We start from the raw sequence: 71,197 nt of genomic DNA, 5'->3' as shown, positions 1-71,197 counted from the left end.
CAAATCTCCCCCCACCCAATTAAAAAAAAGCCAGCCACGCCACGTGTCGCGATCCCGTTAGCTGGAAACCCTCGAACCTCGACTACTACTCTCATGCGACCTGTCCATCTTCCCAGCCAAAGAGAGCAACACCTGCCACGTGGCGTCACCTTCTTGGACCTGATTGTTGAACAGTAGGGCCCGCCTGTTCCGTTGGTCCCACAAGTTCTTTTGTATGGTGCTAAGGTTGGTTGCCGCCACGTGTTCGAGAATCGTTCCCAAATTTCCCACGTCCCTCTCCGCCACCGTGAGCGATATCTCCGCCCAGTTCACGGCGGAGGGGAAGGGCAAACGGATGCCATCAGCAATTATTACCGGCACGCAACCCAACACAACGGACTCAACCAGCCTCGGACTCCACGGGGCCCACCCTAACGGACATAAACAAAACACAGACCGTACGATCTCTGACTGGTAACCGGCAAATCTATGCCTCCTTAGATAAAACCTCCGGTCACTATTGAATTTCCTCCAAATCACCGTCCTCACACGCCTAGCCAAAACAAAAAACACAAAAGTCAAATTAGACAACGTAAAAAACAACACCCACGAGGGTAATTTAGTCAAAACTAGACATAAAACACATGATTACAAGTTTGATTAGAGAAAATAATGAATGAATCAATGAAATCAATTACTTGCTGTAAAATCGACCGCTGATATTTTTTGGGTGGACTTCCATTTTGCCCCTGAAGAACACGAAAATATTTCTCCGACCAGTCACCGGAAAATTCTCTAAGGTTGTCCGTACAGTTTCCGGCGGAATATAAGGTGGGATTAACACATTCTCAACTTCCTGACATGGATGCTTGTATTTGACACCAAACGTTTGCAATATGATCGAGTTTTTTAGGAACCCAGGTATCCCATCAGCAACTGCCACGTTTTCCTTCAAAGTAGATAAAACAGAACCAAAACATGTTTTAGAAACACATAAAACAAAGAGAGATTAAAATGGTTGTTTTGGTTTTCTTTGGATATGGATTTACCATGGCATGGAAACAAGCTCCGTAGTCATGGGAAGCGACGAAGACGTGGTCAAAGCCTTGGGTCCGATTCCAAAATGGGTACTCTGATGAGATGAGTTGGATAGCTGAGGAGATTAGAGTCCTGGCGTGACCAATGGCTGGGAAGCCATTGATGGTGCTGAAATTGCAGGACACGTAGACGGGTACGAAGAAAAAATGGGCTTCGTAAGGATCAAAGGTCCTCACATCGCTGTTTAACAAAGCTCTGTGTATGGCAACCTCCGAGGCAAACAAGTGCTTGGTACACCTTTCGTTTGTGAGCCAATCCGTGTTGTAATTCGGTGGTAACTCGTACACGAAAATCTTCAAGTCCTTCAATAACCCTGTTGAGAAAAAGATCAAAAAAGCAAATAAAGATGTCAACTTTTGATTAATTTGGCAATAAAGGTTGAAACTTTTGAGCTAGAATGTGAGAAAAAAAGAAAAAAAAATGATTGAACTTTGAACCTTGATCGTCTGTGGATTCTTGGAGATGAGAAGCGTTTGTGGACTCGAAAAGAGCACGAGAGGCCAGGATGGTTTTGGCGTTTGAGACACGGGTTTTGGTTAGAGAGGTAGGTTTGTTGGGAGGGTTATTGTTGGTGATGAAATAGGAGCTGAAGAGGTAAAGAGACAGAGAAAGCCAGAGAAACCATTTGTAGTATTTGAAAAAACAGCTCTTTTCTTGGACTCTGCCATTTTTGGCGTGCAATAGTCTCATTTTCAGATAGAACCCCCTCTTCTCCTTTGAGGGCACCTTCTTCTCCACCATCCCATTTAAATTAAAAAACCATAGATTACGTTTTAGTGGTTGGGATAAAGCTTTCGGTTCTTGGTCTGGCGATGAAGTGGAGACTAAGGAATAGTGATTGAAGAAGATATGATGAGTTTGTTGGCACTTCGTTTTTGCAACCAACAATAAACGAAAAAATATAATAAAAATTGGGTTTGGACCAGATTTGTTAGTACATCTTTTCGGTTTATGGGGTTGGTTCAGTTCTGGTGAATAGAAAAATACATAGAACTGTTCTGGCAAGAGACAGAGAGAGAGAGAGAGAGAGAGAGAGTGGGGGTTGCAGGGATTCACATGGTGATGGAGCGGAATGGACAGCCGCGAAGGTCTCGGTTTCTATGCTTGGGTTTGGTCCTTTTCAGAATTTTGACGACTTCAATGACCAAAACACCCTTGTTGGGTTTCCTACTAGTTTGAGCTGTATGTGAGTGAGTATTTTGTTTGGTAAATTAAGAGTAATTTACCTTTCTGCTATATTTACCGTAATTTGTTCGCATGACAAGTAATAAATGATAAATTTATAAATTTATATAAATTCATAATTTTACTTTATTATTTATAACTTATTATCACAGGAGCAAGTTGCAGTAAACGGTAGGAGAAAAGTTGTGATCTTCGGATTTTTCATAAATAAAACGATTGTTCACTTGTATTATCAGATAAGATTTGTCCTAAAACAGTGATTGAATCCATGTAAGTGTAAAACATCATGATCAGCATCTATGTGACTTTTATTAATGAAAAGGAATAATATTTATATAGGGAGGTGTGTCCAGCTGGGTTATACTTATGAGGTTGTTGCAGACATTAAATTGCATTTGATGCACCGTTGAGATTCTTCTTCATTCTTCAAAGCTAAGGCATAGCAACATACTCCTATGTCGCATAGTGTAATGTTTGTTGGGTGGTCGTAGATATTAATAGTGGTCTTAATTCTTGAAGGGACAAAAATCATTTGAAGATAAGGGCAATGTTGGAATAGAATATATGGGGTGACAAGAGTTTGACAATGTGGCCAGACAGCCAGTGGAATTTTGTTTTTCGGTGTGAAAAAAGGGGCACTTTGGGCTTTTTAAAATGCTTATTTATGAAAGCCTGGCTAAAAATATATGATTAATATTCAGAGAGAATAAATAATTATGCGCCTAAAATATGTTTAAGATCCCTCAAATTGAATCATCCTATTCTTTCCTGTTTTATTTAAATAAATGACATATGTTGCATATTTAACTAGGATTATTTTTTTTCACCCAAAAAAATTATGAGTTTTTTTAAAAAGTTTGGACTTATAATGTCTGTTTCTGATAATAACTATTTATTATCAGACCAAGACACCAATCGATATATTTAACTAAGATTCAATTGAAAGAAATCATTTCCTATTTAAATTTACTTTCATATTAACACTAAGAGGTATACCAAGACCTTTGCAACTTAATGTTTATTTCTTAAGACGTTCAAGATTTTAATTTTAATCTCCCAACTATCCAAATATTAGGGGATGGCTAATAATGGTTACGAGTTACAACCACAGCCTATTGATGAGGATTGTATTGCATTGTGCCCTAATTAATAGTTTGCACCATGTATACAAAAATATGGGTAGGGGCATATTAAAATGCAAGTAGCTTAAGTTAGTGATGGTTGAATTGAACTCGAATACAAGTGGACCACGTAAATGACGTAATTATACCACCCCTAGTGGTTGTTAATCCAGCTATTGATAAGCCATAACAAACTTTTTATATGTTTTTTCAATAGGAAAAGTTAACGGATTTCCCTGAAATTATTGGTTTAAAAAATATTTTTAGAAATTTTAATGAAAAAAAAATAATAATTTTTAACGGTTTTTTATTTTTCTCATAAAAATGTATTAAATTTTTTCTAAAATAGTATATTAACGTAGTAAATGCTCTTAGAGCACCCGTTAATCAGACATTTTTTTACATTGAAGAAATTTTAGACATTCTAAAGATAACTTGATAAGTAATTAATACTTTAAATACATGTTTAATTTTGGGCAATTGGATGTCTTTTTAAGTAATTGGTAACCTTTTTCTAGCATCTCTAGTAATTGAAGAGGCAGTTTGGTCACAAAATATAGAGATAGTATGAAAAATATCCAAACTCCTATTATATTATTGGTAGGTTTTAATTACTTCAATTAGTAAAGTTGAATATCATCCAAAAAAAATTGGTATTCAAATCCCACTAACTCAAAAATAAAAAAATCAAAATAAAAAATCAATTGATGTGTTGATTTGATAATAGAAAACAATTATATCACAAAACTAACCCTATAAGTTGAATTCTATTGTATCTGTCCAAAAATAAATAAATGATTTATGATCACTTTCTTGGAGTAAATAATAAATGAAAAATGATATTTTTGCATTTATCTCTCTCACATGGTAAAAACTTAATGAAAACAGTGGACTGCACCAGACTAAAGATATTCAATGTATAATATATACTATATATATGTCATACATACAAACATAATTACTTTACTGTCTCTGCGACAATAGAAGGGCTGACTTGAATCATTTGATCAATTAAGAGAAAGTCATTCAGTCTTCCATTGTGTCTAAGACAAGAGTCCCGTGCACGGCAAGAGTGCGTCCTCTCGCTTACTTTTAAATAGCACTATAAAATTACTTTAGTGTCATAATTTTTCATCTATTTGATTTATACTTCTTTTTTTTCTTTTTTTAAATAAAACTTGTATGTTTAAAATCACTAATATAATCAAAAGTGTCATAATGCTAACTACAAAAAAATAACAAATCTACTACATATGAATATATGATTTCAATATTATTTTGTTCATTTTTTGGAGCTTTTTATGAAACTTCTTACCGTATTAATAGTTTTAAATGCACAATTGTTGTAAGAAAACTTGTAAAGCTCAAATTATAATGAGTGAGAAAAAAAAAATACTTGTAAATCTCAAGAAAAAAACTGCTTATAATGGTCTAACTTTTAGGAAAAGAAGGTGAATGTGTACGTCTTTACAAAGGAATGGAATGAATTGGACAGTTGATATTTAAAAAATAAAAATAAAACCCTAAAATTTTGGATTTTGAAACTATGTAATTACATAATGGATCATATTTTTTTTTTACACATTTTAAGTTTTCATAAGGAGAATGTGAGGATACTATACATTCCATTTCCATTACTCTAAGACGTTGGTTTCTAAAAATAATTAAAAAAAAAAAAAAAAGTTCTTGACAGCTTGAGTTTAAGAGAAGTTATTTGTGATTATTTGGCTATTAGTAGAGGATTCTAAAATTCTAAAATTTAAAGATTTTTTTGCTTGAAATTTTAAAACAAAAATCTATAACATTACATTCCATTTTCATTATCCTAAAATGTGGATTTTTTTAAATTAAAAAAAAAAAATTGAATACCAACGAGAGTCAGATTATCTTTCAGTTGGTGTTTCTACTTAAACTTAGGATGTATGAGTGTTTTTAAACCACAAAATTATCTATCTTAAACAAGAAAGCCTCTTAAATAGTAGTACATAAATATACAAATATATATATACACATATCGAGTTATACTTATTATAGGATGTACTTATTATCATTAAGGAAAATGCTAATGAGTGCCCTTAGAACACTGGTTAATAATCCATTTAAAGAAAGTTTTTATGAGAAATGAAAAAAAAATAATAATATTTTGACAATATTTTGATAATTAATAATATGGATGATATGGAAGCAAAGAAACAATGTTTATTTTTCCAACAAAAGGCCCAATCCGAATCTTGACAAGATGGTAACTAAATTAGCAACTAAGTTCCTGCTTTGTGGTGCAAAATCAAATTGTAATATTCATATGGTGGTTAAGCAAGTCAGATGGGAAAAACCAGATTTGGGCTGGTTTAAACTCAATACAGACGGTGCAACAAATGGCTCGGCAAGTAATGCAGCTGGTGGTGGTTTGATAAGGGATGACCGTGGCAATTGGGTGATGGGTTTTTCTAGGAAGATTGGAAGAGCTGACAGCTTTGTGGCTGAAATTTGGGCTCTCCGGGATGGTCTCCAGCTTTGTCGTCAACTGAACATTGGTGCTGTTGTGATTGAACTTGATGCAAAGTCGCTGGTGGACGTTCTAAATAATTCTTCATACTGCAATACTGTGATTTCTCCCCTGCTGGATGATTGTAAGCTCTTAATTGATCAATTCCCTCAGGTTTGTGTTGAGCATATTTTTCGAGAACCAACAAATGTGCAGATCGTTTAGCTAAGTTTGGTCTGACTCAATCTTTGGTTTTTTCTGTTCATTCTTTTCCCCCTCTAGAGTTGATCCCTCTATTTGAGACTGACTCTTTGGGTGTTTACTGTAACAGGCTGTGTCTTGGTTCTTGTTTTTCCAGCTAGCTTTAATATAATTTCCTTTTGACCCAAAAAAAAAAAATTAATATTTTGACAGTTTTTTCCATTTCCCATAAAAATGAAATCAAAACTTTCCTAAAATGAATTATGAATAAGTGCTCTAAGGGTACTCGTTAGTATGACCCTTTTTAGGTTCATAGGGAACTCTAAAGTTTCAAATAGTGATTCCGCCTATAATTTTCATCATACAAAAATGCTTTGATAATTATTTAAACAGTAATTGTTTCCAATGGGCACACAATCTTCTTAAAAAGTAAAAATACATACAATACAATACTCTATATCTAATTAATTAATTCTAGGTACACAAAATAATTAGTGTTAGTTATATGCCAAAGTCATAACAGCTCAAAAGCGGTCCTTGCGGCCCTTGAAATTAATTATGGGTTGAATTTTCTATCACAAAAATGATATCATTGGAGGAATTATAAATTATTTGAGAGAATTATATATTTTTATTTGGTTACATAAGCAATCATAATCAGGTTACTTCTTTTCTTTCTTTTTTTTCATTTTTTTTTTTCGCTGTATAATCAGGTTACTTCCTTGAGCCGCAAAAGCCAAGACATCCACATTATATATTTTTGAGTGCATTAATTTGTTTATAATGAGTGGAAATGTGGAATACGTGTTAATTCAACTTAAGAGTAGTATTACTATTTTGGTGGAATGGTATGTAATCATCCGCGTACTATATTAATTAATAGCTATCACGGTGGGGGCCATAATTTATAGTTTTTATTTTTTTTTAAGTTTCATCTTATACTATTCATTTTTTATAATAGTTATTTATCATCAGATCAAGACACTAATCAGTTTTTAGTGTAGACGGAGATTAAATTCTAAATATCTTATTCAACTATTAAATACTTTACCAGTTGAGTTAATTGAAACCCACGAAGCCATAATTTATAATAATTATTTGAGCTCTCAGTAAAATGTCTCTTTCTCTTGCTCATTAAGGAAGAAGGGCAAGCCAAAAATGAATGCAAAGTCACATTCGCACTTTGCGCATTAAAACAGTGAACTATAATTGTGATCTATTTGAGCATGACCAGGTCTTTATGGATTTGGTCGTGTTAATGGAGCACAAGTGTTTTGTGAATACATGTGGTTCTTGAAGAATCCCTAAAGATTGTGAAAAGATATTGTTTCACGGAAAAGTATTGCTATTAAAGATAGACCAAGAACTTTGTTATCATTAAGATAAAAAGAGCTTATAAAGTATTGGAAAGGGGCCTGGAACAAAAAAGTAATGTTAAAATGAAGAGAAGTGACCAACAAAAAATAAAGGGGAAATTAGGAAAATAAAAAGTTACTATTTTTTGAGCTTTTTAAGTTTTCACCATCAGGACATGTTTGATTTCTATCATTCTATTTCTAAAAAACAGTTTTCTATCTTTAGAATTACAACAAAAAACTATTTTAAGAAAAAACCAGTTGAGGTATCACGGTTCTTATTTGGCGATATAAATGTCTTTTTTTAAAAAAATTTAAAATTATTTAAAAAAAAATCAAAACAATATCTAAAAAATCTACTTTTTATTTTATTTTATTTTCTGAAAACAGTTTTTAAACAATAATTTCTTAAAATACAATTAAAGGGAAGCCAGGCCATTGTTGCTAAGTGGATACTCAAATTGAATGAGTTCAAATCTTCTGTCCAAATTGAAGGTGAGGTTACAATTGGATCTTATGGAATCTTAAAAAATAAAAATAAAAATAAAAATGGCCCACCTTTCATTTTCTAATTAACGTGTACAAAACCAAGTCATAATTCTTTATTGATTATTGCTTTCTATTGGCCAATCGGAAAGAAAGAAGTGTGCGGTTGGAGAATAGTTTCATCATGGCTTAAATCATGAAGCTTTTTTTGGAATTTTAGATTTGGGTTATCATTATCAAGGGGTCATATATATTGTGCATCATTATGCACTCTTGGCCTTTTGCAGACTTTGGAGGAGATTATAAAAGTCCTTCCCCTCTGTCAAGTCGTTGCGGTGCAACCTGTTGGAAGAAATCAAAAGATGCCAAATTATTTAGAATTTTGTGGGTTTAAAGAGTGTGATCAAAGATCAAACTTTTGACAATTCAGGATTGCTTCAGTCTCTTTTCTTTTTTCTTTTTCTCTTTTTCATTTTGGCCCTAATAGGGATAGGGTTGAAAACTTGAAATTCTTCAAATTCATTTTGTTATATATGTTTGGAAGAATGAAATTCATTTTTGTTAATGGAGTGGAATTTGGGTTGCAACAAAATTTGAAGGTGTTAATTAGGGTGGGATGCATAGTGTTTGATATTGGGGATTGGTTGATAAAATAAATTGAGTGAAAACATAAGATCACTAAAAAGTCAAGGGCCAAAAACAAATTATTATTATTAGTAGTAGTAGTATTTTGTGTTGTGTTGGTTTTTTTCCACTAAATCACGAGTTTTAAGTTGAAACTAGTTGGTGTCGTGTGCAATGCATGGATATAATATAAATTTATTTTAAAATATTCTATAAAAAAAACTATATTATTCAATATGAAGTTTTCTTTATGACCACGAATAATACTTATTGTTAATATTGTTGTCTCTACCATATATAGCTCCCAATCATAAATTATCTTTCTCCTTGGATCAAAGTTGTCAGCAACACATGCTAGACAAAATTTACCTCTAAGATGATATCTCTTGCACCTATCTCAAAAAATTAATAGTCTGGATAGCTGCTGCTAGTTTTGTCTTCTCCAAATCCAAATGGCTTTTCCTTTACAACTTAATGCTGCAATGAGCGACTTGTTATCATCTCGAATCAAAACTTCAGCTCTCGCTTTGTTATTTAAAAATCACTCCATCAATGTTTAATTTGAATGACAACCCTTAAGGAGTTTTCTATTTATGCTTGATTGGATAAATGTGTTGAGACAAATAACCATATTATCCAATCCATTGAATTCTAACACTTGCAAAAAAGAAAAAACTAAAAAGTTATCCATTGAATCTATCTAATACATTTAAAGTAATAAAGACATATTAGTTGTTTGGCTACTTTAAATCATCAACTCATTATTTGGAGTACAGTGGGAAAAAATTAAGTGTCTATTTGTGAACAATTTATCTAGATTTTTGCTAAAAATATTGTAAATAAACGGTAAAAGTTAAATAAAGTAAATAGGTGACTCACATGAGACCCGCAAATAGTAGGAAAAATAAGTAATAAGTTGGCTTATAATCAAATCTCAAACGTGCTCTAAATGTAAAACTATTTTAATAAAGCACCACATGGCAGAACTTCATACTTTCACATGTGAGATTTCTGCCAGACAAATAATTATATTATTCAATCCATTGAATCTGACTCTTACAATTTTACATTGAACTTAGTTCTTAAATGACAACTCTTAAGGAGGATGCTATTTTATGCTTGATTGGACAAAGGTGTAAAGACTAATAATCATATTAATTACCAAACCTATTGAATTCATCTCTTGCGATTCTACATTGAGCTTAGTTCTTATGCAGAAAATAAAAGACTTAAAAGTTATCCATTGAATCTATCTACAACAATTAAACTAACAAACGCATATTAGTTATTTGGCTAATTTAAAACGTCAACCCATTGTTTGGAATACAGTAGAAAGAAGTTAATGTAAAAGCTTCAATGTAAAACTACTATAATAAAACACTACATTTCAGAACTTCATGTTTTTCCATATAAAGTCTCTATTAAATAAATAATCATGTTACTTAATTCGTTACTCTTGCAATTTTACATTGAACTTAGTCCTTGAAGGACAGCTCTTTAAGGAGGTTGGGATGGACATTAATCTATATAGAATTTGGAGTTAGTAGTTAGTGCATTGACTTGTATTTTTGAGCATTAAATCTGTTTTCTTATTAAGAAAATGGATCGAGGTCAACCAGAACGATGATGCGAATATACGTTGATACTCGTCCAATAGATGAATGAATATAAAGTTCTATGACCCAAATGCCCAGCTCTCCAACATTCGTTGTCTGGTCCTTATATACAAGGCCATATATACATCCACCATTAGTGGATAGCATATAAGATCGGCCTATTCATACATTATTGGAGTGAGAAAGTTAATGATTTTTTGTTTTGGGCTCTACTAATTAATGAAAAAATAATTTTTTTTAAAATAAAATTAGTTGATTTTAGCTTTGATCAAAATAGTTCGTAAACTTTAGTGATTTTAGGCAATGCAGTTCAAATTAAAATAATTATTTTTAATACTTAATTAACTTAAAAATGACAACTTTTAGTATATAAAATTTAAAATGATCACTGTTAGTTTCTAATGTATCAAAATGAATAATTACCGTATTATAATTTAGTTTATTCATATCATGGTTGGTTCTGTTATTGAGATTTTAACTGATGTAAATATATAGAAAGATAAAATACCATCACTCTAAGTTTTTTAAGAACTAAAATGATTAAATTTAACTTTAAGAATTAAAACCCAGCATTTTAACCCCTCCTTAAAAAAAAAAGCTAGTTCTGAAAGAGCCTAAATAAGTAAAAGATACTAATGATTACGTTGATTTTAAGGTTGCAACAAATGATTACTTGCTAGTACTTTATTTTTAAAAGGACTGTCGGGTTAATTTGGCAACAAATGTATTATTGTTTGATTTCAACTACATAGTACATACTGCTATTAATGTAATGGTAAAATCCATTGCATACACCAACGTATACATACGTCTGTCTGTGCACAAAAGTAAAAACAACTAAAATCGTGAGTTGAATACAAGGTTTGAAATCGTTCTTAATTTTATTCCCATATTGTTGTTACTGCTTGAGCTATCCTTCTGGGCAGAAACTTGATTGACGTTGTGCATGTGCATTGATAGCGCTACCAATGTGTCTCCTTCTAATTATGTAGCACAAATCTCAGTTAGTATCTTGCCATTAGATTTTTCATTTCCCCATAAAGCGATGACCCATTCAATAATTTCTCTGCAAGAAATAGATAGGTGTTAATAAGGAACATGGACCACCGTATACGTAACACACCCTCCATGCAAAATCACACCTCCTTAAAGCCTATTTAGAATGTGTTTATTTGCTTCAGTTTATTTAAGTTTTTAACTTCTTTTTAGTATTATTTATGAGTCTTATTACATTTTTTAGTACTATTCATGAGTTTTATTATACTATTTAGTTAACTTTTAACTTTTTTTTTCTCTCTATACTTTTAGATAAAAAATTTCAATTTCAACTAAATATGTTGTTTCAAAACTTACGGTTAATAGTTCCATACCAAAATTAATTACTACAAGATAAAAGTGTATTTTTTTATCTTGAATCCAATCATGTTATTGGGCCCTACTTGGGGGTCATCCATATTATCTACTAAAAGGGAGGGACATAAAATCACATAAAGGTCCCTTATAGCTTGTTTGCATGGATAATATGTTTAGTGCTCCTCTGGCCAATGAGCACTAAACAAAACATATAAAATAATGGTCACCCATATATCCAAATCCTTGAGTGTACCTATATGTTGATTGTGGGATGTGGGGTCTGTGCCCTACCCTAGAATTCATGCAAGTATTTTGAAAAGGTGTTTAGAGGGTCCCCCCAATGGAGGACCTTGAACCCAAAAGGAAAAAACATTTTTTGGGACATTGACCCTACTACTTTGAAGTGTGAGCTGTATAGTCACATGCTCTGCTAAGCCAAGTACTATGTATTGAAGAATTTTCTTATATATATGTGTGTGCATGAGAGAGAGAGAGAGAGAGAGCATGTGCTCAATTATTAGAACAAAGAATTGCACTATGTTGCCTCTGGCAATGGGAACAAGTTTAAAGCATAATGTCATGTTCCCATGTGCATTTGAGAAGAAGCAAATTGATCAGTTGGAAGATTATTGCAGCCATATTATTCTTCCTTTTGCTACTCCAATGATTAAGAGATGGATATGGACTAAACTGTACTGTAATTTATAGGAGCTCGACAGGTCCAGTACTTGGATGTGGACTTAACTGTACTGTAATTTATATGAACCAGTCTTCTGATTAGGATTTAGGACTGGCTCCCAAATTCCAACAAAGAAGTGGATATATTGCCAAACACTGAGCCCAATCTTTTAAAAAAAATTAGTAGGGGAGTTGCAATTTACAAACGCTGATGGGTTCAGTAGTTAGAACATTGGGGAAGCCCAATTGTCAATGATAGGAAAGTTGTGGAGCGCCATAGAGTCCAAATAATCATAGTCCAATTCTAGAGAGTAGAGACTTCCCTTAAAAAAACAACAAAACAAAACAGGAAAAGAGTGGCAGCAAGCAAATAAAAAGATTATTTAGGGCTTTTACACTTTGCCCCCTAATGTTACACAAGGGAGTCAATCTTCCCAGTTGCATATAGTTGCATCAATTTATGTAGCTCCTTAAAGTTTAAGATATTCCAAGTGGCCATTTTTGTTTTATAAAAACAGTAGCTTTTTTAAAAAAATTGTCAAGATAGCAATTTAAAAAAAAATATTTTATCCATATACACGTTTGTTTATATATATATATATATATATATAGTGTTTCAAACATATTTACCTAGTTTCGGTTAAGGGAATTTTTAAAGGCGAATATTTAGAAGGTCAAGATTTCCACTAGCTATGGTCCTAGGGTATTACGGAGGAGTTAGTATTTGGTGTCACTCTTAAACATGTAACAATACTAATATGGGAGTGAGTTTTATGTGAGTGTCGTTACATGTGTAATAGTGACATAAAATCCTTTTTCATTGTAGAGAAATTATATTTATTTGGCAAAAATACAATTTAAATCCTATAAATTTAGTGACTTGTCATTTTAGACAATTCAATTTAAAATTTTGTCATTTTCAGTTGTTAACTTTGACAACATTGTCATCTTAGTCATTCTATCCATTATCATCTACCATTAAAAAAACATCGTTAATTTTCTTAAAACAATGTCGTTTTAAGTCATTTTTTTATTGTTACAAACATTAATGATATTATTTAAGAGAATTAATGACGTTTGAAAAACAATAATGGACGAGGACTAAAATAACAAAATTGTCAATGTTAATTAATTGATATAATAAAATTTTAAATTTATGGACTAAAATGATAATTCATTAAACTTATGTGTTGTAATTTGTAATTTTGCATATATATATATATTTATTTATTTGACTTTTTTTTTTTGAGAAACTATTTATTTGACTTAAAGCATGTGAATTTTAAATTTTTAATGATTTGGCGGGCCTGGGCCATTTGTCATTATGAGCTGAGCTCGAGTCCATTTGAAACAGAGCCCCCAACGCAACACAACACAAAATACAAAGTACAGTTCTTTGTTTCTGTCTCTCTGGAACAGTGAAACCTTAACTCTGAAAGACGATCAAAGTTCACTTCTCAAAGTGCTTCATCCACTTACGTGTCACACTGCCACACATCATATCTTTAACTTCAAGGTCTGTCCGTACAACCCATCTCTCTAAACCCTAAGTTGCTCTTGTATTATCTTTTCAATGTGAAAAATATATATATATATATATATATTTTTAATGTTAATTAGTTGAATTTTTACTTATTTCGGATGTGGAAGAACTCTGTTAGTTAGTTGATGTATTTTGGCTAATGGGAATTTTTTTGTTTTCTCTTCTGGGATGTGTACAACAGCAGTACAGGATATCATATTACAAGATGCCTTCAGACCAAGAAGATTTATTCTATGTTTTCAAACAAAATATGCAAAAATCTGTAAGTTTTGTTCACTTAGTACTTATATTTAAGCACATTTTTAGTATTTTATTTGCTACATATGATATGATCATTTTATTTAGACATATTTTATGCTTTTTATTTAATCTCTTAAACTATAGATTAGCATAATATGTAAATAAAAAATATCTGGGAAAGCTTCATCCTAAACCCTTAAACTATAGTTTTACTAGTAATAAATTAAACCCTGAAGTATTAAAAAGTAACAAGTTCAATCCTATAGTTTAAAAAAGTAACAGATTAAACCCTCATCGGCTCAACCTGGCAAGATTAAACCTTCAACACAATAAGTGAGGCTTAATTTGTTACACCCTAAATTTTAGGGTTTGAACTTTGAAATGAATTTTTCCCAAATTATTTCTATAAATATCAATTCATTACAATATTCATGCCATATTGTACCCTAAATTGGTAAGAATTGATGTATCACTGTGTCTGTATCTTATTGTGTATGTATCTCATGTCCTTATCAGTATTTCCTATATATAACTGTGGTACATGTATGATCCCCCTGCCCCATTAACCAAGAGTCTAGTGCAGACTTGTTGACACTTGCTCTCGTTCTGATATTGGTGTCCTTCGTTTACATACACTTCTGGTATCAGTAATTGGTGTTTGAAATTGTTTTTGTTTTGGTGGTATTATGTTTAAGGATATATTAATTGTCTTAAAATTGATTACCTTCCTGGTTAGATTGATCAGTTGCAATCTACTTTTCACCAATGGGAGCGCATTCCTTCCAATACTGGAGAGCAAGTAAATCTCAGAAGGAAGCTGCTTGCTCTTGGTGAGGGCATTGAGTGGCAGGTACATTGCAATATTACCATATATTAAATTTAATTTTTTTCTATTGCAGTATTTTGAGATCAATCTTGGGTTTCCATTGTGCTATTGAATATGTAAAGAGTCGGTGAGAAAATGATGATGGAGTGAATACAGCTTCTAATCCAATGTACTCTCAATCTTATCTTTGCTTGTGCAACTTGACAATCAAAGATCACTATTATATAATAAATTGATGGAAATAAAGATTTTTATATGACTTTTGGCCTTTGTTACATGATTTAACTCTGTCTGCAACTGCTGAAGTCCTGCTTTCTTGATAGGAAGGTGGATTCTTTGGGCAGAGCAATTGCTGTACAAGCTAGAAATCCTGCCTGCTATGGCATTGATGAAGTGGAGGTTGAAAAACGAAGGAAATGGATCAGCACTGCTCGCACTCAGGTATTTTCTTCTGCAACTGTATTATATTAAAAAGTTTCAGCTACAGCAACTGAACTTTATCATTTGCAATGGTGGCTCAACAAACTTTGTACTGTACTTACCATGATTAGCCAAAGTGTAGTTCAAATTATGTTGTATATTAGGCAGAATGTTGTGTGGTGACTGGTGAGTTGTTTGCTTCTCCTTTTTGTGTGTGTATCACTTTCTAAGCCCAAAAATCATTTCAACTATGTTATTGTCTTGAGTCTATCACATTGTGAGCCGCTGTCTGCTCAATTAATGATGTTTATCTACAATTTTAACCTTTAGTACAGTTTTGATTCTGTCCGGGAATCAACCTCCCCAAAACAAATTGAGGGTAAGGCTATTTACCATGACCTCTTCCAAACCCCGCAAAAAGTGGGAGCTTTGTGCACTGGATATGACCTTTAGTATGGTTTTGATCTTGTCATATATTTTTGGACAGCATATGATATGGTGTGCCTATGGCCTGTATGTGTTGTGTGGATCTCCTAAATGATTGCAATACTTCGTTAGGTGAGTGCTGTAACAAAAGCAGTGGAAGTTGTAAAGGAGTCGAATGGTACTGGCATTACTAGTGTAAATGGGATGCATAGGGAACTAATGAGGCTGCAAAATTCTCATCAGACAGATACATCCAACCAGTACACAGCCCAGGATGGTGAAAACTTTATAGCATCAGAATCAGATAGACAGTTTCTTCTTATAAAGTATGTTATTGTTTCTTTCTCCCTTCCGCACACACTTGCACAGAATCACACATATTTAGTTAATATGTGCATGTGTATTCTTTCAAAAAACTGGGTCTTTTACTTGCTAAAGATTCCGTGTTGAATTCCAGTGCTTTTTTTGTGTATCAGATGGAAAGACATCTTTAGGTTTCTGTTTATATTTTCAAAACTCATATAAAAAAAAATTGCAGAAATCTCCCTTCTGGCTTCTAAAGATAAATGTGACCTCCCTAATTGTCTTAGAGTTAATAATTATCTCACTTGAGGTATGTGCTATCTCAACATTCTATTTCAGACCATTCGATCTTCCTTTTTTTTAGAACATTTTTTCACTTATCACAATGATAATGAAATGGTAATAGAAAACGAATTGTTACATAAAACAATCACAAGGTGATTTGATAGAGTGACAAATTCCGTGGTCATGAAGGTCCATTCTCTTTTGACCAAAATGTTAGTTTTGATGTTTACTATGTTCATTTGTACTAATAAATTTTAGAAGCAACACATTCGTAAATTGAGTGTGTAGCAAATTCGCTTAATGAGAGGGGTGGCCCTTATTAATGAAAAGATGAAGGATGGTTGCTTGAAATAGTTGGTCATGTGCAAAGGAGCATCTACTAGTGAGGAAAAGTGAGTTAATTCAAGTAGAAGGAATGGAAAAAGGTATCAAAAAACCTAAAATAATCAGTAGAAGTAAAAAAAAGGACATCAATTATGGAGGTAACAGAAAGTATTACTTCAAATAGAAGTGAATGACAGAAAAGAATATGTGGCAAATCTGTATTGGTTTGTTGAGGATCCATAACTGACCCCAAAATTTTGGTTGTGGTGGTTGTTGTAGGAAAGTTAACAATGCTTTCTTTTGTTTTTGTTTTTTTTATTTTTTATGGCATTTTAATTATCAAAAAAAATAATCATCCATATGTACTTGTAATCATCTGTTTGGAGGAAAAGTTCATTCAAAAATTACATAAGTTGCCTTGTCAAGTTTGGTGAGACATTACCCTTTATTACGTACAATGGTTAAAATATTTGTAAATGCTAATCTTATAATTAAATCTATGAATCATGTCAATATGCTCCAGCTAAAATGGCAACTCTTCCCTGTGTGAGAATAAGGTGGAGGATACTTATATTATATGTCTTACTAATAAAAAAAAATCTGCAAATCATTAAAATAAATAATTTACAAATTTTATTGAGTTAGTAAAATGACACATTTGCCTTTTTATATGTACGGTGAATCTTATTTCATCAATGAGCCAAAATTGACTTTCATATAACAGAAACAAGTATTCAATTTGTAGTTTTCATCTTCTCATCACTTCTATAGATTCCTAAATCTATTGAATGTCTTAAATTATTTCAAAGACCGACCATTGTATGTAAAATTGGGTGATGCTCCATCAATTTTGTTAATGTGCCACCTTACCATAGTTTATGACTTTTATTCCCCTCACCTGCCTCTTTAAATTGTTTTTTATTTATTTATTTATTTTTTAAGCTTCTCTGACTAGAAGAGACAGAATAGGAGTTGACCTGTTATTTCAGAAACATCAGGGTCGGGTTGCATCACTTTTAGGAACATGCGGTTTAGTACTTATGATCTTTCATTTGTTATGGACCTTATGGTTGTCATTGGTGCTTACAGGCAACAGGATAAGGAGTTAAAGGAGGTTAGTGCTGGTGTGGCGAGAATTGGAGCTGTCGGGCTTACCGTACATAAAGTGTTCCTTGGGCAGGTAAGGACTTCACAGCTTGCATTTCTTTGTGATGCATCATGCATCTGCCACAAATCCACTGACAAAAAGTTATGCTTAACTTATATATTATCGTTTTCTGTTAAAAACACTAATGTTCATTGTTGCTGATTTGTTATGCTAAAATGTGAATTCTTTTCAGGAGAAGATTAAAGATGATTTGGGCATAGAACTTAGCTCCTCACATCACAAACGTACAAGACATGAGGCACATGCACCTAGTTCTAAAGACGGCCTTGATCGTGATATTAATAAGAATGCAGCTGCTGTTGTTATAGAGTCTAAACCATCATCATCCAATAGTGCTCAGCCATCCTCTGCTGACATTATGGATACTTTGCAGCGTATTCTCCGCCATCAAGACACCATTCTCCGTTCTCAGGAAACTATCACTACTCATTTGGTTCAAATTAATTCTCGCTTGGATCGTCTCGAAAGTCGTGGTCCCCCGCCTGGATATCATTGAGGACTACCCTTGTTATTTGTGACAAAAAAAGGGAGTTTTCTTAGTTTTAGATGGATAGATTAAACTCAAGGGACTACCCGTTGGGAGTGTAGGTCTCTATATGTATTGAATGTCATATGTTATCTGACATGGGGTGTATGTATTTTCTGTTTCTTGATAGGGTGCAGTTAAGCGTGTTAGTGTACTGATGCTCATATATGTATTATTGTTCTATGTTAACTTTGATTCAGTTTGATATATGTGATTCAATTCAAAGAGTTTAATATAGAGTTTGAAATATGGGCAACTGGATTTTATGAGAATTATCTATTTCTGCTGATATGTTTGCTTATGCTTGTTGGATATGTTACATGCTGTGCAATTTTATGCCCATCAAATTCTCTATACGTATAATGTAGTTGCTTGTGATTTTAGGAAAGATAGATTATTTTTACCAGTCTGTATTGAGTCTCCAGTAGTAGTAGTGAGTCCTAGTTTGGTTTGAGGTTTCTTAAGGCTTACCATTTTAGTTGAGTCTATATTTTGGGATGTTTTGTCATGGAATGGCTAAAAAGGGGAGTTTGTTAAGATTTTAGCTGGTCCATTCCATGAACATTTGCTTGTAATGAGACTTCATTTGTTAATGTATTGCATTCAATGTAATAAGTTTGGTAGAATCTGCTCTGAAGATTCTCAAAAAGTGTTGAATGAAATTTTTTGCTCATGCGAACATGAAGCTCTATCAAGCAAGATGGGTTGGCTCAAGTGAAACACTGCGGAGACCCGAGAGTATGCCTAATTGCCTATCCCTCAATCGGGAAGCGGTGGTGTGAAAAGTGTCTTATACACCATTTTTTCAGAGAGTTTTGAGGTTGCCACACTTAGAGCTATTGAGATAACGTCTTGTGCCTCTTCTCCATTGAGCATATTGAAAAGCCCATGTTAGTTTACTCATTTATCTTGTGAATCCAAGGAGAGTGTTTTGAGAGTTTGAAACCACATAGTTTCTTTCTAGTGAATTTTTTGTTGTCATTTCTTCAAGGAGGTTTCTTAAGAGTACAAAATGTTATGGTTTGTTTTGACTCTGAGTTTGTGGAGAAATTTTGTTGAGGAAGATTCCATGGGCTTTTATTTTATTATTTTATTTTAATTGAGCTTCGTTAGAATCGCCTACTTTTACCAGAATCCCTCCCCTCCCCTTTAACTATTTAAGCAAATAACTTGACAATTTAATAATAATTCCACTAAATAAATCACATGACAATGATGTTACTTGGAATTGTGCGTATGATTTGTTTGTTATTAGAAGATATTAAAGATATTAATGTGTGGGTCCAAACACACTTTAAAAAGAAAATGCATTTTCTATTGATTGTACGAAAAATTCTGACAAATTGGATAAATTGCTCATTACAAAATAATAATAATAGTAAGGGTGGACATAATTAACTTTTAAACCTTTTTTTTTTTAGGGCCAACAGGGGCTTGGCTCAGCTGGTAAGGCTCGGACGTTTTGTCTAACCCACCTAGGTTCGAGTCCTGCTGCCAGCAGGAGTCCATTAGTGGGCATTCACATGAGTTGGCTATAATAAAGTTCAACTCTAGCGCCCTGTCCGGGAGCTAGCGTAACCTAGCGAATCCCTTTTTTACTTAACCAAAAAAAGTTTTTTTTTTGAGATACTAATTTTTTTTTTTTTTTTTTTTTTTGAGAACAGGTTAGAATTGAGAAACTAATTAACTTTTAAACTAAATGGATACATTTTATAGTCTTTACTAAAAATTTTATAACAACCCATACTTTTAAAGTGTAAATTGTTTATATATATAATTAGGTTTTTATTATGTTTTTGGAATTTTTAAAATAAATTGATTTTCATACTTGAAAGTTTAAATGTATTTCTAAGTTCTTCTCAAAAAAAAAAAAAAAAGTAGTTCTAAGTTTCTCAAAAAACAAAATAAAAAATGAGATAATAATTTGGCGGGCCTAAGCCAGTTCACAAACATTTTAGGGTTTGGACTGAGAGACGAGCCCATTTGGAAAATGGAAATGATCAGGAAACAGGCCCGTCCCCACGGCCACGAGACGACTTACGAAACATACAAACAAACAATCAAAAGCTTTCGTCTCTCTCTCTCTCTCTCTCCTGAAATCTTAAAAACTCTGAGACACAAAACTTCCTTAATTCTTTGCTTCATCCACATCTCACAGATCACGCCTTTACTCCTAGGTATGTTTTCAATGTTTTTTTATTTTTTTTTGTTCTCGTAACACAATTCTCAATCTCATTGTTCTAGATCTACTATATCCCTTTGTTTGTTTACGTAGATTTCGAATTCCATTGTTGGAATAATTCAATACCTCTGCGTTTTTTAATTTATAATAGCTAATCAATCTCAAAATTTAGTTTAATTTTCAAATTATTGTACTTTTTTGGATGTGTACAGGAAATATATATATATATTACTGCTTTAACTTAGAAGATGCCTTCAGCCCAAGATCCATTCTATGTTGTCAAAGAAGAAATTCAAGAATCTGTAAGTTTGTTGACTAAGTACTTAAATTGTTTTTGTAGTTTTTTAATTCAGGCATATTTTAAATATTTTAGGAAGTATTTACATTTTAAACCTTATAATTCAGGGGTATAACAAGTTAAATCTTGTAGTTTTACAAGTAACAAATTAAACCTTCCACCTATGTTAAACCCCAAACACAATGCCGTTTCGCTTAAATGGGTTGGGGATTAATTTGTTACTATCTGAAACGTCGGAGTTTAATTTGTTATACCCCCTAAGCTATAGGATTTAAATTGTTATTTTTCCATATTTTATGGGTTGTTACTATGTATTTGGTGTTTACATCAGGTGTTAACTAGATTGTCAGCTCTATCACTCATCTTTTTATTCCCTCACTTCCCTGGCTCTGTATTATTGGGATGGGTTTAATTCCACTTTTATCTGTCATAATTATAATTTGAATAAACAAAACAGACAGGATGTAGCAGAAACTGGGGTAAAAATGTTGTGGTCTGTGTATGTTGATATTGTCTCATTCATTGGTTTGTTTGGTCAGTCTTGTGATTGATTTCTGCTAATCTAGGAAGCATGGTAACTTCAAACTGGTAGCCATGCCATATCCATATTGGACGCATATCCGGTACGGATACTCTTGGATACCTTGGGATACTTAAACTTACTTTCTCTCTAGTTTTAATAGTTAGACATATTTTATGTGCATTCGTTGTTTATCTCGTAAACTATAAATTAGCATTGTATGTACTTAGAAAATATTTGTTTATATAATAATTAATTAATTATTAATGCCGTTTCATATTCTAAATTTTTAAGAATTGATGTATCCCCATGTCCATATTGTGTCATATATGTATCTCTTGTCCTTATTGGTGCTTTCTATCCTAGCTTCTAATATTAACATATAAATAGCTATTTAACTTAAGTGTTGTCCACTTGGAGTCATTCTTAATTTATAATAAACACTTGTTCTTTTGCTTGTATATTAACAATATTCGTATCTTTGTCTCTGTCTCTTTAAAATATACACATGCATTCACACAAAGACACTTATTCTCTTGCTGATATTGTTTACAAACCCACCTGGTATCAGTAATTGGTGTTTGAAATTGTTTGGTGGCATTATGTTTAGGAGAAGTATGTATTAATTGTCTTACAGTTGATTACCTTCCTGGTTAGATTGATAAGTTGCAATCTACTTTTCACCAATGGGAGCATATTCCTTCCAATACTGGAGAGCGAGTAAATCTTATAAAGGAGCTGCTTGCTGGTTGTGAGAGCATTGAGTGGCAGGTACACCCAATATTATTATATATTCAAATCGATTATTTTTTCCTATTGTAGTGATTTGAGATCCATCTTGGGTTTCCATAGTGTTATTGAATATTAAAGAGTCAGCGAGAAGTTGATGAGGGTGTGAATAAATCTTCTAATCCAATTTACTCTTATCTTACCTTTACTTGTGCGACTTGACAATCAAATATCCTTATTCTATACTAACTTGATAGCAATAAAGATTTTTATGACTTTTGGCCTTTGTTACACTATTTACCTCTGTCTGCAATTGCTGAAGTCCTGCTTTCTTGATAGGAAGGTGGATGAATTGGACAAAGCAATTGCTGTAGCAGCTAGAGATCCTGCCTGGTATGGCATTGATGAAGTGGAAATTGAAAAACGAAGGAGATGGACCGGCACTGCTCGCACTCAGGTATTTTCTTATGCAACTGTATTGTATTAACAGGCTTCAGCTACAGCAAGTAAAGTAGTGAACCTTGTCATTTGCAACGATGGCTTAACAAAGTTTGAATTGTACTTACCATGATTAGCCAAAGAGTGTTCAAGTTATGTTGTATATTACACAGAACGTTGCATCATGAGCTGTTTGCTTCTTTTTGTATCTGTATCACACACTAAGCCCAAAAATCATTTCAAAGTTGTTATTGTGTGTATTTTTCCACTCAAAACTAATGGTGTTTATATAAAAATTTAACCTGTAGTATAGTTTTGATTCTGTCACATACAGCATATTACATGGTGCACCCATGGCCTGTATGTGCTTTGCGGATCTCCTAAATGATTGCGATACTTCATTAGGTGAGGTCTGTAAAGAAAGCAGTGGAAGCTGGAAAGGAATCGAATGGTACTAGCAGTACTAGTGTGAATGGGATGCATAGAGAACTAATGAGGCTGCCAAATTCTCATCAGACAGACAGATCCAACAAGTACTCTGGCGAGGATGATGATGACTTTATAGCATCAGAATCAGATAGACAGTTGCTTCTTATAAAGTAATGTTGTCGTTTCCTTCTCCCTTCTTTGCACACTTGAACTGAATCATACATATTTTATATTTAGTTATCTTAAAAAAATCTGGGTCCTTCTAAAAAAAATGTTTGGATCTTTTATGTGCTAAGAGCCACTTTCCTCACTAGGTTTTTTTTTTTTAAAAAAAAAAAAAAAAAAAAAAAAAAAAAAAAAAAACTAGCAAGGAAAGTGAGTTTCTTTAACTCGAGGGAACAAAAAAAAGATCTAAAATAACTTAGTAGTAGTAAAAAAGGATGTGTCAAGTACGGAGGTAACAAAGATTATGACTTCAAATAGAATAGAATGATGAACCAAAATATATGTGGCTGATCCTGATTAATTTGTTGAGGATCTATAACCGACTCCCAAATTTTTAGATTAAGTCTTGGTTGTTTTAGTAGTAAGAAAAAGAACAATGCTATTTTTTTGTTATTTTAGTTTCTGATTTTTTAATTATGTAAGTGATCATTCATATGTACTTTTAATCACTACATTTAGATGATCATCTAATCACTACGTAATGGATTGGAATAGATTCATTTCAAACCACTTTGGTGGAAAAGTTTATTTTTTATTTGAAAAAAAAAAAGAAAAAAAAAAGATTACCCTTTTTTTTAATGTACAATGGTTATATCATTTGTAAATTCTAATTTTTAAAATAAATCTATAAATCATGCCAATAAGCTCTAGCAAAAAAATGGCACCTCCCCTTGGTAAGATCAAGGCAAAAGGTACTTCTATTATATAATTTTTTTTTTTTTAAATGTGGTGAGGGTGAGGTTGTGGGTTTAAGATCCATAAGGTGTGTAATTACTAATAAGAAATATACCAATCATTAAAATTTATATTTTCCAAGTTTTCTTGAGTTAGTAAAGTAAATCTTATTGATAAAAATTAGAATTCAATTTGTAGTTTTCCCTTTCACATTGCTTCTATTATATTCCATATCTGCTGGATGTCCCTAAGTTATTACAAAGATTGACCATTGTATGTAAAAATGGGTGATGCTCCATCAATTTTGTTGATGTGCTGACTTATGATAGTTCATGCCTCGCCCACCCCAAAATAAGGAAAAGAAAAAAGAAAAAAAGCTGCTCTGACTAGACAGAACAGGAGGTGACCTGTTATTTTAGAAGCATCAGGATCGGGTTGCATCATTTTTAGGAACAAGCAGTTTAGTCCATAAGATCTTTCATTTTGATTTGTTATGGTTGTCATTTTGTGCTTGTAGGCAACAGGATGAGGACTTAGACGAGCTTGGTGCAAGTCTGGTAAGAATTGGAGATGTTGGGCTTACCATACATGATGAGCTCCTTGGGCAGGTAAAGACTTTAAAGCTTGCGTTTCTTTTTGATGTCTCTACCACAAATCCACCAACAAAAAGTTATGCACAACTTATTGTGCATGTTTTTTCTATAAGCATTTTGATGCACGAGTAACACTCTTGCACCTAATACTTTTAAGTTTTAACTTATCTTGATTAAATCTAAAAATGATCATTTTTGCTGATTTGTTATACTAAAATGTGAAATCTTTTGGTGCTTCAGGAGAAGATTCTAGATGATTTGGGCATGGAAATGGATAGTACATCAAATCGTCTTGATTTTGTTCAGGTGAACCTTTTTCGCTTTACCTGTAGGTTTGAATCTAAGATTATATTTTCCAACCCTGCAAAAAATGGACCACCCTACCAATAATCCAAAATTCAGAAGTTGGGCTACTCTTTAGTCCTCTAATAATAAGTTGGCTGTAGCTTCACAATTCTAGCTAATTAAAAAAAGGACAAAGTTTAGCTACAAAATTGGTTGTAGCCTTAATCTACAACTTTACTTAATATCTTTTAATTAGAGGTGAATTTTGACAAATCCACCATTGGATTACATCCTCTTCTTATATACTCCATGTATGCAAAATTTCTAGAAAATCAAAGATCAATAATTATGTTATCAATAAATTGTTTAAATTGTAGTTTTTGTAGTTTAAAATTATGCATAAAATATATGCTTACAGATCATATGGTAAATAATATCCGATTGACGCAAAATTTGACATGTGTATTAAGAGTGTAAAAAACATATAATTCAAAAGTTAAATTTTAAAAATATGTAATAATGCTTATTTTATTGAGAAATGTTGTTTTGTAACCAAACTTTGTCCTTTAAAGAATTGGTTGTACTAGTGATATCATAAGAGGTCAAATGGATCTTTTTTAATTCTCCTTGCAGAAAAAGGTGGCTATGGTCATGAAGAAGGCTGGTATCAAGGGACAGATAATGATGATATTGTTTTTGGTGGTTCTTTTCATCGTCCTGTTTGTATTGGTCTTCTTGACCTAATCATGAGAGTGAAGTCAGTTAGCCGTGTATGTACATAAGAAAGAGAGTTGCCGATCTTTAGGAGGAACTATGGGACTTGGGGAATACAGAGAATTTTTAATGGTAATTTATACTTGTGCTACATAAAAGCCGACCTGGAACATCAGAACCAAGGAAGAATCTGTGTTTCTAATTTTTTTTTTTTTTTAATATTATTATTAGTGGACTGAAATTCGATATTGAACAGATTGAGTTAAAAATATACTGTAAATCAGACCCGCATATTGTTTTTTTTGTTTTTTTTTTTGTTTATTCCTCCATGTGAGGGTGATGTTTGTTCTGACTTCCGATTGTCTATTGCTATATAGAAGGTTTATACTTGGGATTTCAGTTCCTGGTTAGTCCATGAGCATTTTTATTATGCCCTTGGAGGGCTAACCTGTCATTTAGAGAATATATTGTCGCACTGCAGCCCATTTTACTAGCCTCGTCACACGCCGCCCTTTGAGCGTGGAATGAGGCTCTTTATTTATTTATTTTGAGTTTAGTGTCACAGTTTTCCATTCATTCATTTTTTTTAAAACTCAAATCACCATGTACTTAAATATAAACACAATCACATTGGTGATAGTGATTCCTCTTCTACATTTGACTTTAGAACCATCAATGTAAAAGAGAAATGTATACTTTCAAACCAAATCAAGTAATATAATGAAATATAATTTAAAAAAAAAAAACTAAAAAACAAAATAAAAGAAGATGTATGTGAACAATTCAACTAGAGAGGCTGGGATCGGAACGAATGGAGAGACAACATAAAAGCATGTGCAGAGAAACTTAAAAAGAAAAAAAAGATTGTGTGTGATTCTTTTTTTAATAAGATGTGTGTGATATTTTTAAATAAAGATTGTGTGTGCTATTTTTTTGGAAAAAGATGTCAAAGATGTGTGAGATATGTATTTTTTTTTTATAGAAATTGTGTGAGAATATCTAAATTATAGATTGTATCTCCTAAAAAAAATGGATAAGCAGCAAAAATTTGATGGAAGACAATATGTGGGTTTTTAAGTATAAATTGAATTTGAAAACCAACAGGAAAGTGGTTCCATTTTGTAGGTAATGTTATTTATGATAATTAGAGATATATTTTTACAGGGTTATTCTTCAGCTTTATCTCTACTAAAACCTAGGGATATAGGGGTATTTTTAAACCAAAGAAATGTCCATTCCAAATATCATAAACCCCTTAAATGGTAGTGTATAGATAGAAGATAATCCTATAATTCATCCCAAATAGGAGAAACTCCTTAAATAGTAGTGTATAGATAAATAATAATCCTATGATTATTTTTTATATTCAATAGTTACAACAATTAGAGGATTGAACCTTAGTTCTCCTCATAAAAAAGAGTGAGCAATATCACCGAGCTACAAGGCTTGATAATCCTCTAAATATAATTCGAACATTTATATATTTATTTTTTCATTTACAGTCAATTGACTTCACGCTAATCTATACCATTTATAATTATGGAGGCCATAGAACTTCTACTAAATTATGATAAGTTGTTACATTTACTTCACCCGCCTCTTCTCTTCACCTATCGTTAAGATAACAAAAAGGTATTAATATCTAATGCGCCAAGTTCCAACTTTGCTGAAGAGAGCCATGGAAGATGGAGTTGAGGTTGAAATTGCAGAGGTTGGTCTTGTAAAAAAAACAAATACTTTTTGACTTCATTTGTAATGTCATGGTTACAGTGTTGGAATATGCATCTTGTATTGGGTGAGATGTGGGGCATAAGTGCTGTAGATGATTTGGGCATGATATGAGGTACATAATGTTATGTTGTACATGAGATGAGGTACTTCAAAACTTTGGGGTCTGCAGAGAAAACAAGAGAATGACATTGTAGAAAGTAGAAACTGAAGCAAGCTTCGGTGTCATATGTAAACCATAGAAACCATCATTCAGTAATTTTAAGTCCAATGGGAATCAAGTTAGGAAGGGTAAATGCCAAACCAGTAAATCCTACTAAAATTGAGTTGAGTTTTCTTTCTTCGTAAGAAGGTATCTCCTATCTCGTGAATTTGGTATATATCTATTATCACTCTTACAATATGTAGGTCTCATATGTTGAAAAAAAGTAATGTATATATCGAATGTATGAGATAATTATTATTCTCTCTCTCTTTTACTACTTTTTTTTTAGAGAACTCTCTTTTACTACTTGTGTGTGTGTTTATATATTTTAATGGTCATACATTTTTTATATGGTCTTGCTTGCTTCTCTAATCAGCCTAGAGGTGATGGGGTTCATTCTCATGGGTCATATTATTGTGATTTAGTGATTTACACCTAAATTTTAATGTTTTATTATTTTATTTGATATTTAATGGTTTGCTATTGTTTATTTGCTATATATATATTGAAAATTTTTTGCTATTTATATTTGATTATATTAATTTGAGTAATTAAATTGAGTTATTCTTATATGCTTGTTTATTAGTCACATTTATATTTGATATAGTAGCATTGGTAATTATTAAATTGAGGTGTTGAGTTAAAGACAAATTCACTTTAATTGTTTGGTTTTGTTTGACTTTAATTGTTTGGTTTTGTTTGATTGCATACATTACATTGTTTATTTATTTTTAATGGATACATAACTAGTTTCTAAATTTAATATTCATATTTTAAAGTATGAGTAATTTAAGGGGAAATTATCCATAACTTAATTCATAATTTAAGAGAAAAAGTGTTCAAAATTCATAGGCTACTACTCAATATCTCAAATATTAGTAATTTAAGGGGAAATTATCCATAACTTAATTCATAATTTAAGAGAAAAAGTGTTCAAAATTCATAGGCTACTACTTAATATCTCAAATATTGAAACTTTAGATGTCAAACCCCTTAGAAAGTTCAAAGATGGGAACATAAAGAAGTAGACATTTCTTCCCTTAGAACATGAATTCCTAGATAAATCACTTTGTGTAGGCATGATATAGATCCATATTTTCACATCACCAGGGCAGGCCAGGGTGATATTTTCCTTGGCCTAGCCTAGGGCATGATTTCATTTTTCTAATTATTCAACTGTTTTTACCATTTTGTTATGCACAATCATCCTTTTTTTTTTGCATTACAGCCTCTCAGCTAATCAATTTTGGAAGGAATGAAATATGGATTTATTATATTATAAGCTCCGAGTAATAAATGATAGCTATTATCCCTATGCAACTCATTTGAGTGGAGATCATATTCTAAGGGACCAGAGGAAGTCACGAGCTGTTGCTGAAAGTAAGGTACTATATGTTTACATAGCTAGTGGGGATGCACTTACTCATTCTGAACAGTGAGCATAAGATAGGGATGTAGGCTAATAATTGATGGATGATGTAAAGGTCATAAGATATAAATTAGAAGAGACAATCACGGGCAAGTAGAAAATCTCTAATGGAAAATTAAAGGAGTTCCAACTTTTAGCATTTCAATACGAGGCATATTGAGGCTTCAGAAATATCCCCAATGGCCTATAATGGAAACTTTGTTGCTCTCTTTCTTTGTTCCATACTTCCATTTGCACTCTTTAATTGCATGTGATTAAATATTTTCTCAAGATACCTACAAGTCATTCTTTGATGTAACAACTAACAACTACTACATTTTTAATAATTCAACTATTACAATGAGTGCGAGATGGGAGATTTGGATTCTGGTTCACCTCATAAAGGAAATAACCTTTTTCATAATTCAACTATTACAATGAATGTGAGATGGGGGATTTGAATTCTGGTTTTCCTCGTATAAAGGAAATAAAGCGATACCATTAAACTACAAGCTTCTTAGCAAGAGTCAAGATAAAATCAAATAATTTATCACAAGTTATACAGTTGAACTTTATGTTTTGGATTAAGTGGTTGTATTTTCTAGCAGGACAACAGAAATGGCCTGAGCTTTCAACTTTCAAGGTCCCACCAATTGTACACCTTCCCTAGATGAAAAGGTCTCGAATCCATAAAAAATGAGCAGAAATTTGGCATTTTCTGCACTTTCTGTTTACCGTCATTAGCCCAACTTTTTTATGGTGGTCGGCCCAGACAGACACAAAAGAATGTGACTCTAGGCTGATGATTCTAAGCACTGATTGGTGGGTGTAGTCTTTGTCAAACCAGTATTTGATTACAAATTTGTAATTGATATCAAACTGGTGAAGTATGCCCACAGTAGCATTAGCATGTGATTCATGAACCATGATGCTGCTCTTTATATGTTTTATTCGTGTCATCCCACTGGTGTAATATGGTTGGGATGCAATCATATACGTTATTTCTTCATCAACTACTGAGAAAGTGAGAATTAAGCTTATGCCCAAGTGGAAGGCCCTACACTTTGACAATGTCCTAGCACACACCCAAGTTTCTTGCTTTGGCCTCGCCAGTGGGTATGATGAGATTCCCTTTTCTTTTATCAATCATCCAATTTGCTACAAGATATTAACACATTATCTCACATATTAATATTTGTGATATAACTTTTGTTTGTTGAACTTGGATCTAATACGATTTCTCAAAGGAAATGACAGATCAAACGAATTATATAGACTAACCACTGAACAGGCGCTTAGAGGCCCTTCTATATTTTGGGTTAAATTTAATAATTTGCATAAATTATAATTTGAGATTACTACATTTTTCAATCACAAAATACCTAGAGGTGTGATGAAAAAAATATTTCATCCACAGACGTATAACACTCATCACACCCCTAATTATTTTTGTGATTAGAAAATGTAGTAATCCCAAATTATAATTTATACAAATTATTAAATTTTATCCAAAAAATAAAAAGACCTTTGAGCACGCACTCACGCTCAGAGGCTAGTATTTGTTTTAAAAATATCACAGTACCAAATACCACAAATAACTAAACATGAATGTATGAAATTAGTCAAAATTAAAGCTACTAAAAGTATCTAATAGGCTACCACTTTATTTGAAAACTCAAAGTAAAATACAAATTCTACAAACTCAATGGAAAAATACCGTGTGAAATAAAAAGAGCCTCTATAAATTAGAGTTATCAACCTAGATTGGAAATGTAAGCCTCAGAAGTTTATTGGTAGGCTGTTCCTTGTAGAGAAAGAGAAATAGATGTCCATTAATTTTTTTTTTTTTTTAAAAAAAAAAAGGAGAGAGAGAGAGAGAGAAATAGATGTCCATTAAAAAAAGAAAAGAAAAAAGAAAAAGAGAGAAATAGATCAATCCGTCGGGTTGGGTGACTTTTTTATGGGATAAGTCTTCAATTTGTGGAAGATATCTATGAGTAGTTTTGGTTAATTTTAAATTTTGAATAAAGAATGATGAGACATGTGATGATAAGGGTGAAAAAGGAGGAAATCATATAAAAATGGATTAGTGGGAGGGAAGAGAGAAAAATGGTAGGTTTTATTTATTTATTTAAATTATGAAAGAAAAACGGAAGTTTTGTTTTTGTAAAGTGGGGTGGGAAGTTTTTTTTGTTATTATAAACAGGCGTGCCTGTCAAAAAAAGAAACAGGCGTTGGATTTTTTTTGTTTTTGTAAGTGGGGTGGGAAGTTTTTTTTGTTATTATAAACAGGCGTGCCTGTCAAAAAAAGAAACAAGCGTTGGATTTTTTTTTTAAATAATAAAGTATTTAAAAAAAACAATAAAAATGAGTTAATGAGAGAGTGTTTCTATTTTGTAGGCAATATTTTAGTGCAAGTTAGACATATATTTTTACCAAATTATCCTTTAATTTTATCTCTACTTAAATTTAGGTGCGGTTTGAATCCGCGTTTGTTGCGTCCACGTTTGCTGCAATGCATGTTTCAGCTTTTTTTTTTTTTTTTTGCTTGCTTTCAGCCGCAAAGGTTGACTTTTCAACTGTGAACAGTGCATCTGTGCACTGTTTACGGACCCACAAATATCACTTTTTAACAACTTTTTCATTAAAAATAGGTCATACGTTACTATTAACACATTTAAAAATTATTTTGTTGCAGTGTTTTCAGTTTTCAATTTTTAGTTTCAACAAAATAAGTTCTATCCAAACGTACCCTTAGAGAAATAAAGGTATTTTAGAACAAAAAAAATCTGATCCAAACAGGGGAAGTTCCTTAAATAGTAGTATAGATATGAGTACTAAGAACATGGAAGAATAGGAATAAGTATCGTTAAATATGGTAAAATAGATGTGGAAGCAAAAGCATAAAGTAGAGTAACACAGTAGTTCAATTTGACAGCCTATGTCCAAGAATGAAACCCTTAAGAGTTACATCGATCTTTAATATATTGTTAAATATTAGCATTGATGTATACCATGTCGAACATGTTAGAGTAAATGCAGAAGAGAAAGTATAAAATAAGAACACAAGAATACAAGGGTTGCACAGTTTAGTCTTGTCGGTCTATGTCTATGGAGGAAACTCTTAAAAGTTACATCTTTATTATATAAGTGTATAATACTAGTACAATAAATTATGTTACAATTAACCATAAAATGAGTATATATATAGTAGGCTAAACCCTAGACTTCTAATACACGTAGAAGACTTGTCTTGCACAAAAAGTAGATGTGGGCTTGGGCCTATACTATGGACTAACATGTCTAATATATTTCTAACATATATGAGTTTAATTTAAATCTTTTGTTACAATAAACCTAACATGAGTATGTATAGTAGGCCACATCTTAAATTAATCATACACTAACTATAGTTAATAAGCTGTAGTATAAGTAGAAGATTTAACTTACGGACAAGGTAGGTTTAGACTTGAGTCAATTAGGCTAATATATCTCTACGTTGCTATAAAAGGGTTACATAGCCTTTAGTTAAGAGCAAAATCTAACTTCAAACATCTTTATCTTTATATTTCTAAAAGCTGAAACGTGACATTTATTGCTGCTGAGCTCCTATTGCGCCACCTTATTGCCATGTCATTCATCACATAATTATTATTTATTATTTATTCCTATTTTTTTACAAAAAAAAATGTAAATAGATTATTGACTTTATATATTCATTTTTGTCAGATTTAACATATATATATATATATATATTTTTTTTTTTTTTTCTTTTTTTTTCCAATTTTCCTATAATTTTTTTTACATTCACTTATTTTTTAAATATTTACAATTTCTTCAACCTTTCTTCTTCTCTTACCTTTTCATCTCCCCACTACCCTCACTTTAATATTGCTATTCATCTTTCACTTCACCTTCCTTTATTTCTCTCTTTTTATCCCTTCCCTCTTACTATAAATTTGTCACTCTTTTCCATTATTTGCATAGTTTTCTCTTACAAAAAGGTTCTCTCTCTCTCTCTCTCTCTCTCTCTGTTTTGGTGGATTTTTATTTTTCATTGCATCTCCGCTTTAGGTTGATAAATTTTTGTGTTTTTAAGAACTCTAATTTAGGTTGATACAATTTAGTTTTGTGTTTTAAGTTATTATTACTATTTTGCTCTTTGATTGTTAAATTTTATCCAATTACATTATAAAAAATAAAAGATAGTAGATAAAAATAAAATAGTATTCCATTACATAGCATAATTTGGATAATTTAGTGTTTATTGTTATATCGTTTAATTTTTTTTTCTTCTCTTCTATTTTACTCAATATTGAAATTCAACCACATCCTCCTTATCATTAAATTATTTATATTTTCTCTCTCCTTTTGTTTTAAAAAATAAAAAAAATGTAATATTTTACTTAAATTCAAATAAAAGAAAATTGTGCTCATCAAATTGTGCATCCAAAAAAGTGGAATATATCGAGTTTTCTTAAAGGTATGTGTAAAGATTCACCATATATATATATGTGTGTGTGTGTGTGTATAAAGGTAAAAAAAAAGGTATATTTAAGGCTTTTATTAACTTAAAAACTAATGAAAAACCAATGGTTAATAACTAAAATTGTAGTATTAATAAAATATTTAATGAGACCATCCTAAAAAAATTATCACTTGCAATTCGTGAGTATGTGTCTAGTATATATAATTGCTGGATCTTTTTAAGTTAGACACGTGAAAGGAAATTTTCTCTTTTCTTGAGAGCAACGGCTTGCTATTCCTTAATTTTTTTGGTTCATGAGGACGAAACCGTAGAGGCAATCTTTTATTCATTGAAGTTGATCATTCAATCTATTATAGCATGTTAATATAGAGAGATAATATACTTAATTGGCTAAGGTGGATGATTGTTAGGGACTATCATAATGGGTCCACGTCCCATTGATTTAATTCAATTGAATAGTACATTGAACTTTTCTTGGGTTCCAATATACATATATGTTTGGCATGTACCGCAGGTGGTATTGTATTGGTTACCCGTTGGATTTGAAGACCTTTGGTCTAACAATTAAAGGTTTAGATATATTAGATTAAATTTCTAATAGCAAGTACATGATTTCCTTGAGTTGCCAACAGATTCTAACATATACGTGGAGTAGCATCACATTCTATAGGGTGGTGTTCAGGTGCTCTATACATGTGTGTCTATATATATATATATATATATATATATGTATTTTTTTTTTAAATATATTTATATATATCTAATAGATTGTAGTAGTAGGGATAATATTAATACTATAATTTATATAGAATCTGGTATAGACTTGATGTATATTAGTGATGACTAAGGAAAATTTTTATAAGATGACTTTTTGGATTATTCGATGCCATATTGGCATCTCTTGCCTTAACACTCATCACAATTTGACAGACCACATTAACATGCAACAACAGCTAACAACCAAACTACTCTCAAAATTTTGAGGTCAATTATGAATATTTAACAAACTAATCAAGGTTGGCTACATTTTTTTTTTTCCATTGTTCTATATTAACGTCTTAATTAAAATTGTAGTGGCAGTGCGGACAAAGGAGAAACAGAAAGTAAATGATGAAGGCCTTCAGAAACTGCGTCCTTATCTTTGTAAAGGTACAAAAACAATACTATGTAGAACAACATATGAAAAGGTTTATGGTACTTATGTGCTCAATAAGATAAAAAAACAGAAATAGCAGGACATTAATATAAGCAATGCTGACTTGTGAGACAACCAGAAAGGTCCAGAATACAGAGCTTCTCCACATGTTCATTATTGATGTAAACTGTTGCATTGAAGAACAGTGAAAATGAAAGTTTGCACCAACGGCTTGAACCTCTTGTCTGTCAAAGTGGTATACACTTGCAGATAACAAGCATCATACTAGTGACAATTAAAAAAGCAAGCCATATCAAGTGGCGATTAATTTTAAAGTATTCATGAAAAAAAATAGTAATTTAAAAGTAAGAAGTCTAATTTTTATTTTTTTTGTTGCTAAGGAAGTTTAAAAATATTCATTTGTTTGTATCATTCATCACTTGCTCGAATTCCTATATTTGGCTAATCCAAGCTGTCGAGCCCCTTACTCATATACTTGGGGTCCGCGTGGATACAGTTGAAAACTGAAAAACATTATAATAAAATAATTTTTAAATATGTGAATAATATCATGGAACCCATTTTTAATGAAAAAGTTGCTAAAAAGTGAGGTTTATGGGTCCCGTGAACAGTACATGAAACCCATTAATATGCTGAAAATGGTGGGAAAAGTCAAACATTGTGGTTACTGTTCATGAACAGTAGCCATAACAGTGAGGTTTGTCTCTCAAACACGTGCAAAAAAAAAAAAAAAAAACACTAGACGCAAATGCGCTGGGTTTTTCAACCGAATCCAAACGTAACCTTAATCCCATAATCCTTTTTTAGTTGAGAATCTCTGTCTCTTTGTTGCACTTAATCCCATAATCTCAAAATATAATGTCTGTTTGATACATGTGTTTAAACAATAATTTTTAGTTTTTTTGAAAATATGTGTAGATAAAAAAGTATATGAAAATACGTGTAATATTGTTTAAAAACTGAAAACACGTATTTAAGAATTATATATAAATAGAAATAACTCTCAGATTAATCCTCTTCATCCTGGATAGAACCTATTTATAGGATCAAGATGATTATTTATAATTACTACTACTAATTTTATGTCTAGGATAATGTAATTAGATATTAAAAATGACTTGGACGAAGGTAGCATTTGAATTGCGTTTCCCGTGCACTGCGTTTTTTTTTTCTTTTTCTTTTCTTTTATTGAAAAGCACGTGAACGTGGGGCACAGACCTACCAGTGGGTCCCGTGCACTATGTACAGGACCCACTAACTCTTTGAATGTCCAAATTTTGCACTGACATGTATCACACCAGTGGGTCCCGTGCACTGTTCACGAGACCCACAAATTTCTTTTTTCAGCAATTTTTTCATTAAAAATGGGTTCCATGGTACTATTCACACGTTTAAAAATTATTTTGTTACAGTATTTTCAGTTTTCGATTTTCAGTTTTTAGCAAAATAAGTGATATCCAAACGCATCCTAAAACAAAATGAGTCACAGATGTTCGTTATTCGTTATTCAATTTTATCTGAAAACTTGAACAGATCAAAGTGCCAAATATGGGACTAATAACTAATTATCTTCCTAAAAGCTTTGTGATTCCTAAATCTAAGGCCTTCACATGTCCAGGCCAACTTGACGGTCAAACGAAAATAGATGTTATTACCATTCATAAAGAGTAATTTTAGTATCACATAAAAAGGCACAATTATCATACATGGAAAGTTATGATTGGCGGTCTATCACTTTCAAATAAACCTTGTACTTTTTCTTCACCACTTACCATATGTCATGTGAACAGTTGTGGCAAAAGTAATGAGTTTTTATGTGGTCTCAGAATTTTTGAAATTGAAATATTTACTTCAATAGAAGTGTTACGCTTACTTCTACGACACTTTCACAACAAATCATAACTAATAGTTAGTTGTTTTTAGTTCGAATTTGAATTCGAATTCATCACTAAAATTATTTTTTTGCCCATCAATAACAATTTACCACTTAAAATTTATTATGAAAAATGTTGTGTACTTGTCTTATTTTTCTTACATGAATTTCACAACCACGAGATTCTCAAAAAAATAAAGACTTAAAAAAAAAAAAAATTCATGGTCACCGCGTAAATCCAGGTGAAATTTTCTAAGATATTGTGAGTTTTATCTGCAACTTGAACAGATCAGAGTGCTAAATATAGGACTAAATTCCTAATAGATTTGGTACTGAATTTAATTCTCTGTCCTCAAATGTCCAAGCCAATTCAACAGTCAACAAAATGGGAACTTAGTACAATCGAAATTCAAATACTTGCAATTTTTCATAACCACCATGTTAATCCAGATGACATTTTCTAAATCATAGTCATCAATGTTAGTTAAATATAGCTGTCAAAGATAAAATCCATTAGTTCCAAGAATAGAGAGCTTTCACTTTACCTTTGATCCTTCCAGCTCCCACCGTTAAGATTAAGCCCCCACAAAAACTAACCATAGATGTTTACTTATTTATAGCCAAGGACCATTGCATCTTGTTTTTTCAATAATGCTATCCCTATCCACTGAGTGTCCGAAGTTTCTTCAACCCCTCTCAATGTCCCTCTGGTCTCAAACCAATACCATATAGGCAAATTTTAACCTTAATTTCCTATTACACTTTTTAACAGCCATAATCAGAGAGCAAGAATGGGCTACACATCAAGCAGTGGTGGCGGAATCAGGGGCAGTGAAATATTACCATTTACCGTGCAAGTGGTAAAGGGACGATGGTTCACGGTGTTTGCTTCCTTTCTAATCATGACCGGTGCTGGTGCAACATACCTGTTTGGAATCTACTCCAAACAGATAAAAGCTTCACTTGGGTATGACCAAAGCACACTCAATCTTCTTAGCTTCTTCAAGGACCTTGGAGCCAATATTGGAGTCCTGTCTGGGCTAATAGCTGAGGTAACCCCAACTTGGTTTGTGTTGATAATAGGCGCAGTTATGAACTTTGCAGGATACTTCATGGTATGGCTAGCTGTAATGGGGAAAATATCCAAACCACGGGTCTGGCACATGTGCATATACATATGCGTTGGAGCCAATTCACAAAACTTTGCAAATACAGGAGCTCTTGTCACTTGTGTCAAGAACTTCCCTGAAGGCAGAGGAATTTTGTTGGGGTTGTTGAAGGGATTTGTTGGGCTAAGTGGAGCTGTAATGACACAGCTTTACTTGGCTATCTATGGAACCGATGCAAAGTCTCTAATTCTTCTAATTGCGTGGCTTCCGGCTGCATTATCCATTGTGTTTGTGTATACAATCCGAATATTGCATACTGCGAGGCAACCGAATGAGGTCAGGGTCTTCTATCATTTCCTCTATGTGTCAATTGTACTTGCTTTGTTCCTCATGGTTATGACTCTACTTGAGAAGACAGTCACTTTCACCAAGGGAGCCTATGCAGCAAGTGCCACAGTGTCTTGGTTCATGCTCTTTGTTCCACTCTTCATTGCAATTAGACAAGAGGCGATCCTCTGGAACCTCAAGAAAAAGGCTGATTTTGCTAGAGATGATATGCCTGTTGAAAATCCACCAGAAACCAAGCTAAAAGAGTCGCCAGCACCACCACAATCACAACCTCCAGAAGACGAAAAACACACACCCTGTTTTGCAGACATATGGAACAAACCACCAAGAGGAGAGGACTACACCATACTGCAAGCACTCCTGAGCTGGGACATGGGGATTCTGTTCCTCGCCACGCTATTTGGACTCGGAGGAAGCTTGACAGCAGTTGACAACTTGGGACAGATTGGAGAATCATTAGGATATCCAACTAAAACTATTAGTACTTTTGTATCGCTGGTTAGCATATGGAATTACTTTGGCAGGGTCTTCTCCGGCTTTGTCTCCGAAACACTAATGCTAAAATACAAAATTCCCCGCCCGCTTATGATGACATTTGTGCTTCTTTTGTCATGCGTAGGCCACGTGCTCGTTGCCTTCCCAGGCCCTGGTGCTGTGTATGTAGCATCAATCATCATTGGATTCTCATTTGGCGCACAATTGCCATTGCTATTTGCAATCATTTCTGAGCTCTTTGGCCTTAAGTATTACTCTACATTGTTCAATTGTGGCCAACTGGCTAGTCCACTTGGGTCCTATCTCCTCAATGTAAGGTTAACCGGGAAGCTTTATGATAGAGAGGCAATAAAGGATTTAGCAAAGAAGGGTCTTACTAGGTCATCTGTGAAGGAGCTCACTTGCATTGGGACTCACTGCTTTAGGCTACCTTTCATCATTTTGGCTGCTGGTACACTCTTTGGAGCTCTAGTTTCACTCATTTTGGTAGTGAGAACCCGTGAGTTTTACAGTGGTGACATATATAAGAAGTTCAGAGATGATCCAATGGTTACAGACATGGTAGAACCTGTGAATCTCAAAGTCAAAGATAAGGAACCAGAGAAGTAGTTAAAGAGACAAAAGTTCATAATCTTTGTTCAGTCTACAGCTCATTCAGAAGCAGGAGTTATCAAATCCTGCTTTGTAATCCCTATTTATTCTCTATTCTTTGTTATCAAAACCATATTTCCATTCCTCTCAAAAAAAAAAAAAAAAACCATATTTCCATTTTGTGTTCCAAAGGCCTAAAAGAAAAAAAAAAGAAAAAAAAAAAGAGAAATTGAAAATGTACCAAAAATTAGTTTTGTCTTTTGGTTTTTTTGGATGTTGACTAAATTCTGTATGCATCGTTTTTGTTTCTATGTAACTGAACAAAAATAAATGTATTTATCTTTCCTTATATGCCTTACTTCCTGGCTTTTAAGGAAGAATAATTGCGTTTATATATATATATATATATATATATATATATTTGCTGAATTCTTTGCTTTTATATAGTTTTATTGTTTTTAGTTTCATCTTGTGAATTTGTCAATGTGTTCTGACTTTAGTCACCTTTTGTTCATCCAGTGGTTTACCTATCAATACGATATGGATTGCGTCATAGTCATCCAACCTTCCTCAATTTTTTAATCAAAAGTTAGGGACATAATGATTAAAAAAAGTTTTTAAAAACCTTTATTGTAATTGAAGCAACTTCCCTTATATGAGTTCACTATTGATGTCACTTTCATTATTCACAAATTATACATATCATATCAACAATTATAAAAAAAAAAAAATGTTATTACCCTATGCTAACTTTTTATATGTCACTTTTATGGGGTACACAAGTATAAGTACTTATGAGGTATGGATGGTAAGAGTCGAGATTCAAGTATGTAGAAGGAAGTTTCATACACATACACACTTAGATTAGGCTAGAGTCTATTTGGTATTTAAAAAAAAAAAAACTTTTTATATGTCACATGTGTGCTTCCTTTGTCCATAGTGTCGTCTATACCATCACTATTTAAAAGCAAGACAACCATGAATCGAACTCTTTTATTCAATTATTCTCACTTGCTTGTCTTTATCCACAACTACAAGAGATGAAGATATCTGATTGGAATAAAGACATCAATAATGGATAGTGGACCAATAAATCTAGGTACACAGCAAAAGTTAACATTTAGCCTACCACCTCACACATGGATCAACCACAATGTATATATATATATATATATATTTTTTTTTTTGGTTTAATGCTAACTTAGGAATATTGTAAAATTGTTGTGAACTTCTGGTATATTTCTAAGTGGGACTAAATAATTTGTGAGGTTTGAAAGATAAATACATAAAGAAAAGGGCGAAACATGCTAAATGGAGATTCCATTAGAAGTAGCTCAGTTTAGATATGTCTCGTTTCATATTGTCGTATTATATTTTTAAAGTCTATCCTCGCAGCCGGCAGCCCCATACTCTTCAAGAAATTTTGGGTTCATCACGAAGCTGAATGTAGGCAAAATTGGAAAGAAATGCAAAATAACAAATTGAAGTGTCCTACATTTTTCAGTCTTTATACCATGCCACTTTGGAGAACAAAAATCGCATAACTCATTATTACACAATTTTAAAAGGACTAATGTGGAAGATTTTTGAGACAAAATGTGTAAAATTTGTTACTTTTTGCATTTTGCAAAGTTTTATATCCGCTGATACGGATGCTCTAACCTTGAAGACATAACTCTGATTAGTGATGCTTTAGACCTAAGCAAATGTTTTGTTAATTGTAACTTTAATTGGGTTGGGTTAGGAGAGAGCTTAACACAGCAACTCAAAGTTTAGATAAATTCGATGCTGCTCATAGTCATAGGTCTTCCTCTTGTTGCAATAAGCATCTTCTTCTTTGCAGCAGTTTTTGGATGCTTGCAAGAAGGATGCTACTACTGTTTCTTTTTAATGATATTCTCGGTTATTAGCAACAGCAGCAACAACAAAAAAACTTGATTTGAGTGAGTGCAATTGCATTTTTTTTTTTTCAATTATGTAATCAAGAATAAATAAAGGAATATATGAAGGTCTTATAGGTGGAAGTCTCAAACCCACCTTAAATGAGTATTTTAATTATCAAGGCAATTTAGATACTTATAAAGCTAACATATATCCAACTCCTGAAACAATCGTAGGAATCCTTTAAATATTTTTATGCGATCATTTGTTATTGTTATGTATGTGATCATTTGTTTTTGTTTTGATAGTTACTGTTATATTTTTTGGTTTTTTTCTAAACATAAAAAAAATAAGTTCGAACTTTAAAAAGTGTGCTTCTTTTTATCTCTCAATTAACTGAAATGCACAATTTCTTCTTTGCACATTTAATAGTTTGCCGGTTTTTTATTTAAAGAAAGTAAAAAAAAATAAAAAAAATAAAAATAAAAAAAAGGACAGGAACGTTTAGATAATAAATAATAGATTAAATGAAGGTGAATGGTTGAGTAAAATTAAATGAATGGATTGGTAAAATTTCTTACGATTGAAGCGACTTCTGAGCATGGAAAAAGAAAGTCCGAGATTGTTGGTGAAGATCGTGATATCAGCGGTGAAAGGGGCGTGAATCATGGGATTGTAATAGCTGATAAGGAAAGTGGGGATTTATGGGCTCATACGTTGGTTGCTCCAGTTTCAAATTCAAAAGTGGTGAATGATTTGGTTCCAACAGCACATGGGAGCCACGTGCAGGTTAATGAGGCTGAGAGTGGGCCAGGTGAGGGAAAGAAACAACCCAAATGGACCAGGTTAGTCAGGATGGAATGTAGGCCGGTAGAGCAATTAAAGGAAGGGGCAAAGTCCATTTTGGGGAAGAGAAGTGTGCAGCCCGTGAATGAAGATGAGATGGTATACAGCCAGCATAGTGAAGCTAAGAAAGGGAAGGTTGATGATGAATCTACAATTTTTGAAGCGGCGGGGGTGTTGCAACACCCTTGCCGAGAACAATGAGGCTCTTAAGCTAGAACTGTCAAAGGCTTGGGAACCTTTGGACAGTTCAAAGCCTTCACAAACTAGTAAGGAAACAAGCTCCCGACGTGTGTTTCTTGAGGGAGACACGATTGGATAGGGATGGGTTTGAGAAGCATGGTGGTGATTTACCTTTTAAAAACAAGTTGATAGTTAAAAAGCCAAAGGCGGGTGGAGGATTAGCGTTATTATGGAGGAATGATGTAAATTTAGATGTGATAAATTTTACGAATAATCATATTCTGGCAAAAGTGGTGGAGGATGATGGTTTTGTGTGGTTTCTCACGGGATTTTATGGTTGGCTTGAAGCATGTGAGAAGAAAAAAACATGGGCTCTTTTATCCCATCTAAGATCTTTTGTGACTGGCCCTTGGTGTTGTATTGGGGATTTCAATGCCATCCTCCATTCTTCTGAAAAACAGAGTTTGCATTCGCCTCCTTATAGCCAAATGGATGAGTTTCGTACAGCTTTGGAAGCATGCCAGCTAGCTGATTTGGGCTTTCATGGGAACAAATTTACATGGACTAACAGAAGACTAGGTGAAGCGCATACAAAGCAAAGATTGGATAGGGTTGTGGCAAATAGAGATTGGGTAGAGAAGTTCCCGGCCAGTTCAATTACCCATTTGTTTAGCCATGCATCTGATCGTTTGTCGATTTTACTAAAGACAATGAAAGACAGATTGGAACGAGGTAGGGGTGCTGGGAGTTTCAAGTTTGAGGAGAGTTGGCTTTTATGGGATGATTGTGGGGAGGTGGTGGCCGAGGCATGGACAAAAAGGGGTGTAGATAGGTCTAGTTTGGAGTCTACAATGGAGAAAATTCGAATATGTGGAGCTAAGTTGCAGGCTTGGGGTGCTTCAAAAACCAGGCCAAAAACTGAGGAGATAAAGAAATTGCAAAAAAGATTGGAGGAGTTGAATGAGAGGGAGATGATGGAAGAGAGCAAGGAGGAATTTTTTGTGGAGAGTAAAAAATTGGATGCTTTGTTGAGGCAACAAGAAATTTTTTGGAGGCAAAGGTCCCAAATTTCGTGGTTAGATCATGGAGACAGTAATACAAAATTTTTCACAACAGAGCCTCTCAAAGAAGACAAAGGAATTATATACAGGGGATTAAAACTAATAATGGAGACTGGGTTGAAGAGATTAAGGAGGTAGCGGAGGTGGCTTCTGATTATTTTCAGAATATTTTCAAAGCGGGTACTTGTGATAGAATGGGGGAATGTCTTAATGTAGTTCCTCACAAGATGACCGATGAGATGCTGGAAGTGCTGTCCAGGCCATACAATAGAGAAGAAGTTAAAGCAGCATTGTTCCAAATGGGACCAACAAAGGCTCCTAAACCCGATGGTTGTCTCTGATACTCTTCAACTGTATGCTGATGCTTCTGGATAGTGCATTAATTTTGAAAAGTCTTCTGCCTACTTCAGTAGCAATGTTTCAGTTGAGAAAAAGAAGTGGATTATCGACAAACTGAAAGTGCAGGTAGTGGAGAGGTTTGACTCTTACCTAGGGTTGCCTACTTTGATTGGGAGGAAGAAATATGATATCTTCTCTTTTCTGAAAGAGAGAGTATGGAAAAAGATTCAAGGTTGGAAAGGGAAGTTGTTATCTAGAGTGGGAAAGGAAGTATTAATAAAAGCTGTGGCCCAATCTATCCCCACTTATACTATGGGAGTTTTCCAAATTCCAGGGAAACTATGTGATGAATTGGATGCTATGTGTGCGAGGTTTTGGTGGGGCCAAGTTGGAGAAGAACGGAAAATACATTGGAAGAGTTGGAATTTCTTAACTCAACCAAAGAAAATGGGAGGAATGGGTTTTCGGGACTTGAGATCTTTCAACTTAGCAATGCTAGCTAAACAAGGATGGCAAATGCTCCAAGACCATGGATCGTTGTTGTATGGCTGTTTTAAGGCTAAATATTTCCCTTGGTGTAGCTTTCTTGAGGCAACTGACTGTCAAAACAGCTCCTATGTATGGAAAAGCTTGTTGGCGGCTCAACCAATACTGAAGAAAGGATGTTGTTGGAGGGTGGGTAATGGTGCCTCAATTCGGGTTTTGCAGGATTGTTGGCTGCCTTCTCAGCCAACACATAAAGTGCTTATTCAGCCAACTGAGGGGGAATGGGAGTGGAGGGTACCAGATTTAATCGATTGGCAGGAACACAAGTGGGATAAGGAAAGAATTGAGGCAAGTTTCCATAAGTTTGATGCGGAGGCCATTCTAAAAATCCCTTTAAGTAGGAGATTGGTGCAAGATTTGATTGTATGGATTCATACAAAGAATGGTAAGTATTCGGTGAAGTCGGGCTATCATATGGCTAAGCAACTGAAGTTGGAAGATTGCAAAGATGGGGAGTGTTCGTCACAGAGAATGCCAAACCCAATTTGGACTAAGTTATGGAAAGCCAATGTTCCAAACAAAATAAAAGTGTTTGCATGGAGAGCTGGTCAAAATGCATTACCAACATTGGATAATCTGAGTCGTAGGCGAGTAATTAAGAATGCAACTTGTATCTTTTGTCAAAGAGATGAGGAGACAGTTTTACATGCTTTGTGGGGTTGTGGGGTTGCACAAGATGTCTAGGCTGGGAGTGCTGTTTGTTTCCAAAAATGTGGGACGGTATTTCATGATTTTAGGCAACTGGTAGAGGAGTTAATGGTGAAGAAGACGGCAGATGAAGTTGATCTTTTCTGGGTCACATGCTGGCAGATTTGGCAACAAAGAAATGTTGTATCACGTGATGGTGTCCTTCATCATCCTTCTCGGTTAAACCAGTGTGCAATGGACTATCTTAAAGAGTACTGTGATGCCATGGACCATCTTGTAGTGACCGGGTCCAACACAGGTGAAGTCACTCAGGTATGGCAGCCTCCGCCGTGTTTGCAGTACAAACTGAACTTTGATAGGGCAGTGTTTGATGGTGGCGACTATTCGGGTTATGGAGTAGTTTATCCGTAATGAAGAAGGAGAAGTGATGGTGGCTATGTCGGCAAAGGGAGGGGCTATTAGTGACAGCGAAGAGGTGGAGGCATTAGCATGTCGCAAGGCTCTTGAGGTTGCAGTAGATACTAGTTTACGGACCTGATCATTGAGGGAGACAATGTTGCTGTGATGAAGACTATTGCCCAGGTTCAGCAAGAGTCCTATTCTTAGCTTGGTCTGATCTATGAGGATATTTGGTGTATGTTGGCTGGCTTTATTTCAGTAAGGGTGAGCTGTGTGAGACGTAGTGCAAATAATGTGCCTCATGTATTGGCTAAACATGCTAGACTAGTAGAGAATGATCTTGTATGGATGGAGGAAGACCCTCCACTAGCTGCTGAAGCTTTGTACCTGGATTCTAATTTAAGTTGATAAATGATATTGAGACCCCTTCAAAAAAAAAAATATTTTTTTACCTAAAGTTAAATGACTGGATTTGTAAAGTTTAATATTGTTTTAAAAAATAAAAGAAAAATTGATAAATAAAAAAGATAATGACATGGTTAAGGAGCTGATGTTACATGAGTTTTGTAAAATTAAATGCAAATTTTTTCATTATTATGTATAGTATAGATAAATTACTTAATCTAACATGTAACACTAAATAAACATTGTCATGTGGCATGTTGGTTATCATGTAAGCCATTAGTCTAGACTTTGGAGGTCTTAGGTATTACACCCCATAACCTCGCATCTCTAGTTTGGAGGTTTCGGTTAGCTTAGCTGGTAAAATATTTTATCATCGAATAAGAGATTTATGATTCAAATCCGTAAAATGAACGTTATAATTTAAAAATCTATTATATGATTTTTATTTATCACAAAAAAAAAAAAAAAAAAAAAACCCAAAGTCATATTTCGGTGGTGGGCTTATAGTAAATCCAAAAATCTCAAGTTCAATCAATCGAACATACCACATAATTTTCAAGTATTTCACTACTTCCTTATATCCAACCCCAAAAAAAAATAATGTCATTGGGCTGAAAATTGTCATACTATGAAAGGCCACCCAAAACTATTGGAAGAATACAATCATACGAAGTACACAAAGACAACAGTCACACGCAAGTCCAATAAGAACCGGTCACTTGGCTTTCTCAATACGCTAGTCTAGTTTGCCACTCCGCGGTTTAAAGCCACACTGTTTGGCGCTTCTCTCATACCCAAAGAGCCAAAAAAAAGGAGGGCTTTTGCAGAGAGAGAGAGGTGATGATGGATATGGATGATCCTCTAGATTTCGAGTTCGAAGACCAACTTATCAGTTCCTCACTTGTTACCAAGAAAAGGTTCTATTCTCCCACTTCAAATTCTTTTCTTTCTTTTACAATTTACCCTTGTATGGTTTTATGTATTATTATTATTTTTTTTTTTTTTGGGTTTCATATTATGAAACAGTTTCTGGGTAGTTAGAGCTATAATCTTGTTGTTTGTCACTGTTACTGTAATTTTGCATCTGGGTTCTTAGAAATTTTCACTATTAACAACTTTTAATGTTATATATGTGATCATTTGTTATTGCCTTTTGGGTTTTTGTTTTTTTAAACATCAAAAATTACTTTGAACTTTGAAGTGTGATTCTTTATCTTGCTCTTGATTAAATGAAATGCACAACTTCTTTATTGCACATTTAATAGTTTGAGCCATTTTATTAAGGCGATTTAGGCAAAGTTTAGTTGAAAATAACCTCTCCCATTTATTCATTTTTTCTGCTTCTCATTTTCTATGAAATCTTTAGAGTTAATTTTAAGACCCAAAACATGCCTTCATTTCTGGCTTATATTGAGAAAGAGTTGATCTAGTCTTAAACATTGGAGCTCATTCGTGCAGCACTGCCTTTAAATTTGAGTTCATAATGTTTGTTTGGTAACTGGTGAAACCCCCATAGGTTCTGTGTTGGTATATATATATATATATATTTTTTTTTTCAATGTGAACCAGGAAGAAGGTTATTGGGTTGGATGATCTTTTGACTGATTACTACAAAGAGAAAAGCAAAGTTGTTGAGAAGGAATATAAACAAGTAAAGAATCAGAAGAACTACAACTCGGACGAGGATGTCAATACCAAAGAAGAATCGCTTGCTAAAGTGATCAATCAATGCGAACATCAGGCACAACAATTCTCCCTATAGTATAGTTGTTATTTTCAAAATGTTACTTATCAAAAAAGTTTTCAAAATGTTGTTACTAAATTATATATTCACAACTGAAAATATGCAATCCTTTGTGTAGATGACAGAAATAAGTGGTGAGGAAGAGATGGCCACGTGGGGCATACGGGTTTTTGGAAATCAGGTTTTGTGAATGAATAAAATCTCATTATCTCAGTGCTGCCCAAATAATTGCTTGCTTAATATTCTGAAGATTTTGAAAGTAACCCCTTTAAGATAACTGATATTATTTTTATGTTTTGTTCCCTCTCTATGAATTGCAGAAAGTTCCACCACCTCTAGATTTTCCTGAGCTTCAAAGTTGTGCGCTTTTGCAGTCTTTCATGAAGAATGAGCTCAATTCCCTGTTGGAACTCACTTCAGAAAATGGTGATTATTTTTTTTCTTTGTATTTGCTTATTAATTGTCAATCATCATGCTTATTTCTCAGAAATATTAATTTATAATTACACACCAACTTGAGTTTCATATAATACATACTCTGTTCAGTAAAGATTGTATTCATTAACCTTGTTGATATATTCTTGCAGGAAACACTTTCCTTGAAGGTTTGTTAGCAAATGGCTGGCTTTATAAACTGGTTTCTACATGTGGTCATGTACAAAAATCAATAGCCACATGGACCTTTAATTTGAGTAAGTATGCCCATCTATTCTGGCTTGGCCATTAAATGGTCTAATGTGTGTGTGTGTGTGTGTGTTGTTGTTGTTGTTTTTTTCCCTTCTCATGATTATCTTTTGGTTTATCAGTGCTATATTCATCAAAAGAAGAACTGAGGACATCTGCATGTGACTTTTGGTGTAGTGTTCTTTCATCCAAAAATGAGGTGTTGATAAAACTTATATCATTTCTTGGAAGCAAAACTTGATTATTATATATTGCAAAACTTGAAAGCGGCCAATTCTTGTTGATTGGTATTCTATGAGTTACCATGGCTTATCTGCTGTCACTTTTGACCTGGTTGATCTACAGAATCTCCTAATTGAATGGTCTCCCAGCTATTTTGAATTAAAAGGAGCTCTTGAAATCTATGGATTTCAATTTAAGTTATCATCCAACATAGAATCTTTGCATGCTGGTAAGCTTTCTTGACTCTTTACCAGTTTTTTCATTTTGTAATACATTTTAGACAGACTGTCATGGACATGATAAATTTATTTTTCTATTCTTTAGAGTATGATATTAAAGTCTTTTCCTGTTAATTTATGAGAAGTTTGGGAGAGTTTACATGTGGGTAACAACCTAGTAACATCCAAGCCTTAGTTCCAAAATTTTGGCGTTGGTTATGGATCTTCAATAGATTAATTAAGGCCACATGTATGGGGACGCGCTAACGTGTATCTTTAGTGGAATCCATTCATAATAAAGTGATTAAATTTTATTTTGTGGACTTTGAATCTTGTATATGTGGGTACATAAGATTATTAATATTGGTGGTAAATGTATCCCTTTTCTTATGCAAAACTACAATGAAATGAAGAAAATATTAGTTGGTCTAATATTTAGAGCTCTTCTTTGTGTTTTGTTGTCATAAGTATGTTTTAAAATCATGGTTTAACGGCAACTCATATTAGCTTCTGGATTACCAGTTAATTTTCTTTTCCTCCCCATTCCATCTTGACACACCCCCAGCCTCACCCTGCACCTTGCTCATACGAGGGGGAAGGTCCCATTTGAACTAGAGTTCATTCCAACATATGGCAAAGTAAGATGAAGGATATTCACATGGGTTTTGGTATTTGGCATGATGCCAATGGCCTTTGGGCTAATTACCTCCTCCACCAATATGTTGGTGGATGAGAGTGGGTTTGTTGGTATCCTCTCAAAGTGCACAAGTACATTACCTAGCAAAAAAATTTAGCATGATGATTTGATATGCATTTGTTGCAGATTATGCTAAAATTGGAACTTTATTCATGAAGCTGGGTTGGCCCACTAGTCATCCAATTCATTCTTTGATATTAGAGTTTGAGTTATTAATGAGTATCATACATTAAATGCTAAGTTAGGACTTAAAACTCTATAACAAAGCTTCAGTCCTGTCAAAAATCATTTAGTTATGAATACCTGTTCTGTTTTTTATGTTGTGTCAACTTGCAATGATTGAATGTCACATCTGTAAGGAGCTATGTTGTATACTTGCATCATATGATTAAAATGATTGTTCATCTCATTCTCATCTATTACCCTAATTTTGCATTGATTCAAGAAGGCTGTCCTTGCTTCACATACAGTTCAGGGTGCCATCTTTTTCTATTGGGTAATGGATATAGTGTTTGATGTTCATAGAGTCTCTTGAATTAATTTGTCTAATATATAATGAAGTATTACTTCTTCTTTTCCCCCCCATAATTTTGTGTTACATAAAATACCCCCAGTCTTTGTGTAGTGAAAATTTTTGTCTTTTATTGTTCGCGGTCTTCTTACAACATTCTTTAATCCTGTCTTTTAGATTCTAATTGTGGAGGGCCACCTCAAAATATTAGAACTTGGATCAAATTTGCAGCTGCTTGTTGTTGTGTAAGGTAAGTGACTAATGGAATTACTTGTCTCGGAAACACTTGAGCTTGTAGGTTTGGTGGAATCATGTGCTTTGGAATGGTTGATCGTTTGTTGGAACTTGCAAATTTAGTTGCTAACATTGCATATTGTTACTGCAAAAGTTGATCCTAGCATGCTGTTGATGATGGAGGTTTAAGATCTCGTTTATTTTTGTGATTAATTTTCATTGTAGGAATAAACAGTCTATATTTTCAACATCAGAAGCTGAAGAGTTAATTGAAGTCATTATTTTTCTGTTCTTGGATCGCCAACTTCACGGTCTGGTGATGCTTCTGTACGAATGTATGCAATCGGTAATAAGTTACTTCACAGATAATGAGTGGAAGACCAGCTGTAACAAAATAGCGAAATCTCTTGCTTGCAGGTTTTTGACTCATACTAGTTGCTTGTTTTGGATTTATACATTGTAATATTGACTAAATATGTTGCCATTCAGATTGGTGGTCTGTTCTGTTATAGAGAGAACTTGATCTATTTATCATGATCTTTTGTAGCATTTATTGATATTGAATATTATCTCCTTTGCTTATTTATTGAATTTAATGAGTAATTATTCCCTGCCTTTTTAGTTTGTAAAAGGATGGATGTCTGTTTTTTCTTTATATGGTTACCATTGGAATCAATGTGCTGCAGGCATCATTAATATTTTAGGTCTGCATGATCCATAAAGTGACCTAGTTTTGAATATTTAAGTATGTAATGTGTTTCTTTCATGACTTACGGTTTACCCACACATGGTTTATGCTGAAGATTTGCGAACCTGTGGTTTAGGATGTTGCACTTTGCCCATATGAGGTTTAATTCATTAGTAAAAATTATCCCAAAATCATTAAGAATTGAACATTTGAATTGTGTTCTTTGAAACAATAAATCCAGAAAACAAAATAGCAGTCTCATTACAATATGAATACATTAATACATGAACCCAAAGAAAATACATTAAACCTCAGGTGTGCAAAGTGCAAGTTTTCAAACATGGGTTTACAAATTGATTCTCAACCCAAACCATAAGTGGCATACTGTTGGGCATTGTTGATGATGGATTTAGAGCTTTATAATGACATCTTGAGTACTAGGGATGGTGCCAAGAGTGGTATAGGATACTCTTGGTGATGCCAATGGTATATGTAGTGCACTCCTGATGGTGATGATGTCAGTGGATTTAGAGCTTTGTAATGACATCTTGAGTAGTGGAGTGGTTCCATGAGTGGTAGAGGAAACTCTTGGTGATTTTAATGGTATATTGCAATGTGTTCGTGATGGTTTTGGGTTCTGTGAGAAAGTGGCAATTATTTGTAATAATTTCTCTAAGAGCATTACATCTATGTTCAGAGCCATACAACCCTGCCACCACTCACATGCGGGGTGTCGGCAGGACCTTGAAGTTGTCCACGTGTCCCATGCGTGCCTCGTGACTCTTGCATTGCCACTGTGGTACATGTGGCCATACTCATGGTCTCTAATGCAGAATATTATGTGAGCAAACACAATGTATCACTTTCTTTGTTTTGAGGTCTAATTAAGTGGTGGCTCCTACATGAGAGTTGCTGATAATTGAGATTCAATACCTTGCTTAGATTGTCATACAACCTTTGATTGATAGAATGAATGATTGGTGATTACTATTATTTAATAAAGCTGAGGTGTATATTATTTACTTCCCTTCTGCTGTTCACCTTTTCCACTCCCTATCTCTGATAATGCTCATTGCTTGTTTTCAATGCAGGGTCCCTAGGGACTTGAACTGCTTGCGAGCTGTGGAATGCATTTCAGGAGTTAATACCCGTAGTAAGCAACTTAGAAGTGCAGTTGCCTATCAAATACTTCTCGTTGGTTTTGATAATAAGGTAGCTTATATTCTCTTTACATTTTAGCTTAGTGTCTTTTACAAGTACTTTTGTGTAGAGGCACAACTTCCTCTCTCTTAGTTTAACTAATATGTTGCTCATACATCCATGTTAACACGGACTTGGCCTGTATTGTAATCTATGATCTGTATACAATAATCTTCTATCCGGAGTGTAGTTCTTGCCCTTAATAAATTTTACCAACAAAAACAGAAAATTGCACAAGTTTAGGGTGGCTGTATGTATGCAGTTTCTTGCACTATATTAATGTTTATAAAATCTTGAGGAACCATGTATCTTATCTGATTTCTGTGTCATTTAAAAGAGAACTTCTCTATTGTCATGTGTTTAAGCTGGAAAACCCTAATTATATCTGAAAAAGGCATGAATTCATGCCACCACAGGACTGTGGGGGCTTCTTAACACAAGAACTCTGTCAAATAAATTAGCTCTAAATAATAGCAAATGATTGCTTCAGCCTGTTTACACTTCTGTTTGAATTTAAAATTTTCATTTTTAAGCCATGTCAAGTGTTCTTATATGTTATAATTTATTTTTCTTTTCCTCAGGCTTGTGATGAAGAAGAGATCCTACGATTGCTTATCTCAATTAATGTAAAAGAAAAAGGTTGTGATCTTTTCAAGATGTACATTTACCTGGTTTTGACAGAGAATTGGCTCTTGGTTAATCAAATGCTGGAAAATAATGAAGAAATTAATGCAATGTGGGGTCTTTATCTTCGAAACTGTTCTTACCAAATTGCCAGCACAGACTTGAGAACTTATGCATCAAAGGTATGGAGCCAAACTGTTGCTTTATCTCTGTTGTTCTAGTGTTTTTAATTATAAAGAATATTTTTCTATGTTGCAGGTCCGTAATAAGGCTTCATATCTTCTACAAGGCACCATCAACAAATAGTGTAGAGTATGTAACTATGTATGCTTTCCACAAAAAGAGGGAAAAATTTTCATTTACACAGTACCTTCATATAATCTATAGTGATATTTGATATCTATTTCTTGCAAGGCATTTGTTATAATGGGGTGTAGCAGAATTCAAATGAAAAATTATGGTAGATGAGGAAACTAAATTAAAATATATAATTATATTTCTTTTAACTTTTTATAACCTTTTGGCAACAGAACTTTATTTGAAGTTGTATTTTAAACTTTACATACTTTAATAATAGAGTTTTACCTAGAGCAAACTATCTTTACAATTTTAATATACTTACAAGAGCCACTTGTAAAAAGCATATGGTACAACAATCTTCAATGTGTAAAAAAAAAAAAAAAAAAAATCCACTAGGTGCAACCACAACATGTAATTTCCATTTTATTGTATAATAAATGACTATGAAGAAGAGATATATTTGTGTTGTTAAAAGGTGTTTTATGTGTAAAAGTGTATGGGAATCGGTGGATCACGTGCTCGTTCATTGCCCTATTCCGCTGTAAATTATGTGGAACATATGGAGAGAATGGAACAACAGAATCTTTGAAGGGGAGGAGTGTTCTATCATCAAGTTTAATTGCATTTTCCTTCTGTCTTTATTTGAATGGAGGACTTCTTTGAGTGGTCTTGCCATGCCCTCTGTTTTTAGATTTCTTAGATTATATTGAAGTCCAAATGTATGTCTGAACTCTGAATTAGTAAGAAACTAAGTACATCTTCATGGCCAAAAAAACAAATATTGCCTTCTTCTGACGTGAGGAAAGAGGGGTTACCATGTATTGGTTGTTCTATGTTCGTGATCACACCTGGTCTGTGATTTTTGTCTATGCCTTAGAACAAGATTAACTCTAATATGATTTCCTGAATTTTTCCTTGTCAGGTCATTGCTTGCTTTGTAAAAAATTTGCTAGTATGAAGGCTAACTTCCCACTTGAAATTGTGGCATTCAGTATTTGCAGGAAATTTGATTCCGCAAAATGAAAGTGTGCAATAGATCAAAATCCAATCTCTTTTGTAAACCATGAGTTGGCCAGATTCTAATGCAGAAGGTTTTGAAGAATGTTGAAATTTGCCTACTCATGATGTCAAATTCTTCGGGGGTGCCCCCCCATTTTTTGTTTTTTTGTTTTTTTTTTTCAATAGCTGTTGGTAAATGGAACCTACTTTCTGGATGTATATAATGGTTGACAGTGAGTCATTACTTATTACACGTGCTCTCTTTCTCTTCTTTTTTTGCCAGGGTTGTTGGCATGTGCATTAACATAAAGGTGTTGACTTTAGCGTTGCTTAATTATTCTTAATGGCATTACTAGTACTTCACAACTCTTTTCTACTTCACATTCACAAGGGATCTCATTCTAGTTTAATAAACAAACAAGAGCCTTAGCATTGTTATTGTTGCTCTTTGACGCTATTGAGATCATCTCAGCATCTTTAGCCCCTCATCTCCTGGAAGCACTTGCCCATCACCCAACTGTGTAAGACATCACCAACAACCCCCAACATGAATTTGCTTTGAAGAACTGCCATGCTAAACTTACAAGTGATGTTTGTTGGCCAGCAACTGAGCTATGCATTACAGATGCAACGTCAATTGGATAGCATCAAGAGCCCTCTCATTTATAGTAATAAAACCTTTTGAGTGATTTAAATTCGATAAAGCAGTAAATGAAGCCATGGAGGTATCCTATTTTATTGCTAGAGAGGACAAACGATGGAACAAAATGAACTCCACCAAATGCCTGTTTTACTATTTCTTTCCATATTAAAATGAATTTGTTGAAATGCCAGGCCATACTCGAGAAGGTAAGGGAATCAAAATAGGAGTTTTAAATAGAGCTTTATAATGTTAGGGAAATGTTAAGATTTTCATATATGAGTCCCACTTAATAAAAATGACAAAGAATTATTAAAAGGATTTAAAAAAAAAAAAAAAAAAAACTACTAAAAAATTGTCAAAAAGAACAAAAAGTTGCAAAAAGTAGTTGTTAACGAGCACCTTATGGTGCCCGTTAATACAACCCATAATGTTAAACATCCAATTCTACAAATAGTTATATCTTATGGCATTAAATCTAATGTCTTATCTCCATAAAGGCGGAATGGTTAAACCCTAAAAATAGGGTTCCAAATTTGCAAATATATATATATATATATATAGGTATTTCAAACCCAAATTTGAATGCTTTCATACTTTTAGTGAAAGGGAGAAATTTTATGATATAAAGGGTTTTTGAATTTGGGATTTTTTTTTTTTTTTAAACCTTTTATTGTGCCCAACGGTTATGTTGCTATCTACTATCAAAAAATGATGTGAATTGTTGTCGCTTATAAATTATTAGCAATAAACGTGACTTCATTTAAAGATTTAAATTAAACAATGTTTTTTTTTTCTTTTCTTTAAAAAAAAGATAAACAATGTGTGGCTTTTATGTGACAAATATATGTAATATTCTCTCATACATGTGATCATGCATTTGATACTAATGTTATATTACTTCTACCTCTTAACTTAATATAATTTTATCTAATTGTACCATAAATGAAAAATTAATTCTTTTCTATAACACGTTAACAAGAATTTATATATAATTTTGCCTAATTATAACAAAAAAAATAAGAAATAAATAAAGCATTTCCTATTCTCTCTCAAAAAAATTCAAGTACTTCCTATAATATGTCAAGGATTTGCATAACGAAATCGATGATGATGTCAGCACGTACAAATCTAAAGATCAAAACGACAGGTCGTTCTTCTAAAAAAAGGAATAGCAATTTTAAAACGAGGTTCGGAAGCGGGTGGCAAATTTGAAATCAGGTTCGGAAACTTTGCTTCGGAGATCCGTTGGACTACCCAACCTCCTTCTTCCAACCCATTTCTACTTTACCTTTCTTTGCTTTCTCAAATGCTCCTTCTTTTTTCTTTTCACTTTCTTTCTTCACCCAATTTTCTCAGAATCCAAGCGTTGTTTCACAGCCAAAATACACTCTCAAAGAAAAGAGAACAAAGATTTTTGAGTAAAAAACAAAAAGGGCTTTGCTTAAATCTTTATTCTTTGCAGCCCATTTGAAAGAGTAGTAGTAGTAGTAGTTGGTTCTTGTATATGTAATAATTTTCATTCTTTAGTATCACTCTTTTGTGGGTAACCAATAATCTCTAAGACCCTTATCAGAATATCCCTTTCTTGCTCTCTGAAACTTCCTCCTTTTTCTTCTTCTCTTATCTGTAATTTTCATTTCATATCTGGGTATCCCTTGTTTTGTCAAATCCCACTCTCATTTTTCACTTCGGGTCTAGTTTTTCTTCACAATAGCACTGTTTCTCAAGTGGGAATCACATTTCTTGGTGACCCTTTTGAGTTCTTGAAAGTTTGAATTAGGGTTTGTGCTGGAATTTGACAGCATGAAAGGTGATAGAATGGCAAAGAGATCGTCTTTCGGAAGCATAATGAGGAAGAAACTATCTGACATTACGAACTTGCAGTCGCAAGGTTCCCCAAGCCAAGATGAAAAGCAGCCTGAGATTTCTCAACCAGATAAGGACTACATTGACAAGCTCTTAAAGGTACAATCTTTCTTGGTTCTCTTGTTGATATTTTGCGTTCTTGTTATAAGTGATGTGGTTGGTTGCTTAATTAGGGGGTTTCTGTTGTGAATTTTCTGAACCAGGAAAGAATGACTTTGGTGAAGCTTATTGCAGAGAGGAAGTATCCTTTGATTGTTCTATTTATTATGTTGGTTTTTTTTTTTTTTTTTTTAATTTTATGTTTGGTTGCTGCGGAAAGAAATTAAATGATTGAAATGTAGTCTTTCATAATTGAGTAATATAACATGACAATAAGTAATTAAGAAATTTATTTTTTAAGTTGTTAATGTGGCACCATTACATTCACTGTCACCTCAGTTTGTAAACCTTTTGTGGCAAAATTGGTGGTAGTTTTAGCATTTTTCTTCATAATTTTGGACACTAGTAAGCCTTGAAGTATTGGGTGTTACTGGAGCTGGTTCTCCAAGTTTAACAAAATTGAAAGTGTGAAATAACAAAATTTATCAAACATTTGCGTTTTCTTAAATAAAAATAAAAAATCTTAGTTATTTTAGCCACCAACTATCAAGAATGGGTTTTCCTAAACTATATTACTACAGTAAAATCATTGAACTGAGTGGAGCTGAGTTGCAGAAAATGCGAGTCACTCTTCAGAAATTGCAGCTGCAGAATTGGAACCTTGCTCAATCAAACAGCCAGATGTTAGCGGTGTGCTTGCTTTTCAGTTAAAGTTTATCTTTTAATCTCATATCTAGAATTATCTAATTCTCAGTGATACTGACTACATTTTGCTGATTGTGCAGGAACTTAATTTAGGAAAAGACAAGGTAAAAGTTTGTTTGAACTCCCTACTCTATATAGAAATTCAAGTACATTGGTTATGAGGCTGTTGCTTTTCTTTGTGTTTGAATTCCCAACATTGCTCATTTCAGCTAAAAGAACTTCGGCATGAGCTTGGATGCAAGAATGCCTTACTTAAAGCAAAGAATATGGAACTTGAGGTTTGCTCTAATCTCCTACTCTATTCTGTTCTATGAAACATGGATACTTTATGCCCCTATGTTTCTGTATCAGATGGTACTATGGTACTTGCTTTGATACTCCTGGATACTTTCCAGGATACAGGTCTTACTTATCCTTTAAAAAAAAAAGGGTTTTTAAGTTTATTTCAGATGCATGTCAAATATATCTGGATACATGTCAGATACACAAAGACAAACATCTAGGACACATACAAGCTTAAATTTTAACTTTCACTACAAAAAAGGGAATTGGACAGTTATTTAAATTTGGGGACAAGGGACTTTAATTTTGATTTTTATATTTTCCACCTTATTCAAATTAAAAGGGAGAGAAATTATATTCATTACAAGAGGTCTAAATCTTGATGTTGATGCTCAACAAATGTTTTGTTTGGTTTAAAAAGCACTCTTGTCTAGGCCATCTACTCAACCTGTCCTGCAGATTTAGACTAGTAGTCTTTGCATAATTATTTTGTGAACATAAAATTTCACGTCAACCTTTTTCTCACTCATTTCCTTCTCCAAGATTCAAGTCTTCTTCCTTCTTTAAGATTTATCACCATCTTTACTATATGGCATAGAATAACATGACCAGGCATGGCTCTGTGAAAGCACAAATTTCATTGCTAGCTTCACTGTATTTAAGCGCCTTCCGACTTTTTTGCTTTCTGCATTGTTCAGAAGTACACCTAATCTAAGAGCATACAGATTAGTAAGGGGGATACTATAGATACTTCACACAGGTCACTGGAATGAGCATTCATAACTGTCAGAAACCTTAATCAACACCCTCCAACCATGGTAGATTTTTAACTTTAATACCCCAGTTTTCTTTATTGTGAAGGTGTTGTACAGGCATATGTTGAGTTCCATGTTGGTTATTTATTAGGTTGATATAGGCTAAATAAGAAATTATGAAGAGCCCCAAATGTGAGTAATCCTTTTGGGCTATAGCATAGATGTGGCTAGTGCATGAAGCAGGCTGGATTGAAAAAAAAAAAAAATAGAGTATAAAAGGAAAACATAAGTAAACAAAATCCAACCTAAGCTAGGTCTTCAGGTTTAAATGTTGCATTTCAGCATTATTTTGTTTGATTTAATCAGAAATTCTCCTTCATTTGCAGGGTAAAACAGAGTCAAAGCATAAAAATACTGGCTCTCAGGTGTGTGAGTTAATCTTCTCAGTTATGTTTCTGCTATATTGCTAGAGCCCTTTCAATTTATCACATTTCTATCATTTTACCTTTTTATTTTGGTGGCTTAAGGAAGGAGAGGTGGCAGCAGAGCAATCATTGCATGTAACTAATGACAATGACAAAACTTGTAAGCGTAATAGAAGGCGCACCGCAAGAAGCCAATGTAATTTTATTGTGACCGAAAATGGCTTTTTTTTTCTTTTTTCTTTTTTTTTTTAACTTTAATTCTTTTCAGTATAGTTTATTAATGTATGGAACTTTCAAATTACTTGCAGCTATGGGCCCTTCTACTTCACACCAAAAAGTTGTAGATAAAGAGAAGGTTGAAAATAAAAGGTTAGTTGACATGAATCACTATACCTTGATATATGTCTTTAACTGCATGCTGCGTCCCATGACTCGGAAAACATCTAGCTAATCCTTTGTTCACATACCTGTAAATATGTGATGTGGGCATAGGCTCTCAGTTAAAATGTGATGGATAGTTGATTGCTTTTTATACCCCCAATTATATTGCCATTGTCGTGTCTAGATTCTTGCAGTCATGCATGCAGCTGTGCAACAAGTTCTGTTGTCATTTCTTTTTAGCATCCCTTCTTAAAAGAAAAGGGTAAAATCCTAGTCAATGCTCAAGTCTATTTTATAACTCTAGTCTAAGTTGATGCATATAATCCTACTTGGCATGCAAGCATTGATGTAAACTTGGGTTAGTGTAAAACATGCTTTAATAGTAAAGACGTAGCCATCAAAGGCTTCCCACTATGAATGTAAGCCTCTGAGACTGGACCACATTAATTTCATGCGTCTCTCTCTGCTTTCTTTTTTATGTTTCTCATACACTTTATCGTAATATCAAAGTTATGTCTTGCATTTTCTAACATGGTGTCAGAGTTATATTTGATATTTTTTAATAATTCCTACTTTCCCTCTGACCAGGCGTTGTTTGAGAAGGCAATCCGCTAGGTTTAAATCCCATGAGAGGGACCCTACAGAGAACTTATTCGAAATAGAAGATGCTAAACTTCTGGTAAGTCAATCACATGAAAATTCTATACAAGAGGAGCCTGTTCCATTGAATTCATCTTTCAAAAATGAAGAGGAAGGCAAAAATTGTGTGCCAAGAAATGAAGCACAAGTATCACTAAGATCTTCAATTGGAAGACCATTACGCAAAGCTGCTGAGAAGGTTCAGTCCTACAAGGAAGCTCCTCTTAAAAGTAAAATGCGTAGGGAAGAGTGATTAGAATCTGTTCCATATGAATCTCCCTCCATATGTTCACTTCTTTCTGTGCGGGTGTAACTTAGGATACTCTATGGTTGTGGTACTGTTATTTCACATTGTTGTGATATTATCTGTGATGTTATTTTAATTGCAAAAAATTTGTATATCCAATCAAGAAACATTGATGAGGATGTATTGGTTTTATTTTTTATGAAGAGCAAATGCATTTCTTTTGTAATTGTTCATACTAAATTATTGCCATAGAAAAACTCTCTCAACTATGAGTTATATAATTTAGAACAATGCTATGACCAGAAAAAAATTGCACAACTTGCCATGTGGCTAGTTGTGGCAAAAATTGTGCAATTTTTTGTGGTCCTAGCATTGTTCATAACTTATGAGTCTTGCTTAAAGATTTTCCATTTGGCAGCTGAAGACATAACTGACTTTCATGTATCTTTGGGCTTTGAAATGAGTTTGGTTGAATTATAATTATATATAGCATTAAGTTGGGCTTTGGTAATTGCATCTTGACTCAATTGCACCCAACTTCAGATTAGCCCAAACTGTGCGTGCATTACAAACTTCCATCAAATATGTGGGCTCTCCATAAGTTGTCTTGAAGGAACTTTCATCCTCTGAAGCTTTGCCTGTTACCCATTTAGGGCCTATTTAATAATGTTGTTTTAATTATGTTGTTTAAGTGTTGTGAAAATATTTGTAGATGAAAAAGTATTATGGAAATACCTGTTGTGTTGTTTAAACAACACAACCAAACACTCCCTAAAACACCAAAGCCACAGTTGTCCTCTGAAATTTTGCTTGTTACTCATTGAGTGTCTGTTTAGTAATGTTATTTTAATAACGTTGTTTAAGTGTTGTGAAAATATTTGTGGATGAAAAAGTATTATGGAAATACCTGTTGTGTTGTTTAAACAACGAAAATTATTGTTTAAACAACACAACCAAACATCCCTTAAAACACCAAAGTCACAGTTGTCCATATTGCTAAAAGATCTGCGAGATTTTTCTCTACCTCCAACCTAAACTATTCAAGTTACTAGCAAGTAGCAATTAGATAAAAATTGAAGCTGTCATTAGAAAATGATAGTTTATGTAATTCAAAATTTCAATCACAATTTTGGAACCTTTCGGTAGAAACTTATCCTTATTAGTCTTAATCCTGAAAACGTTTTTTTTTGTTATTTTCTTTTGCAAGAGTCTTTACAATTAACAAGTGGTTATGTACCAAATTGTTGAGCCATGTGATTTGGTACTTAGTAGTCAAGACTCACACACAAATCTTCAATGGTGAACTGTCTCTCTCTATATCACAACAATTCTTCCTAAACATGCTTGGCATGTTATAGAAAGTTGGAAACCGTGTGGAGCCCATTATACTGGAGTCTCTTTCTTCTCTCTTTCTTTTTTTCCCCTCTCTCTCTCTCTCTCTCTCTCTCTCTCTCTCTCTCTCTCCTTATTTTTACTTAAATTTCTTTTTTTGTGTATATTTTATAAACTATAATGCACATCAAATTATTATATCCCACAAGCCAAAATCATATTCATATAAATTTGGTGGATCATGCCCCTATATATCTATGATTCTATATTTGTGATGGACATGTCTAATTTATAATCAGATTTCACCTGCATTTTGAAAAGCCTGGATTTTTTTTTATTTTTGGGGTTTAATTTGGCCAATCCCGTGAGCTAATAGACATGTGTCCCCACGAATCCAAAGCACAAAACACCATTTTTACCATAAAGATTACAGAGAACTCAGTGGACCACGTGGCATATCCAACTAACACTTAACTACTAATCACAACCCTCACATGCAAAAAGGGTTTAGTGAAGTGACAAATGGGCCGTTGGTTTTTTTCTTTTTTAATCAACTTCGAGGCTCCAATACCAAAACCGCGTGAGAGAGATCACTTCACGGACTGTTTCCATCTTAGGATACAAGTTAAGTTTAGTTAAGTAATGTTACTTGCATAATAGTTTTCATAATCATTAACTTGTCTGGTTTTGTTAGTTTTCATTTGGATTAATCAACGTTATTAGGGAAAAAAAAATTCTCCAAACTAGTTTGAAGAAACACTCTTCAAATTAATGAATTGTATGTTCTTATTATATCTTTCATATTTGTAAAATTTCAATAAGATAAAAAAAATAAATAGCTACGTCATCAATCAAATGTTTAAATTTCAAGTTTTTATAGTCTAAAATTATGTATAAAAAATAACTTTATTGATTAGTGTTAAATTACCGATTGTCCCAAAAATTTAAACTATTAGAAAATGGTGAATTTAATCACTTAACCATAAGTCTAACACTCTCTCTCACTTGTGGGCCTAAATTTCCCTTGTAAGGGCCCAATAAGTGGGAATTTAACATTTTAAATGGGAGGTAGAGTAAAGCCAGGGATCGAACTCAGGATCTCCTGGTCTGATACCATATTAAATTACCGATTGTCACAAAAGTTTAAGTTATTAGGAAATAGTGAATTTAATCATTTAACCATAAATCTAACAATTAGATAATAAATAACATTCGATTTAAAAGAAGTTTGACATACATGTTAATAACATTCAATCTAACGATTATATTTTCAAAATTCATATCCAAACAAATGATATAAGAGGAGTTTGAATAGTTTCTTTCCAAACTAGTACGAAGAGAAAGTTTGTCCAATCATTATAGTATTTATTCTTAACAACTTCTCACACAAGTAATTACGAAACAATTTGTAAAAAACTTGTGACTCTAGACAAGACTTTCCAGGGAAAAAAATAGTCTCAGTGAGTCATGAACTCTTCAAATTTTGTTGTTGTGGTTAATTTTTATGCAATTACTAATACTACAGCATAGAAGATCCCCACGTATGCGTTCTATTCTAAATTGTTATTTCCAAATTCACCATATATTCCAAATCAATTTTAGCTCAAAAATCAAAGATAAATTTTTTTTTTTTTTATAACATTGATAAAACATGTTATAATTTATGTACAATAAAAACGATGTTAGTGAGGATTACCACGCAAAAGTAATATTACATTATTTATAATCTACGATTTTAACAAGTTGTAAAATTTATTGCAGTGGCTGCTTTATTATTATTATTATATTTTTTTTTTACAAAATATCTTTTGCTTTATTTTTTTTTTTTGGATATTATCTTTTGCTTTATTGATTTTATCTTTCCCGTGAGATGTAATACTTGAGTGGTAGACTCGAGTCTAATCCAAGCGTGCAAGATGGACAGGTGTGGTGTGTGTTACTGTTAAACACTGTGTGATGTGTTTATCAAATACAAGCAACTGAGCAAGTCCCTAAATTTTTATAGGCTAAAATCACTAATTAGAAGCGGATTTCAAGGTTTGGGTCATGTCTCGAATGTCTTAATTAAATGGTTATAGGGGCTTATAGATTTTCCTTTTCTTGTTAATTTACTCATGCACTCAAGGATTTCATCAATCATCCCATACTTTTCGGGTAATAAGCTACCGTTTATCCAGAGGTGTGTTAGTCTAAAAAGTTGGAAGTTATTTACTAAAATAAATTCAGCCTATGGATTCTATTCATATAATTGAGAAGAGATTATATTCAAAGGGTGTTATCATTTCATCTCTCTCTCTCTCTCTCTCTTTTTTTTTTCAATTTACTTACAATCCTACTAGAGGAGAGAAATGAATATAATAAAAAGGGTTTTCATGAGATATTCTATCGATTCAATTTCTTGGGGATCTAAAAGAATACCTATTTTATTTCATTCTTTCCTTATTATTGTTTTCTCAAATAAGAGGAACATTCATTCTTTTAGTGAAATACTAATTTTATTCGTATTTTTTTAAAAGACAAATAAAATGTGAAATGTATACTTGTAAAATATTATATTTCTTCGCTTTCTATTCCTCTTTTCATAGATTCTCAAACAAATTAAAAAAAAGACAAATAAAATGTGAAATGTATACTTGTAAAATATTATATTTCTTCGCTTTCTATTCCTCTTTTCATAGATTCTCAAACAAATTAAAAAAGTATATCATATTGTATTTCATTTCATTCAATTCCATTTCGTTATAATATGTTGTACAAAATGAAACAAAAGCTAGTAACTTTCACAAAAAGTTAAGTTGGTCAAATTGATGGTTAGGTTTTAGGAAATTCATGTCTAAGGTCCAATCCTCAGTCTCATTTGATATATGAGATTTACAGCACACATTGACTCAAGAACAGTTTCCTAAAACATCTTAATCTCTAAACCTATCATAATCCAGACTCTTCCGTAACCAAAAAAAGATAAAGAAAATCGTAGTTGATTTTAATAATCCAGACTCTTCCATAACCAAAAAAAGATAAAGAAAATCGTTGTTGCTTTTAACATGTCCACGCAATCTTTTCTCTGCACGTTACAATGGGAATGTTCCTACAATATCATTTTCCAAAATAATGTAGATTCATGATAAGATATATTCAATTTCTCAAAAAAAAAAAAAAATGATAAGACATATTAAAGTATTAAAATATATATTAGAGAGTTTTAACTTATGACATCCGTTTTTTTATTAGAGAGTTTTAACCAAAAAACGATAAAGAAAATCGTTGCTATTTTTAACATGTCCACGCACTCTTCTCTTTGCACGTTACAATAGGAATGTTCCTACAATATCATTTTCCAAAACAATGTAGAGAGTTTTAACCAAAACATTTAATCAATTTTTGGAAGTAGAGATTAAACCTTAGATCTTTTATTAGACGACAAGAGAAATTTTACCAATTGAATCCACTGGAACCCATGTATTAAACTATATATAAACATGGTTAGGAGGAGGTTAATGGTTAATATAGCTTTAACTTTTTTGTATAACGACCACTTGGGATTCCAAAGATCCTTTTACAAATAACATGATATGATTTGAGACGGAATTGACGACCCACCTAAAGACTAAAGAGGCCTACGTGAATGTGACCCTATTACTTCTATTTTTATAATCTAGGTTTATTTGTGTTTATTAATGGAGCCCACACGGTTTAAACAAAGTTGTCATCCATGATTTTCTAGGGTTTATACGCCGACAGGAATTACCGTTACGACCCCACTAACAGTGGACTTTAGTTCCTCTGCACGGTAACATGTGTGTTGTGTAAGTGATCCAAATTCACAAGCTGATGAATCTCCGAATATTCGAGCTTGATGTAACCTTAATTGTATGAAATTAAATTTGTGCTTTCCCTGTATAATTAATGTCTAAAAATTAAAAAAAAAAGATTTGCAAGATCTTTGTACCAGATTACGTTAAGATCACACAATTTTAGCATTCGTTAGGAAAAGACAAACTTCAGTTAGAAAAATGAATATGGGTATTGTGGGAGGGCTTTTCGTTTCGTCCTCCGATAAGGTATTGTTTGCTTTGGGATGGTCAATGATCGACCTACGTCTCACCCGCACGAATTTGCTCAATCTCACATCGGGGAGAGACGCCTTCCACCCTTGCCTTATAAGCCTTTGGCCTAAGAAAGGGTGTATCATAGTATGTGTGATCAGTTCGATCCTTGCCCATCCCAAAGCGAACAATACATAATTGGAGGCCGAGACAAAAGTCCTCCCACAGGTATATAATTTGAAAATTTAACCATTGTATTGCATTTTATTTATATTCTTTAACATACATGAAAAATTCTATATCAATTGGATGTTATTTATTATTCGATTTATAAACTTTTTTTTGCATAATTTTATATTACAAAAACTTGTAATTTAAACATCTGATCAATAAAATAATTATTGATCTTTTATTTTTTGGAAATTTTGCAAGCATGTAGGATATGAGAAAAAAAATGTAATCCAATAGTGAATTTATTAAAATTCAAATCTAATAAAAATCTATTGCCTAAAGTTATATCCAAATTTGTTGTCAAACTTTGCCTTTTCTTTTTTTAGGAGGTGGGTTTATTAGGGTTTAATTTAATGTATTCTAAAGACAATTAATCCGAGTTTATAAGGCTTGAAAGTTTTGGCACAATATATTAAAAAAAAAAAAAAGTTCTCTATCTAAACTAAAATATGCATATATAATTTAAAATTTTCTAGTAGAAATGCTTGCAAAGTAGCAATATTCCTGTCTGATTTAAGGATTGATATATAAAAATTCATGCATGAAAAAGTGTAAGAGTCAAAGAAAACAAAAAGGGACCTACCTTAGACCGGTATTTATTCATTTTTATCTTTTGGTAGAAATGATTCCATTAACCGTCCCCAAAAGCAATTAGTTAATTCTTTTCAAGAAACCCTGTGTTTCTTTACTAACCTCTTGTAACTTTATATTACTTTGAAGCAAAAAAATTGCCCAGGATACCATGATTCTTCGGCAACTACAACCATATGTGTAAAGAAACCACTTTTCGAAAGCAATGACTATATGCTACCACTCTAAACATAGAGAAAGACTATACATTCATAAATCTTCTTTACTCTTTTTTTTTTTTTTTTTTTAACAAGCATATATAGAGTAAATTAAATGGTGTGACATTTGATGCCAAATTCTATAATTGAACCACTATCACGTGTCTAAGTCTAAGCAATTAAGTGCTTATCCATACCTTAAAAACCACTCAATATTGAAACTTATATTTGGCCGACAAATTATTGCAAGGAGTACCTAAAATTCCAACCTAAAAATTAGTAAATTGAAAACAGGCCCATATATATTATTCTTTTTGGTTCGAACAATGCAGGCATTGGGACCTTGTAGGCTTATCGTGGTATCAAACTCATAACAAGTTACTACTCACCAAAGAATTGTGCTCACCATGTTGCCAACCAGATCATAGTCTTTGGTGAAGCTAGTGCATGTTTGATTAAGAAGGCATCAAAGATACGATAATGTGGGGTCCTAGAATAAAAAATGGACACAGGGTCCTACCAAAAAGTTTATGAAGAAGTTGATGCCCATATTACATTTTACATGCTAATTTTTTATTTATTTTATTTGTTTATGTATTTAATAGTTAGAGTATAATGTAATAATGTTGGTAAAAGTGATCTTGTAATGATATACATGTCTCCTCTTTTTATATGTTAGTATGACTTTCTTAAAGATTGCTACATTCTACCAGGAGCAACTAGCTAGGTGGATCTTGTGTTGTGTGTGTGTGTTTTTTTTTTTTTACTTTTTATGGATATATTAACTTTGTCCTTATAAGAATTTTTTATTAAAATAATCATTATAATCACTAGTATTATAAACTTGAGTATCATCATTGTCATTATCATTCTTCATAACATGCCTGACTCAAACTAATATTATGACATTGAAGACCGTGGAAGTTGGAGGGGGTAAAAAAGACAAGATAAGTTGATGCCAAATTCTTTCTGGGTTTTTCTTAGTTGCTTTTGGAGAAGCAATTAATTACCTATGTTGGTTTTGAAAATTACAGGAAAAAATACTTCTTCTTCTTTTTCTTTTTTTTCTTTTTTTACAATACTAACTTGTTTTTATTTTGATCTAAAAAAGATTCTAAAAACATTTCATATTATTTTGTTCACATGAATAATATCTTGTAATTCCAAGTAATTATTACGATAAACACTTTCTTTCACAAAAACTAGCCCAAATAGGAAAATATTTTCTATTTTTTGGTTTATTTGAGAGCCTTAAATGGGAAAACATAACTCAAATTTAAAATTTACATGAAAAAAAAAAGTGAAAAAGAAACTAATTTGAACAAAATGTCCATTGAGAAAAAAAATTAAATGGTAAATCAATGATTGATTTTTGAAAAGAGAGGCAATAGAGAGATAGAAGTTAATATTGTGAGACTTTTTTGTGACGTGAAGTTTATATGTGGTGGTATGTTGAGTATGTAATGTTCTAGAAAATGTTTTTTGTTTAAGCTTGGTTTTCATTGAACACAAAAAAAATGTTTTTTGTCGACTTACATTTTTTTTCTTGTACATTTGTATCAAACACTAGAAAATTCGAAAAAAAATTTCTCCAAAACAAATAGAGGAAAGAGTAACTTAATTATTAGGGATAAGCAATTAAGAGCAATCAAATTTAATAGTACCATAAATTATCAAAAAATTTAGTTTAATTGTTTCGATCTTGATCATTTAATACCAAAGAATTGCCTAGTTCCTCTCTATTTCAAATGAAGTGGAGAGATCATTGTCCCTAGTTTTATACCCACTTCGATCTTCTTCTTTTTTGGAGAAGAAATACCCACTTCGATCTCATCGAGCTATATGTATGTTTTGGCCATATAAATCAATTTTGTTATTTGGCTTGTTACCCTTTATATAATTACATTAAATTCTATGATCATAACTAAAACCAAATATTACTTTTTGGGGGGATAGAGTACCTGTCCTTATGAGATCAAGCAAGGACAGAACTATTAAGAGACTAAGAGCATCCACATCAGTGAATGGATACAAACTTATCATCTATTTTGCATACAAAAAAACTACTTTTTCTATTTTACACATTCATTTTTACAAAACACCTACATCAGTCCATCTATTATACACTATATTTTATATAAATGATATTTTTATATTCTTTTTTTAATATTATTTTATCTCCCGATTCTTTTTTTTTATTCTTCCTCTTCTTTCTTCTTCTTCTTTCTTTTTCCTTATCTCTCTCTTCCGTTTCTTCTTTCTTTTTCTTCCTCTTCTTTCTTCTTCTTTCTCTCACGGTCAGATCAACATCACCATCAAAACCCAGAGCGCCTCTCCAATCCACCGATCTCCGTCAACACTTCATCACAAGCACCACAACCATCAAAACCCAGAAGCACTAATCAAAACCCACATCACCGATCACCGATCCAATGATTACCATTCACCAATCCACATTGCCGATCCAAATCGCCTCTCCAATCCACGATCACCGATCCAACGATTTTGTTCCAGTGGTTGATTTTGTAGTTGATTTTGTGGTTGATTTTTGATTTTGTGTCTGTGGGAGTGTGTGTATCAGAGGAGGAAAGAACATGATGAGGGAGAGAATGTGTTAGTTTTGCAAATGGAGAAAAGAGAGAAAAAAAGGAGCGAATTAGAAATTATTAAAATATTAAATGCAAGAGTTACAATAACCATGCATATTTGCACAGTTACTATAGCTCTCGTGCATTTATGCACAATTTTACACCCACTAATGTTGGTGTTTTTTTGCTCAAAATGTATAAAATCAGTTACTTTTTCTATTTTGCAAAACATTACACATGCTGATACTGATGCTCTAAGGGGGCATATAAAAAATATCAAGTTCTATTTTGATAGATGATTAAGTTGGAATATAATAACATACAATTATGTTATATCTTTCATTTTATTTATATTTTGTTAGCATATGGTTTGTTTTAGTTTTGTATCATAGTTTTTTTTTTTTTTTTTTTTGAATCTTAGAAAGTATATGCTAAAATTTTTTTTGGCAATTGAAAACAATCAGATAATAAAAAAGTGTTTTCAAATCTCAATTTTCATAAGAAATGGGGAACATCGGACCAAGCAAATATGTGTTTTCAATTTTTTTTTTTTTTAATTTTCAATGAAGCTAGTTAGAAAACAACATATAAGAATCAAATGCATTTTACTTTGCACTTAAATGAAGTTCAAGCTTCGTAACTCAATTAATAAAGCCTTTTATCACCATTACCAAAAAAAAGAAAAAAGGCCTTTTATCATAAAAGATAAGAGATATTGATTGAAAAGTCTTCTTTTAATTGGTTCATTTTTCTTTTAACTTATTTATAATTTTACATTTCATTTTTTGACTTCTCTTACCCATATTAGAGTAATTACATGGTTCTATTGGATCATATCCAAATCCCATTGACAACATTTTACTTCCAAATCTATGCGTTTAGCTACTTCCGTGACGAAATTGGCAACTTGCCAACTCTTATGCAAACTATATCTTCATATAATAAGATATTAGTGAAAAAGAAAAATATCTTTTTTATTTTATTTTATAGAGTTTTAATTTATAGCGTTCATTTCTATAATTTTCACTATTTATCATCAAACTAAGATATCAACTATCAAAAATTTTACCAGTTAAGCTAACTGGAATCCATAAAAAAAAAAAAAAAAAAAAAAAATCTTCTTAATATATATATAAACTTTATGCAGTAATTGACACATGCATTTCTCATGTGAACTTCCGTAAAAAAAAATAAAAATCAATCAAGAATTGATATGTTGCTTCGTAAATGCACATTGGAAAAGTAAAATAATAACAAACAAGAAACCATTTCAGGTAACAAACATCAAACTTCAATTAAAAATATTAAAGTCATTCAGCAAAAAATAAAAATAAAAACATCAAAGTCATGGTTGTCAAGCATATGAACTGCCTCTGTACACAACATATATATACATATATTGAGGATGGGACAAGCAGGCACCAATAAAATCCAGAACAATGCAAAAATTATGCACACAAAGCTAGTGTCTCCCTCTTTACTCTTTCTTCAAGGTGAAAAAGGATGGGGAAGTTGGTGTCCTTGTACTCTGTGTGATGCTTAAATTTGCCGCATCCTATATAGCTAAGGCCAAAGGGTATCACACACAAATGCAACATAAAATCTGAAAAAGTTTAAGACATAATGCCAAGGATAATCACCTCTTTGGATGGGACATAAAGGCGCGGCGCCCCACCTTATTATTCCTTTTTGGAATTGGATTATTGTTTTGGATTTTTCACCTCTTTTTTTCGAAAGTTAAAAACTAAGATTACCCTCTAAATATTTTATTAAAATCGAAAAAACCAACTACACAAAGCTTGAAAGATATTAAACAAGTCACTCTTACACTGCACATTTTTTTAAGGGTCATCATCATTGATATTATATGTCTAAAGCTTCACACAAATTGTACATGTGTCCCAATTTGATACAAGCATTTTTTGATAGTTTGCTTAGTCTTGAATTAGTCAAATGGAAACCCCTCTTTCCCTTGAGTAGGACTTTGTTGTTCAAAAGGGGTCCATCAACTTTCTTTGCGAAAATATTGGTGGGAAAGTTTGGTTACCAGCTCCTTTTTCTGACCAATGAAACTATATTTCCTTGACCCTTTTTTTGAACATTGTGAGACAGGATAGGAGGAAGAGGTTGAAATGGGAAATTTCTATTTTTGTAAGGTTATATTGTATTCCATGCCTCAGCATAAAATGGCACATGAAGCCAATCCTGAAGTCAAAATTGAGTTCCCATGAGAAGCTCATGAGTAGGAGATTTCATCTTATGCTTGGTTTTTGTCAAAAAAGACATGCTGGGGTTCATAAGTTATATAAAATATTTTGCAAGACTTTTAAGGCTTGAATAATTTGAACAAAGCCCATCTTTGAGATAGCTTTGTAGGACAAAACTTTAATATTGTTTCTTGAATTCTTATTTTGTTTGCCCTCAACTACAATGCAGAAGTGAAGTTCATGAAACTTCGCAGTAAGGTAGCCTCCTTTGTTGTGCAATTTCGTTTCTTTTCTTTCCTTTTTTGTTTTCTATCATTCTGGGAAACTTTTACAAAAGCTATAAAAAAAAAAAAATTTAAAAAAAATTAAAGACCCTATTTGTCTTTAATGTTAGGAGTTATTTATTGATCTTATTTTTTAAGTTACTTTTCTCTGAAAATAACTGTTTACAATTATATTGTAAATAGGATGTATCTTTATCACTCATATTATTAAATAAATCTAATACATATAATTATGAATAATTAAAAAATCTCTCATGTGAGTCAAATTAAGTCTACTAATAGAGAATCAGATATAAACTTACATGAAAAGCAAAAGTAAGACAAGGTAGGCTCTAAAAGTGGGGGAAAAAGAGTATTCTCTTGCACTAATTAAGTGTTCCAATATCCATTGGCATTGGATAAATAATTCATAGTTTGTTGATTAATAAAATTTGAAAAAAAAAAAAAAAAAAACGTTCTTCATTTTCTTTGGGATATTATAAGCTGCTAATAATTAAAAAAGTACGTTAGGTTTATCTTTT

General features: G+C 32.9%; 6 protein-coding genes across 12 annotated transcripts in view; 5 read left to right on the top strand and 1 right to left on the bottom strand.

Annotated features, from left to right (window-relative positions):
• LOC115980616 (probable glucuronoxylan glucuronosyltransferase IRX7) overlaps positions 1 to 2,274 on the bottom strand; it is a 2,764-nt gene extending 490 nt beyond the window's left edge. Inside the window, exons 1-4 of the mRNA XM_031102850.1 lie at positions 1,515 to 2,274; positions 1,029 to 1,390; positions 678 to 928; positions 1 to 532 (exon numbers count right to left, since the gene is read on the bottom strand). The exon at positions 1 to 532 is cut by the window's left edge and continues 490 nt beyond it. Of these exons, the coding sequence (XP_030958710.1) occupies positions 58 to 532; positions 678 to 928; positions 1,029 to 1,390; positions 1,515 to 1,818 (1,392 nt within the window). The 5' untranslated portion in view covers positions 1,819 to 2,274 and the 3' untranslated portion in view covers positions 1 to 57. The remainder of the gene's footprint in view (positions 533 to 677; positions 929 to 1,028; positions 1,391 to 1,514) is intronic.
• Positions 2,275 to 13,541: 11,267 nt separating this feature from the next.
• On the top strand, positions 13,542 to 18,491 carry LOC115980606 (syntaxin-61-like). 2 transcript variants are annotated; one of them, XM_031102842.1, is made up of 7 exons: positions 13,542 to 13,697; positions 13,909 to 13,986; positions 14,701 to 14,814; positions 15,118 to 15,231; positions 15,769 to 15,962; positions 17,638 to 17,728; positions 17,889 to 18,491. In XM_031102842.1, exons 2-7 carry the CDS (start codon positions 13,930 to 13,932, stop codon positions 18,210 to 18,212), a joined length of 894 nt encoding a protein of 297 aa, XP_030958702.1. In that variant the 5' UTR covers positions 13,542 to 13,697; positions 13,909 to 13,929; the 3' UTR covers positions 18,213 to 18,491. The 2 variants fall into 2 exon arrangements, with proteins under 2 accessions (XP_030958702.1, XP_030958697.1); XM_031102837.1 differs by having other exon boundaries at positions 13,906 to 13,986.
• Positions 18,492 to 20,294: 1,803 nt separating this feature from the next.
• On the top strand, positions 20,295 to 25,731 carry LOC115980597 (syntaxin-61-like). Its single transcript, XM_031102832.1, has 8 exons — positions 20,295 to 20,419; positions 20,637 to 20,726; positions 21,900 to 22,013; positions 22,315 to 22,428; positions 22,815 to 23,008; positions 24,256 to 24,346; positions 24,572 to 24,637; positions 25,250 to 25,731. Exons 2-8 carry the CDS (start codon positions 20,673 to 20,675, stop codon positions 25,358 to 25,360), a joined length of 744 nt encoding a protein of 247 aa, XP_030958692.1. The 5' UTR covers positions 20,295 to 20,419; positions 20,637 to 20,672; the 3' UTR covers positions 25,361 to 25,731.
• An 11,001-nt stretch (positions 25,732 to 36,732) lies between these two features.
• LOC115980585 lies at positions 36,733 to 38,898 on the top strand. The gene has a single exon (XM_031102823.1). The coding sequence runs from the start codon at positions 36,981 to 36,983 to the stop codon at positions 38,748 to 38,750; it is 1,770 nt and encodes a 589-aa protein (XP_030958683.1). The 5' UTR covers positions 36,733 to 36,980; the 3' UTR covers positions 38,751 to 38,898.
• Positions 38,899 to 45,707: 6,809 nt separating this feature from the next.
• Positions 45,708 to 53,501, top strand: LOC115980555. 5 transcript variants are annotated; one of them, XM_031102815.1, is made up of 13 exons: positions 45,708 to 45,954; positions 46,607 to 46,778; positions 46,900 to 46,962; positions 47,102 to 47,207; positions 47,369 to 47,473; positions 47,588 to 47,664; positions 47,811 to 47,916; positions 49,291 to 49,363; positions 49,573 to 49,764; positions 51,127 to 51,247; positions 51,817 to 52,041; positions 52,118 to 52,171; positions 53,152 to 53,501. In XM_031102815.1, exons 1-12 carry the CDS (start codon positions 45,878 to 45,880, stop codon positions 52,163 to 52,165), a joined length of 1,365 nt encoding a protein of 454 aa, XP_030958675.1. In that variant the 5' UTR covers positions 45,708 to 45,877; the 3' UTR covers positions 52,166 to 52,171; positions 53,152 to 53,501. The 5 variants fall into 5 exon arrangements, with proteins under 5 accessions (XP_030958675.1, XP_030958654.1, XP_030958668.1 ...); XM_031102794.1 differs by having other exon boundaries at positions 53,082 to 53,501; XM_031102808.1 differs by having other exon boundaries at positions 52,118 to 52,183.
• A 1,591-nt stretch (positions 53,502 to 55,092) lies between these two features.
• Positions 55,093 to 59,426, top strand: LOC115980541 (SHUGOSHIN 2-like). 2 transcript variants are annotated; one of them, XM_031102777.1, is made up of 9 exons: positions 55,093 to 55,766; positions 55,841 to 55,908; positions 56,348 to 56,456; positions 56,552 to 56,575; positions 56,681 to 56,749; positions 57,895 to 57,933; positions 58,036 to 58,129; positions 58,242 to 58,302; positions 58,903 to 59,426. In XM_031102777.1, the coding sequence occupies exons 1-9, from the start codon at positions 55,605 to 55,607 to the stop codon at positions 59,204 to 59,206; spliced, it is 930 nt and encodes a 309-aa protein (XP_030958637.1). In that variant the 5' UTR covers positions 55,093 to 55,604; the 3' UTR covers positions 59,207 to 59,426. The 2 variants fall into 2 exon arrangements, with proteins under 2 accessions (XP_030958637.1, XP_030958644.1); XM_031102784.1 differs by having other exon boundaries at positions 55,094 to 55,766; positions 55,871 to 55,908.
• Positions 59,427 to 71,197: the final 11,771 nt, after the last annotated feature.

Source organism: Quercus lobata, chromosome 1 (assembly GCF_001633185.2).
Source record: "Quercus lobata isolate SW786 chromosome 1, ValleyOak3.0 Primary Assembly, whole genome shotgun sequence".
Classification (NCBI taxonomy): domain Eukaryota; kingdom Viridiplantae; phylum Streptophyta; class Magnoliopsida; order Fagales; family Fagaceae; genus Quercus; species Quercus lobata.
This window is presented reverse-complemented; position numbering and strand designations above follow the sequence as displayed.

Excerpts from the sequence above, each read along its gene's own strand:
- LOC115980606 (XM_031102842.1), top strand. The coding sequence starts at position 13,930 with ATGCCTTCAGACCAAGAAGATTTATTCTATGTTTTCAAACAAAATATG. Across the intron at positions 13,987-14,700 it reads AACAAAATATGCAAAAATCT|ATTGATCAGTTGCAATCTAC; the intron begins GTAAGTTTTGTT and ends CTTCCTGGTTAG. Across the intron at positions 15,963-17,637 it reads AGACAGTTTCTTCTTATAAA|GCAACAGGATAAGGAGTTAA; the intron begins GTATGTTATTGT and ends TGGTGCTTACAG.
- LOC115980597 (XM_031102832.1), top strand. The coding sequence starts at position 20,673 with ATGCCTTCAGCCCAAGATCCATTCTATGTTGTCAAAGAAGAAATTCAA. Across the intron at positions 22,014-22,314 it reads GTGAGAGCATTGAGTGGCAG|GTGGATGAATTGGACAAAGC; the intron begins GTACACCCAATA and ends CTTGATAGGAAG. Across the intron at positions 24,638-25,249 it reads ATCGTCTTGATTTTGTTCAG|AAAAAGGTGGCTATGGTCAT; the intron begins GTGAACCTTTTT and ends TTCTCCTTGCAG.
- LOC115980585 (XM_031102823.1), top strand. The coding sequence starts at position 36,981 with ATGGGCTACACATCAAGCAGTGGTGGCGGAATCAGGGGCAGTGAAATA.
- LOC115980555 (XM_031102815.1), top strand. The coding sequence starts at position 45,878 with ATGATGGATATGGATGATCCTCTAGATTTCGAGTTCGAAGACCAACTT. Across the intron at positions 46,779-46,899 it reads TCAATCAATGCGAACATCAG|ATGACAGAAATAAGTGGTGA; the intron begins GCACAACAATTC and ends TCCTTTGTGTAG. Across the intron at positions 51,248-51,816 it reads TCGTTGGTTTTGATAATAAG|GCTTGTGATGAAGAAGAGAT; the intron begins GTAGCTTATATT and ends TCTTTTCCTCAG.
- LOC115980541 (XM_031102777.1), top strand. The coding sequence starts at position 55,605 with ATGAAAGGTGATAGAATGGCAAAGAGATCGTCTTTCGGAAGCATAATG. Across the intron at positions 56,576-56,680 it reads TTAATTTAGGAAAAGACAAG|CTAAAAGAACTTCGGCATGA; the intron begins GTAAAAGTTTGT and ends TGCTCATTTCAG. Across the intron at positions 58,303-58,902 it reads GAGAAGGTTGAAAATAAAAG|GCGTTGTTTGAGAAGGCAAT; the intron begins GTTAGTTGACAT and ends CCCTCTGACCAG.